A 72,089-nucleotide genomic window follows, 5' to 3' on the forward strand; every position below is an offset into this window, starting at 1 on the left:
AAAGTTGTTTCCAATACCCAAATTTTGGGCTGATAATTTTAAATTGTCTCTTAAAATATTTAAATAAAGAGAATGATTCATTATGCATCAATTAATACCAAATTACCTAGTCCTGATGCTGTTATGCCCTCCCCCCACACAAGTACACCTCCACCGCTTTGCTTAACTGTTCAAACTAAGTTCTTAGAATAAAGTTCCTCATTTATTCTTCTCCATACAGTTATTCGACCATCGGAACCAAAAATGTTAAATTTGCTTTCCTCAGCGAATAGGACATTATTCCAGTACGTTTCGGGTGTATTTATCTCTGATTTTGCGAATGAATGCCTAAGCTTTCTGTTTTTCTCACTAACAAAATTTTTTTACGGGGTGAACGCCCATGTAATTCAGCTTCTCTGAGAACTTGTCGAACAGTTTAAGGTGAAATTGAAGTAGAAAACTTTGCATTAATTTCTGCAGAAACTTTTACAGCACTCAAATGTGGGTTTTTCACAAATTTTCTAATAATAAATCTCTCATCACGTTTAAATAGTTCGTATATCACGTTTAAATAGTCTCATCACGTTTAGTTAACTTTCTCGGTCGACCTTTTTTTACCTTGTTTTCAATCCGATTTTCTTCTTTAAAGCGTTTTATCACATACTGCACTGTAGAATGTGATACGTTAACTAATTTAGCGATATTTCGAATTGATTTAACTCTACTGTGGTGACAAATTATCAATATTCGAATGCTGTTTGTAATTTCTTTACGACTGCAACCCATTTTTCAATAATAAATAGAATATTATGAAGTAAACAATAAAAAATTAAAGCAAGCAATTTTTTAAATGTCACCACATTGCAAAAGTTAAAAAAAGCGGCGAACTGTAATTCTAATTTTGATTTTATCTAAAAATATTTCAGTGTACAAAGACTTTTGTGAGATAAAATGTTTGTCATTTTTTTATTATTAATTTCTTAAAAATAAAGTTTCGCTATATTTTAAAAATCATGTAATTTTGTTATGAATATGTTATAGATCTTATTATTAAAATCTCATTGAAAAAGTTTACTTTTGATTAATGGATAGAGCCCTATTTCAATGAAAATCATAAGTGTTCGAACACTTTTGGGAGCCACTGTACCTAGCCAACCGGAAAAAAGAAGAAAGAAACAAAGTTCTTTCATTTCGTTAGAGATATATCCGAGTTCTTTAGGGTGAAAGGCAACAGCAAGAGCAAAGTTAAATTCCCAGCGAGTAACTAAAGGACATGTCTGAATATAATAACAGAAAATACGAATAAAATTCTGTTGACTTTGCATCTTTCGATACGCGCCAAAGCGGAAAAATAGATACTGTTTATGAGCTTTGCATCTGCCTTTTAAAACACTGCAGTTGAAGTGAACTAACTTCGTGATTCATGAATTTCCTTACATCTACCTTTTCGTTTCCAACGTTTTCGTATAGTAGCTAGGGTTGCCATAAGGTAACTAAGATTAATTAGGAAAAAAAAAAAAAAAAGAATACTATTTAAAACTGTGTGATTACTTTGAAAATGGCTAAATTTCTTACAGATACAAAGCATACTGATCGGAAATCATATCCAAGAAAGCTAAGCTAATTGTCATTCTAGCCCACGATGCAAATTTCCAGAGAATATTTTCATTAATGGTCCTCAGGAATCGGATAAAAGTAACAAGTTTGCAGTGGAGGCAGTTGAAGCAATTCTGATTTGTCATTACAATGACTCACGCTCAATTTTGAAATTATGTGAAAGAAGAAAATGATATAAGTAAGAAAGTAAAATCCACATAAAATATGACTGGCATAAAAAGGATTGGTTTTACATCTTTTTTATTACTCATTGTTTAGGTTCCAAAAACTTTATTCATTTTTTGTCAGAGTAAAATAAACCATTTTAAATGTAGCCTGTAAACATCCCCTATCAATGCTTAACAGTTATGCCATTCCTATTCATAGCAGTTAAATTTTAACGTAGGAGGTCCACCAGCTGCCGAGCGCTAAAGTCGCTGAACACTGGTAGTTCGAGTCCTGGCTAACGGGCTGGCATGGGTGTTTTCTTAGTTTTCCCCAGTTTGAGCCAATTTCACTTAGGAACTCCTCCACGAAGGCATCCCTTCTCTCAGGCAGATAGTCCTCGTGTACTTTGCAGTAATTTAACAAAACATTAATTTAGGAAACCTGCCGTCCAGACGGGAACGTAACCGTAACCGAAGAGCCTGATTTCGAATCCCGGAGAAGGCATGTATGTAAATTGTCTGTGCCTTCATAGGACGTAACGGTGGCCGCCGGCCCCATAATAAAACGACCTCCTTTTCTGACCTTAGTAGGGGGCAACGCCTATAATCGGTTAGTGCCCGCCATAATTTAAAAAAAAAATAAATAAATAAAATAAAATTGAAAGGCTTTCACGTGTTATATTACTCTCAAAGGGGCTTTTTTTTTTTTTTTTTTTTTTTTTTTTTTTTTTTTTTTTTAAATTACGTACATATACACGTTTGTGTTGGTTGTGCTGCGTTAACCATGAGGCCTATTATTATCGGCCAGGAGGGTTGCAGTACACTCGTATATATTACATTACGTTACACATACACATTTCGAGAGCATTTGGGCTAAAAATATTTAAAAACAGCATATCTTTAGAATTTCCGACAGATAGTCTTGCGCGCTGGAGATAAAAGTGTTTTTTCAATACAATGTTACCGTTACTTGATTTGAAATCGTTGAGTTTGCTAATCAAAAATTCGTTTTGACAAGTTTTACAAAATATGAAATAGACAATAAAAGAAATTCTAAATTCGGGTTTCCGGGTATCCATATTCGGGTAGAAAACTACGATATTCAGAGTTTAACGTCTCTAAGTAACCCCCCCTTTTTTTTTCCCGCACGATGCGAGAACCATACATGCATTCATGCAGATTCTGCATTATTTAATTTCTTTAAATATAATACAGGCTCTAATATTTGGGGGCAACAATTTAAAAAGTGATTCGCTGTTTATAGTGAATCCACGCAAAATGCCAAAACGAAATTAATAGCCCTGCTGAGCCAACGCCCTTTGGGCTAAAAAAAATAGGAAAGCTAAACTTCAGTCCACTTCAGCTAGTTTTTATTAGAATTTACGACTACCTGGATTTAGTGTCAAAATGGTCTTCAGTTTTTAATTTTTTTCGAAATTGTTTATGTCGCCAATATCGCCAATTTAAAAAATAATAATGAAAAATCTGAAAGGGTTGATTTTACCGATCGTCCAGAAGGGCCTTTGAAAGTGGAGATTATGGGCAGAGACGTCCCAGGTGGAATAACGGAATATTTTAAAGGATAATACAGGTACATAATACATTTAGGGTAACACAGGAATGTTCTGTATCTCTTGTGTACTTAAAAACTGAAGGAAATATAAAATGCAATTCTATATAATTAGATGTATCATGAATTAAGTGCATTTTTACTTAAACATATTAAAATGTAAATAGATAATATTCTTTAGAATTGCATCTATTTCTTTTAAATAGCTTAGTTGTTAATACTGGACAAACGAAAGAATTATATCTTCCGTTTTTCCGAAAGGCAACTAACTGACTCGCATGAAAAGTGAAACAACGAAAAATCTTGTTTCAAGCGGGGGGGGGACGACAGAGGCAAGACAACACGCGCCAAACAATTTTCTCTAGACTAAGTTTCGATCAAGGTTAATTTTTCTAAACTAAAGTTTAGTTTAGAAATCTCTATTTTAATTAGTTACTGAAGTTATCTTTAGTTTCTAAACTAAAGCTGTCTTTAGTTATCTTTAGTTTTTATCCCTGTCTTGAGCTAGCTGTAACGATCTGTAAACAAGTAACGAAGTAAGAATCATATTCAGTTGCTTTGAAAATGTGGAACACATTTAGTTTAATCTTGGTTAAATAAATAAATAAAAATATTTTTTTTTAAAAAATCAATCTTAGCTTTTCCAAAACCCCACGAGTGACCACTCAATACCGGTAGTTCGACTAAAATTGCAAACCTCTTCGAACTAGTGGGCTACATGAGTACTTCTCTTGGTTTTTCACTTGTCTGTAACATGAGTATAATCTAGTTTCCTGAGAAAGACCTCCACAAAGGCGTCCCATCCCTGAAGGTGATACCCCTACAGTACTGTGTGTATTCAGTTAACATAACCTAATTTTTTAACCCGAGCGGGCGGTGAGCCAGAAGGGCTATTAGTCTCAAAACGGCATTTTATGGCGTTTCACTATAAACGGCGAATCACTCTTTAAATTGTTGCCACCAAATATTACCGACATGTATTATATTTAAAGAAATTAAATAATGAAGAAGCTGCATGAATGTATGCATGTTTCTAGCACTGTGAAGAAAGTACGGTACCTACAGTCATCCAATTTTTAATAACGTAATCCTCCACCCGAACATGAGCACCTGGACCCCCGAATTTTGAATTTCGAATTTTTTCCATATTTTGGAAAATTTTAAGGAATTTTTGATTAACAAACTCAACGATTTTAAAGCCAGTAGTGGCAACACCGTACAGAAAAAAAGTGTTTTTATCTCCTGCGCGCGACACTGTCTACAGATGTTCTGTTTTTAAACATTTTGCGATATTGCTGTTGAATTGAATATTATGTGGCCTGAGTGTGAACACACAAAACGTTAAAAGACGCAGTTTTGAATGTCATATAAAATCTGAAAACTTTCAGAATTTTTTTAAAATTTTACTTACTTATTTGTTTATGTATTTTTCAAAATTGGTTTCACGCTGATTTCCTTCAAATGTTAGGTTAGGTTATTTGGCCAAGCACATTGGCCAAATAACGTAGGTTTGATTTCGTGGAGTAATTTCTAAGGAAAACTGATTGCATAGTAAAAATCACAAAAGCCAACGCAGTAGTCAACAGTTTTAACTACTCGGGTACAGTGGAGCCAGATTTGCTTCTAAAGAATTTGGAATTTAGTGACAGAATATTACAGCCATGCGCCAAAAAATGGATAATGATCCAATTCCAGATTAAAAAAAAAATCATATTTTCTTGAAAGGAAAATTATGCAAACTGTCATTCTGTCAACCAAGAGTTTGAATCCCCCCCCCCTGTTAATCAGAAATTGTAAAATACAGTAAATGCCCCTTAATGTTATCATTTGGATATTGTTATCGAACTGCAGAAATTCCTCTAATTTGTATATGAAAACATGAAAAATACATCACTCATTGCGATTAACAGTTCGGTTAATACGATCCAAATATTACAAATACATTTTTTAAACAAAGGTTTCTTTTAAAGTTTAATATGGTTTATCAGTTTGAGTTTATGTATAAACATGGCTCAAGTGGAATAGCGACACATTTTACAGGATATTAGATGAATTATGCGTTTAGACTAACGTATTTCGTCCATTTTACGCCTATTTATTTCGTTTTTTCATAGTTGCCGGTTTTTCCCGGTTGCATATTTCCGAATTCTATCCCACCCCCTTTTCGAATTCAAATAAAATCGTGACTGTTTCGTATCATTTAAGTCGTTATTGTATTTTTCTCCATGGATAATTGATGTCATTTTTATTGCCGAAAAGGAAGATTGAGCGATTCTCCAATTGTATGAGGTTTTAGATTTTTCGTAATTAAATATGAAATTTGTAAGGATGCCGATGAAACCTCAGGAACTGTTGTATATTTTCTCAAAAATACATTTTGATATTTCACGCTGTTAGTTAATTTCTTAAAAATTAATCAGATTTATTTACTAAATCGTTATGTTTAGTTTCCAAATATAGTTTTAATTTAACAGGTTTCATGCATTGATTTTTCATTGCATTTAACACACAACGGATATTCATTTTCCACTGATAATGCAACATGTAAAACAGTATCTAATAAACTCTTCTTGATGTTTACTTGATTTCTTATTAGAAGTAGAAAGAAAAATGTTTATTAGATGTCTGACCATCATTCCCATTTTCACTCTTGCCGATTTAATCCCAGTATACGTTACACACGGGATTGGGTGAATTTTGCGACATTATTATAAGCAGTAAACGGGTCATTTTGGTGTTGGCGAAAATTTTCAAACTCGCGCCAAGACCATACCGCGTTCTAGGATTGTACCCTCTTTGTGTAGCCATTTATCCATCGAACAAAACTGAATTTTTTTTTTTTTTTTTTTTATCATCCTTCAAGCACGCAATCGAATTTTCCAATACTTCGAAAATGTTATATGCTTGCTTGACAACAAATTTGGTTAGAAATAGGGAACACAAGTGTGTAAACTATGCATATTACAATTATCGCTGCGCGCTTTGAAATTCGATTCTCGAATTGTTCAAGCATAACGCCTGAATCAAGGGGAAAACAATACAACAATACAATCAAAATTAATATATGGAAATGATTAATTTAAAATTCCTAGTAAATGTTAAACATCCAAAATTCTTTTCAAATGCCGTTATATTTTTTGTTGTCAAATAAATTTTTTTTGAATTTAGCGACCCCCCAAAATTTCTTCGCGACTTGCGTACCATTGCCATAATAACGCTTTGTATTCATGTAAACCTGATTAATTCTGAAGTGGTTTAAATTCTGTCAGAAACAGTACAAGTGATCTATTTTTCAATTGCATTTGGAAAAAATGATTTCAGACTTGTTTTCAACTGCATGTAACAGAGTATTATCAGAATTACGGGAAAGTGCGACTGTGAAAATGGATAAACATCAGCTGTCCAATGTGAAAAATAATGTTATCATTTGGATATTGTTATCGAATTGCAGAACGCCCTTCAGTTTGTATACGAAAACATGGAAAATACATCGCTTATTGTGATCAACAGTTCGGTTAATACGATCCAAATATTACAAATACATTTTTTTAAACAAGGTTTCTTTTAAATTTTAATATGGTATATCAATAGAGTTTATGGATGGACATGGGTCAAGTGGAATAGCGACACATTCTACAGGATATTAGATGAATATGCGTTTAGACTAACATATAATATAACATCTTTCATATATTCCAAAACGAAAAAAGACTTTCGGCCCGCCGCGTATTTAGAGTGCCCCCCATGCCGCACAGACACTATACATTTACAAACATCCATGCAGTCTCCGGGATTCGAGCGCGAGTCTTTCGGTACGGTACTCAGAGTCACTAATCACTATCCCGGTTGGAAAAATGTGATCACATTTAATGGAGTCTTGGTGTATCACGATGGAACGGTGTTTGGACACAACAGGGTGCCCAGGCACAGTCGCCTTAACCCTTCTACAACAAGTAAAAAATTCCTAAATAGTGCACGAAATAACTAGAGCAACGCATATAATTTATATGTATATTTGTATCTAATTTAATTCTTGCTTTTAATTTATTCCTTTTACAATTGAAATTTTGTTATTCATGATTTAATTCCAGTCCCCGTTAAACATTTTTAACAATTTTCATTCAAGTTGCTTAAAAACATCTTTCGAAATAGAACTTACTAAGTATGGATTCACTCTTTTCAGATAAATCTACTATAATTAATCTTAGAAGATAAATATAATCAATATTATTTAGTAAATAAATTATATATATATATATATATATATATATGGATATGGTGTGTGTGTGTGTGAGAGAGAGAACACGTTTTAATTCTAGTTTGCAGTACATACGGGATTCGGCGGCATTATGATGAGCAGTAAACGTGTCATTTTGGTGTTGGCGACGATTTTTAAAGTCGCGTCAAATGCTGTTCCGTATACTAGGATTTTACCTAGAACAGGGTTTCTTAAACTGTAGGTCACGACTCCCGTGTTGGTCGCGGGACCTGCAGTAGGATGTTGCCAAAATTTTAGCAGTTTTGATATTTCTTTAACTTAATATAATAATTTTACAGTTATCAAATATTTTTACACAATGTATCTGAAAATAAAAAAAGCTAGACAATACAGACAAAGGGAAAAACGAAAACGTTTCGACGCATTCTTTTTATAATATAAACGTTCATTTTCCTTGCTTTGCACGTGAAGCTGTCATTTCGTTTGTTACATATTTAAAAATTTCACATCGTTCTATGTCTTAAAATTAGAAATTAAAGGGAATGACCTGAAACTGCAATAGTATATTACAGTACAAGTGAAAAAAATTGAGAGTTTCACTCACGCGTGTGTCTTATTTGCGCAATACTTATGGAGTCCCACAAAATTTGTGTAAATATTACGGGGTCCTGAGGTTTAAATGAAAGTTTATTGCAAGGTGGTAGTAGAAAGTTTTCCCTGCCATTTATATAACCGTACTTGCTACAATAAGATATTCCGCCTCTCCCGAGTAGCTAGTCAAATTATTTCGTTTGTCTAAAACTGAAGTGAAACTCATTTCAATTTAAATCTGACAGTTTTCGGAAGCGAAGTGTTTGTTTTAGACTAAAAAAATCACCAGCATTAATTGAAATCGTAACAAAGGATTCGAATTTGCAATGACCAATGCCTTTATCCCCACATCATCAAAGAATTATTTTTATCGCCAAAGAGAGGGTTCCGCAAAGAGGTAAAATTTAGTGCCAAATGTTAAATTTAACAAGAGTAACTGCCTTCTACAGTGAAAAAAAGGTAAAAACACTGAAGGACTTAATTTAGTAAATTTTTTTGTGTCAAAAAAGGGCCAGAATCAATTTTGTGAGGGGTTACATCATGAATTTTGACAAGCATCGACGTTTCCTTGATCAGTGGTTGTTAACAAGAGCAGAGTGAAAACGCTCGAACTTTATGTCGCCAAGTGCTTCGGGTCTGGGAGGGGGCCGAAATTTACAATTAGCAAACGGTGCAAATCCATCCAATGAAATTTTAGTGTAATTTTTAACTGATTTTTCTGATTGGCTAGAAAGGGCACATGACCGTTCGCCACTGACTTCGCGACGAAGTGCAAAAGCTTTACGGCTCATACTAAGGCTATACTAAGGTTTAGAGGAGCCTTGGCTCATACTAGACTTTAACTTTGTTGGATCTAGGTGCTATTCTTGCGATTATAAATTCTCTATATATTTTTCATTGTCTAATTTGATCTAATTTTCTAATTCTTTTTAAGATCTTTAATAGCTTTCTGTTTGATATATTTTTTGTATAATTTTCTAATTCTTTTTAAGATATTTAATCTTAAATATCTTTGTATTTTTGATTTTTTTTTAATATAATTTTCTAATTCTTTTTAAGAATCTTTAATATTTTTTATAAATTTTCTAATTCCTTTTTCAGATATTTTATCTTTGTATTTGATATATTTTTTTATATAATTTTCTAATTCTTTTTCAGATATTTAAGCTTTAATATCTTCGTACATAAATATTTATTCTAACCTTACTAACATTTGTATATAATATCTTTGTATATAAATACTAATTTTTCTTACTAACTATTAACATTTGTATATAATATTTTTGTAAATAATCTTTGTAATAAATACTTGTTCTTGCCATTAAAATTTTTGTATTGTAGTATATATATTGTAATTTACTTGTGTAATAAAAATAAAAATTTCTGAAATGGAGTCCGAGCCTTTCAGCTCCAGGTAATGTATATTTGCGTATTTATATTGTTTTATTTATTTTTTTAGCACTTCACTCGGTTTGTCGGTACTACCAATGTCCCGGTTAAATCTTTGTTGATGAAAATTAAATTATCTGCATTAAGTTTTTCATAATAAACTGTAGTTAAATTCTTTTAATGTATTGCATCAGTCTATTCTATTGGTTATCTATTTAATTAAGTGTTAATATTTGTGTTTAATTTTTTACATCAGTAATTGTTACTCAACGAAAGTTCATCCACTCATTAGTATGTACATGATTATTAATTTTATTTTCATCGTATTTAAAAGTACAGTTGGCGTCGTTTGATTTGCGTAACGTTTGTCTAGAGCTATTTTGTTAACTATATATATCGTTGAGCATAGCAGCAGAATTCAATTAATTTACTATAAATATAACTATAAACGGATAAATCGATGCTTTCACAGTATATTAGGAAAAGGAAACAATTGGTTTAATCCTATTTATTCTCTGTTTGAAACAACGCAGCAAATATAAAATTAGGGTGTGAAGTGCAGAATCGCCCACTTATTTGGCGCTTTTTACAAGAGTAAGAAAAACTGGATTTTTGTCAATTTCCTTTGACTTTTTTACATCAATGTGTACTTGAACAAAGGAAGATGCACATTGCCGATATTGTGCAATTCTCTGATGTTTTTTTAAGTGAAAATACGTCGATGTGTTACCGGATAGGGTAAATCATCTTTATATGTCACAAATTATACAAATTTACACAAATTTCATTTACATGATCAGCGCAAACTGATGTAAAACGGTGATATACAATCTTTTCTAAATTTGAAAACTGAGATTTTAGTTGGAAAATGAGCTAGACAAGTTAAGGTACTGCTAAAATGCAGCTTTGTATTAACAAAACACAGAATCACAATGAACAGTATTTCGATAGACTTGCTTTCGATCGAATTTCGGATCCTTTAAATTCGGTGATATCGGAAAAGCTGTGATAGAAGTGGCGGTACGCCTCAATGCCGTATAGGCTATCTATCTTGTCCGGAAAAGGTCTAATATTTTTTGCCGATTTGAATATTTTTTTTAAAGTTTGTTCAGCATATTGTGAATTTCAGAAATGTTGCATGAGTATATGAACACAAGATTCATGTAATGAGAAGTGCAGTGCATATGGATTGCTTTTGGAGCAAAAGCTTTAATCTGAGCTCCAATTCCCTTTTTTAATCACGTTACCTGCTCCATCATAACTCATAGCTAATGTTGCTACCATCTAACCCGGATTTTGAAATTATTGAGATTATAGAATTATTATTGAGTGGACCTGTAATCTTAGCTAGTCTGAGAAAATGTAGGATGTCTTTCTTATCTAATATTTTTTGACTGTTCACAAATCATCTTGTACACCATCATAAAGTTTCCTTATTATTTGAAGTGACTTCATCAGTTATAATGGAATAAAAGTGAGCAATGGTATTGCTGTATGGGAAAAAAATTTCTTTACCTCTAGCACGCAAGGCTATTGGAAATTTTGAAGATAGGCCTTTTTTAAATATTTTTTTTATATAGCTGTTTACTTGAATTTTATGTGATTTATGTACGAAGAACAGGCTATTTGAGAATTAAAGGTAACACACAAAACATTAAAAGAATTCCCTTTGGGTGTAATATAAAATTTGAAATCTTTCAGCTTTTATTTTAATATTTTGAATTTTATATTTTTTTCTAAAGCACAAATGTGAATTACCCCAGAAGGGCTATTAGTTTCAAAATGGCATTTTGTGTCAAATCACTTTAAATGTCCGAAGCACTTTTCTAATTGTTGTCACCAAATATTATCACCCTGTATCATATTTCATGAAACTAAATAATGATAATTTGCATGAACATATGTATGTTTACGCATTGTTGAAAAACAATGTTGCCTATAGTCATTAAATTTTGGATAACATAGTCCTCCACCCGAACATATAGGCACTTGGAAGCCTGAATTTGGAATTAACATATTTTTATTATCTATTTTATACTTTGTAGAAATTTAACAAATTTTTGATTAAAAATCATAGTTTTAAAGTGAGCAGTGTAATTATTTTACATTTTGTAAAAATTTAACTAATTTTATATTGTAAACTGAAATTTAATAAAAGTAGTTAAATAAGAAATTAAAAGATCCAACTCAGTAAGTCAGAGCCGGAACAGCTAATGAAGGTTATGAGACTGTGATATTACTTTTGGTTTTGTGAAACGAAGGATTACTAGGATACTTTCAGATTGAAGTTCTGTAGAAACAAAAGTTTAAGTACCCTCCCCCTTTCTGAAGCTCTTTATTTGTTTATTGACTTTTGCTTATTAAAATGTCACTAAAGGAGATATGAGCAGAAAAACGTACATTCGGAGTTGCGATTCGTATGTTACGCTGTAAGAAAGAAACGTAGTGCCAGAGTGTCACTATGGTAAATAAATGTATTGAAAGTAAAAGTGTTATTTTCTGTAATGTGTGTGGTGTTATTTTATTGTGATATATAGCTATTCATGAGAAATAGAATAATTCAATTCAAGTGTGTTTGGTGTTTCACAACTCCGAATGTGTACAACAAGAATCAAGTTTATCGAAAATATATTTCAGCGGCGATTCTAGTGGCGCATGCGCTATTAGACAAGATTCTGCTCTGTCGCCAAGTATTTCTCAGCTAATACAAAACAAAGCCACTGTACTGAAGATAACACAGTTCAGTGAAAGAGTCTCTAAATGTCAATTACATTTAATGTTGCTGACGCAGACTCATTTTGCGTAGGATGCATATTCATAAATCGTTTCAGATGAACATACACTTGTTCGTGGTGATTAGAGAACCTTTCTTCTAGTAATGAAAAGGCTAATTTATAATTAGAGTCAACTATGGATATTGACTGAACAATACGATTAGCATCTCCTCTTAGCGCAGATTTTAAGTACTGTAACTTGACCACATCTGTTAAATTAGGATTTGAATCAACACTGGCTAAAAAATATCTTTAAGTGAAAGCTACTCGTGTAAGTTACCCGAAAACGTTGGCAAAATAATTTTGGATAATTTAACATTGACCTAAGCATTCGTGAAAACCAAAGGTTCCTATTCAATTTCTTTGGAAAGCTTAGCTAATTTACGATTTAATTCGACTTCTACATCTAAGACAATATCGTCAATCTCTTCTTTCTCTTTTACATAAGCATCAATACAATCAAAAGTCTTTAATCCGGACTTGTCATGACTTCAGCGATTCCAGATTATCGGTTTTCCCGGATTATAGATCATCAGTTTAAATCTGGTAAAATGGCATGCATAAATTATAAAATTAAAAATATAAAACCGTAATTTATGAAATAAAGAGCAATTATGATCTAAAGGGTATCAAAATTTACAAAAAAAATCTTAATATTTATTTGTTTACTTTATTAAACATTTCTTTCAACCCGCGCATGCGTAAAGCATACATTATGCATAGAAATTAGAAAATTGCAACCAGAAAACTATTTGATGTGTATTCGTGATATTTATAATGACGAGGAATTTGATTTAAATCATATCAAAGAGGGAGCAAATCGAGATGAAATACTACATTTAATAAGGAATTATAAGCCGATTAAAATAAAAACATCTGCCATGAAGATGAGGATAGTGCTGAGAGATCAATTTCCAGTTCATTGCACGCCGTGACGTTCCCCCCCCCCCCCCGCAGAGCAGCTTGAAATTGATAAACAGATTTTGGAATGGTTAGAGAAACAAAGGATATGCCTTTATCCATTTTTTGCAGCAATTCCACTTTTTGTTTGATGGACATCGAAACATGCTTTCCCTTTGTAAATTCTTTGCAGCTCCAGTATCGGAAATTGTGTTTGACATAATCGAAAGTTCCAACTTACTTTTATTAAATTGCTCTAATAGTCTAAAAGAAAATAATAAGCCGTATCCAATTAGAAGATTAAGGAACAACACAATCTGCAACATTAACTGAAATAGATTATTTTAGCTTAGCTTATACCGTCCGTTATACATTAAACGCGCATGCGTAAACGTATTATGCATATGCGTAAACGCATGCGCGGAAAATTTGTAGCTTTGAGGTCCGGATTATAGATCATTCCGGATTATGGATGTCCGGATTAAAGACTTTTGACTGCACTTTCTTCAATACATAACCCGAACAAAGAATCGAAATTGGAATTTATCTTTGTCTCGAACACTTTAAACTTATTCTTCAGCACTTCCAAATAACTTCTTTGGATATTTTTGTCGGCAACGTTTTGTTTTAACTTTGTTTTCAATGTATGTTTTTTCGCTGATATCTCCTTTAGTGACCTTTTAATTACCAAAAGTCAATAAACAAATAAAGAGCTTCAGAAAGAGGGATGGTACTTACTTTTTTGTTTCTACAGAACTTCAATCTGAAAGTATCCTATGTAATTCTTCATTTCACAAAACCGAAAGTAATATCACAGTCTCATAAACTTCATTAGCTGTTCCGGCTCTGACCGCCTAAACAATTAATTAAACAACGTTGAACAATTTAATTAATTGTAACAAATTGCCTCAGGCTCTTTTATAAGTATTAGTTTGTTTTATAAAAATTTAGCAAATTTTTGATTAAGAAACCTATTTTTAAGGCAAGCAGTGTAATTAATAAAACATTTGTATTTTAAGTGTGCAAGACAGTCTGTCTGAAATTGTAGCTTTTAAATACTTTTAGTCCAAAGTAGCATTAGCCCAAACATCTAATGATTGTCTGTAAATGAAAAAAATTGCCCGTTTGGACCTAATTTTTATCCTATAAAATCTGAGATTGTTTTCATTATTTATTTGAGGGGTACTGAACCCAAGGTTTGCATAACTTTTCAACCACAAGGTTTGTGCTTACATTATTTTCTTATTTTTTATAAAAAGTTTTAGAAAAGTATTTAAAATAAATGGATCTTATATCGAGTTAAAGAAAGTGCTTACAGATTGTATTTTTTAAATAAGCTAATTATCTTTAAGATAAATGCTATTATTTTTTTATGATGACAATAATAGGAAAATAAGGGGAATAAAGTCTCCTGAATATTTCTTTTTGCAGAGTTATTTATATTAAAATAAATTTCATAATCCTTAATTTTATTTGCATGAATTTCACATATTTCATAAAAAAACAGATGCATATTTGTATCCTATAAAATAATTTGTTAAAATTCTACAGGATATTTGAGTGGGCTTCCCAGACACTGTTATTTCATAAAATAACAAGCAAATATTTATATTGTATACATCAATGCCTTTAAAGATTACGTTATTTCATGTAATTGTAAGTATTTATTCCATGCTAAAAGAAATTATTTGTAAATTAGGTGATATTAATTTCTTTAAAAGTAATTCATGGGTTCAGTGCAAATTGCATTTTATTTTATAGAAGAAATTTTGTTTCACAAACTTTTTGCATACACAAAGCTTTCGGTCGAAGGCTTCTTAGTATTTTTCGGTTTCGGCACGAAAATCGCCTACAGGTCGGCAGATAGTGTGGCTGGATACGAGGTTTTTATTTATGAACCTCGCGCTGTAACATCTTTCTCTATTGATTGCTATTTCCCTACTGCCAGTTGCCGCATTCATTCGAAACCATTTCGTATTTATCAAAATCTGACAAGAATATTCTGCGTGTCGTGATTTGGAAAGCCATCTTTCAATACGAAATAATCCGTAGATACACCTAGAAGATTAAAGGTGCCATTTAGTTGTTGAGTTATCGATGAAATGGTTTCATTTCATGGTTCTTGGACTATAGTTTAAGCCTAATTTTCTATCACGAATGAGGCCCACCAGCGGCCGAGCGGTGGAGTCGCCGAACGCTGGTAGTCGGTCCGAGGTTCGAATCCCAGGAACGGGCTGGGCGTTTTCGTGGTTTTCCCCATGTGTAACGTGTATACGAGCCAGTTTCCCTTAGAAAGTGCTCCACAAAGGCACAGGCAGATAGCCCTTGAGGCTTTGTCATAATCACACACAATCATGAATGATGCCTTTTCTTTGTCAAAATTTTATTGCAAATTTTTCATCTCTGGCAATTTCTAAATAGATAGATTCGATGCACTTTTAAAAAGTTTAAAAAGTATACCAGTATTTCAGTGGTAAATTAAAATTTAGAGCTATCTAAATTTATGTGCAGTCATAATTCACTTGCATTTAGAAGTATCTAAATTTATGTGATGTCAATTTATGATTTAAATGGATGTGTGTGCCAAGTTTGGTGCTTTTATGCATGTACTGTCACTGTGGTTTATTATGGTCTCGGTAATAAAATTGTACCTATTTTTGTTTATTATAGGAATGCGAAGCGCCCAAGAAGAGGATGTGAGCAAACAAGCCTGTGGATGTGGAGGCTGAGAGGTAAGATACCAATTTTTTCTCTTGGCTTCTTTTTTTTGTTATTGTTGCTTCTTTGTCTTTGAGTATGGTAGTAAAGTCATGCTGCGATAATGATGTTAATGTCACACTGCGACTTTTGTATAACTTCACAAAGTGACATAAATTTAATTGCTTTAAAGCAGCGGTTCTCAACCTTTTGACTAACACATACCATCTAAACAAAAATTTAAAAACCTTAGTACAACCAGTATAATTATTGTACATTTTATAATACTTATTCAGTTTCTCAATATAAATAGAAAAAATAAACGTTTTGCCATTTGCACAAGCTATTGGCTATCTGTATTAAATAGGCACACATAAAAAATATTAATTAAGAATTGATTACCATTTTAATTATCAAAATTTAAGTTATATACTTAAATTTAGTGTAAAATTTGGGCCTGTTTAAGAGAGATCAATTTCTTTGTCTGGCCTTATTTCACTTAGCTTTAAGTGTGATCCACTTTTAATTTTATTCTATATTTATTTTTCAAATAAAACATGGAAGAAAATCCTTGTTCACACAAATAGGTTGTGCGAAAAGGCAATAAAAATTTAGCTTTATTTGAAATGCCTTTAAATTCTTTTTTTCGGTGTAGCCAAAAGTTGTTATTTATGAAATCTTCAGTGGAAGTGCAATCACAGGAATTTTCTAACAATTGTTCTTTTTTTCTTCATAGAATTTTTGAACTTTGTTTCTTTGCCTACCACCTATTTTTTATCTTGTGTACCACCTGTTGAGAATTGCTGCTTTAAAGATCTGTGTGGGTGTCGCACAGCGTTACATTAGTTTAATCAGTATAATGTCGCAATAGCAGTATTTCAGACATCTCCTCCAGTAAAACTGATAACAGCAGAAAAGCGTTTTATTGATCCAGTAAGAAGTTACTCTTCCAGTTATTAAAATCTTACTGGAATCTTTGGAATTTTTTAATTATTGAATATAGTCATCACAATCATATCAAATTTCCTCAGTGATTATTGTTATATCTCATTGTATTGAAATTATATAACAGATGCGTTTATGATTAATTTACATTTTTATGTAAAACTTTGCTCTCATAAATTGCTATAAAACTATATGCTCATAGTTTTTGTGTATCACTTTTGTGTACTTGCGTGTATTGCTATAAAACATATGCTAATAGTTTTTGTGCAAATAAAACTTACATTTCTTCATTCAAATATTTAGTATAGCCAATAACTACAGTGAGCATAGTTATGTGAATGAAATTAAGCATATAAAACAATTTGTTTTCCAATAAATGTAAGAAAGTTTTAAATAGCAAATTTTCTAGTGTATAAGACGCACTTTTTTTCTTTGAAAATAAGTCGGGAAAAAAAGGAGGTGCATCTTGTATGTCGATACTCAGTTTTTGATTGCATTAATTTCTGGAAATTTCCTCTTTTTTTTGGAGTTATGTGATTTTTTTCTTGTTTCCTTGCGATGTGTGGGAATATTACAGTTACGGAGAGCTTAGTAAATGTGCATCTGGCATGAAAACTGCAATTTTTGCGAACGACTTTTAAGTGTGGGAAATTTCAACTGTTTGGTGTTTCTTAAGTTTGTTGGCAAATTATGGTTCAAAAACAACGTTGAAATTGCTGTAACAAAGCATGCAAGCTGGATGCAGGCTTCAAATTTTGAGGTTACACCATCAAGAAGAAGGGGAAGGCCTAACATTTGGAAAGTTTGTGAATGGGTCAAAGCATCTTGGGATGCTGTGAAAACAGAGGCAGAGGTTAAATCATGTATGAAGTGTGGCATTATTAATACACTGGATGGTACAGAGGACAATCTGTTGTATGAGGACTCGAATGCTGATTTAGGAGAGGTTTCAAGTGACTTTTCATTTAGCTATGGTGATGAGTGTTTAGGTTTTGATGAAGAAAATTAAAAGCTCTTCCCCAGATGAATTGTGGGTATAAAGTATTACTTTGTATTTATATTTAAAATACTGTAAATTCATTATAATGAAATGTGTATAAAAAAAGGGGGATGTGCCTTATGCGCCTGCAAATACGGTAATAAAGATATAAAAATATCCATTCACTTAAGAGAAACTTAAATTCATTTCCTGCAAAAATTTTAAAAGATCCTTTTAATATATTTAATGCAGCCTTTTCTTAATTAATAAGAAGTTAATATTGTTAATAACATATTTTATTTATATTGGCAATTCTGTCAATGTATACATGTTTTTCGAATGGCCTTTCATCGAATTTTACAAAATATGACTCGTATTCATAATATAAGTTTACAATGTCTCCTTCAGCCTCATGAAATTAAACAAAATATGCATTATTATTATAAAAAATTATAATGCTATTATATGCATTGAGATGAGCAGTGACTGGCAAGAGTTTTAAAGCTATTTATTAAATTTTAAATTACTTTAAAATTGAAAGAAAGCTCCAAATTTTTAAATAGGTACTAAACATTTTGATGATTGTTTGATTTACTATTTTGAAGCTTTATTATTTATCATTTATACTTTTATTATTTTTGAAACTCGGACGCTTCCAAACATATGAATTTATAATACTTACAATTCAGTAAAAACAAATACAAACTTAAAATTTTAGATTCTAAGCTTTCAAGACAGCTTCTGTACACAAAAGTACTCGCTGTTATACACTCATGTCCATAAATTAAGGATAATGCAAAATCAGGCAAAGGAAAAGTTAGAAGCAAACCAAATTTGACTTATTTGTAAAGCTTATTTATTAAACAAAAGGTAAAGAGCAAAAACAGATGCTATATGTTTGATATTATTAAAAAAATTAGCGATTTTTTTTCTCCCTGGAGCAAATTACCAAAAAAAAAAAAAAAAAAAAAAAAACTTATTTACAAAAAACCAATATTACATGGTTGGTTTGATTGTTAATACATTGTATGTCTCCCAGACGATGCAATACAGTCCGTACAACGCCTAGGCATCTGAGTATCAAATTATCGATCTGATCTTGGGGGATATTACATCACTCAAAAAGCAATGCACTCCGAAGTTCCGGTAGACATGTAGAAGGAGGTTGACGGGCTGCAACTCGTCGGCCAAGCATGTCCCACACGTGTTCTACTGGTTCAAGTCTGGTGAGAATGCTGGCCAGTCTGTACGGGTGATATCCTCCGATTGAAGGCATTCGCTTACGATATTTGCACGGTGAGGACGGGCGTTGTCATCCATAAACAAATTGTGTGCCCATGGCACCCCGAAACAAATGTACATGTTGTTCCAGAATGACGTCCCGATAGATATGGCTTGTCATGATTCCAATTTGAACATGAAGGTCAGTTCTGGAACCCAGAATAATTCCACCCCAAATGAGCACTCCTACACCACCGTAACGGTGTCGTTCAATGATGCTTTCTTGGTGGTAACGAATACCTGGAGCTCTCCATATGAAAGTCCGGCGAGAATCAGACTGCAAGCTAAACCTGGACTCGTCGGAAAACATCACACAAGCCCACTGTTGCGGTGTCCACAGTGCATGCTCTCTACTCCAGGCTAACCGCAGGCGACAGTGAGTTGCAGTAAGTGGAACGCATCTGACAGGTCTACGAACATATAAACCAATCTGCCCTAAGCGTCTGTACACGGTCTGCCTTGAAATTGTCGTACCAGTGGCTGAAGAGAGCTGACGAGGCAGGTCTCAGGCTGTGCTCCACCTGTTTGTTTTGGCAGTAACTGCCAAATACCGGTCCTTATTCGGCGCTGTAACTCTGGGGCGACCTGTGCTGTAACGTCTACTCACATTACCATCATCTGGGAATCGTTGCCAAAGCCTGGAGATGACACTCTGGGCAATTCCAAGTTTGTCTGATACTTCCAGTTGGGTACGCCCACATTCCAGACGGCCGATAATTCTACCACGTAAAAAATCATCCAAATGCGTCCTTTGTCGGTTATTGCACTAAAATGCTTATAAAGCCCCTGCGAACTATTTGGTTATTGCACTGAAATGCTTATAAAGTGCCTGCGAACAATTTTACTTCTTTGCCTGTATTCGTTATATATCACTTTCTTACATTCTCGTCATTGTGAAGTACCATCGGTGTCATCTGGTTACTTCCTAAAATTTGCATATGATTCTTGAAGATGTGTGTAGTGATGTTACAGGTGATATTTTAGTATATTTTAGAGTTCGATTTCCGCGTGACTCCGAATTATCCTTAATTTATGGACATGAGTGTAGTAGCAACTTTGTTGCAGCATATTTTGGGTGCCCCCATGCTGCACAGACACTATACATTTACCACCCACCAACCTTTTTGAGATTAACTGTTATAGTAGCACCTTTCTTTTCAATTGTTGCAGGGAGATGAGTTTGCACTATCTCTAAAAAATACATTAAATGGAAAATTTACTTGTGAATTTTTAATTATAATTACTGCATATTTAAACAGAAAGTCAATTAATTAAAAACCATAACATTTTTGCGATGCAACTATCACACGGAGGACGAGTCCAAGGATTTTCAAGTTCTCTTTCCCTACGATCAGCTTCTTGAAAGAACTTTTCGGCTTGCAGCATATTTTGGGTGCCCCCATGATGCACAGACACTATGCATTTACAACCCCCGAACCTTTTTCGAGATTCGAACCCGAGTGCTTTGGTACGGCAGTCGGCCTGATCGAGCGGTAAAATATAATGTAAAAGAACAAAGCTTTACTTAATTCAGCTCAATTACTGACAAATGGATAGATAACAAACTAAGTAACAATACATCATAAAAATTAAATAGCAGAACAAATGAGGATTAAACATCATTTTAAGAATAAAAAAAAGTTAGACATTTTAAATAACATTTTAAACATTTGCGATCAGATAAAACTGCTATTTTATGTTGTCTTCTAATTCATTTAAAGTCTTCTTGACATAACAGGTTCATACACTAAATATATTACTCTTCCTTCATGCATTGGGATATCTTTCCAGATGCTAATATCTACCTGCTTTATTTCTTCTGGGATGGTCACATATGCATTTAGTAGCACTATGCACTATTCATGGAAGTCTGGTCTTATTTTATTCGATTTTTTGAATAATTAAGATTTGACTCAGGCTGAGAGCTACGGGTGCTGGGTGTGACTTAATTTGGCAGATTTCATATTATACGTAATGTAAATTATCAAGATATTTTGTAAATGATGATGTACATAAAAATATATTTATAAATGTTGACTTATGTAAAATAACCTATGATAACTTCAGGGATTTAAATGCCCCCCTTTTTTTTTTCACTTACCCAACTGTACTCTTCGGCTAGCGTGTCCGACATCACTTCAAAATATTTGTTACGATTACTATTAATATGTTTACGTTAGTCTCCTTTAACATTAATATGTCTCAATTCATTGACCTAAATAAATAAATATATAAATAAAAATTGACTTTAATCTATAAATGCATAACCAACAAGATTTCTTATTCTATCATTTAAGAAAATTATTTCAACTTCACAGAACACTCAAGAAATCTAACTTTCCTCAAAATAAAATGCAAATGTAATGGAAACTTATTTATAAAATCATAACGTTTTCATTGCTTTGAGTTCCATATTTGTATTTTAGTACATTTTATGCAGTTAGTTTTTATGTAAAGAAAATAAGATAATACTGAAATAGAAAATTTCATTTAAGCAAAAACGTAACAGAAATTACTTTATAAAATGAAAATGTGTGCAAAAAGTAAACAAAATAAAATTAAAAAAAAAAAAAAAAACTATTAGGATTAATGTAAAATATTATTTTACAATACCACAGGAGCTATGTTGTTGAGAAACATTCTCTCTAAAAATTGAAGTTCTAATTCAGTTTTTAATTGGAATATATTTAATTCTGAATTTTTCGGTTGATTGCACAGTTAGGAGTTTTCAGCAACTCCACCTTTTCTTGCAATATTTGTAATCTACTTGATAAAGAATTTAAATTTTTTAAGATTAGATGTTGAAGTTCTGCGGAAGAGAAAAGGTCAGGGTATTACATATTTAATTCAGAAGTCAAACAACAAAAATCAGCGTTATATTTACAAAATTTTCACAGTGACTGTTTACTGTGAAAATTTTGTAAATATAACGCTGATTTTTGTTGTTTGACTTCTGAATTAGTATTTATTCGGCGTGTTATTGTGTCTTTATTACATAATTATTCTAAAAACCTGAAAACAGAACACTTTTAAAAAATTGACTATTGGCAAATTCAGAAAGTTACTGTTAAAAAATTTCCAGCTGCGGTAAGATAGATTTCCCACAAAGCAGGTTTAGGATTTGCTAGATTTGGCGAGAAATCACCCATTTGGCAACATCTTTCAGCGAAATTGGCAATATGCCGTAGACGGATGGAGAACCATTTAGAACGAGTTCTTACTGGTTTGACTTAGAATGTTCTCGAATGCATGCTAAAAGCTATATAAACCCTGCCTGTATGCGGAGTAGCAGTAGTATCTCGAGTCTATCGAGTTGATTTTCAGTCTAGTATTGAGTTGATTGAGGAGTGCGTAGAGAGAGTCTCTTAATGTATCGCGAGTTAGTGCATCATCGAGTCTTATCTTGGAGTGTGTTGAGCTCCAAGAACGATTGAACTGAGTCAGAAGCTGTATTCTAGTGCTTATTGTGGAGTGCATCGCGAGTTGTAGCGTCGAGAATCTCGACAGTACGTCGAGTTCTGAGAAGACTGAACCTAGTCGGGAGCTGTACTCTAGCACTTTGCTGTGAAGCTGTCTTCACTGTTATAGCCTAAAGGCTCTGTTGCTGATTGTTTCAATGTGCTTGTCGCAGTTTTTGGACGACTGTAAACATGTTTTTGGAGATGTCCTGAATAATACTGGCAAATACATTGTGTGTTTATTAAGTGTCATCGTTAATCACTCCAAATTGCATGAACCTGTACAGGAATGCAACAGTACGAAACCTTTATTGGGTCTTTCTGATGAGCCTGCTTTTGGAGTATTAGTCCTCAGATTTGCAGTGAGGACTAGCTAAAACAGATGCAGAAAATTCTGGTTGAAAATATTTTCCTTGTGTGCACTCTGGTAGCAATGGCAAGCACAGCTCTGCTAGCTTTTTTACTATAGTACTTTTTTACTGTTTTTTACTTGTTTACTTTTTTTACTCATCTGAAGAATCGGAGAATTTAAATCGCTGGTGTTTTTTTTTTTTTTTTTTTTTTTTTTTGTTGTTGTTGTTTCCGCACCAAATTCTGCACTTTTCGATGTCTGAAAACTTCATAGCCAACTTTAACTTTTCTATGCCTCTTTCACTGAAAATTTTAAATTTCCGTTATCACTCATAAACAATAATTTAACATAAAGCAAAAAGAATGAATTAAATAATCGTTTAATGTTAGATTAAACATCTAAATGTTCTAGCAGCATTTATTTGCTCATGTATAATTATCGAAATATTTGATGTAAAATTAAATTAACAGTCATGGCTACATTATTTTATAAAATTCTGCAAATTTCAGATATTTTGCAACAATTTATTCAATAAATAAATCAAATAGAATTTTTATGGTTTCGAATTGTAGGATTATACTATTTCATTATTTTTCCACTGCAAAATTAAGGTGACCGAATAGATTTTGAGAGCATCAAATTTGTATAAAATAAATGCAGTTAAATGTTAAAGCAAATATATATTATATCCTGATATGATTGTTAATTTTTGAATTTTTTAATACATGCATTCCTATTTTTAAACAACTAGTCTGGTAATTAAAATAATGTTAAGATTCAAAAACCAAACTACCAACTCGTACTAATAATTTATGGATAAAAGTACTAAAAATGGAGATGTTACTATATTTTAAAAATATTTTGGTACTGATGTCATTCATAACAGCATTTTCCATGTTCTATTCAGCTTTCTAAATTATACAGTGAGAAAAATGAGCAACAAGAACACATAATTATAGAAAATATCATACTTGTCGATGCAAAAATTTAGAGAACCCGGTGAAATTGCCAAAGTTCTCAATAATCTGGGGCTTGATGTGATGCAATCATTTTGTTCAGTTTGATTCATTTTTTCATATTACATATGTCATTTATCCATATCAGCCCAAAACCAAGAATTTGGCACCGTTTGTACACCTTCATCAAATTCAGCAATGTAAAAGAAACTCTTGAAAAGCTAAAATAATTATTTTAGGTATTTTAGGTAAATTTAAAATAGATCAAGTCTTAAAATAAATAAAAAAGCACTATTTCATTCAAAATATTTCAGGTTCAAAGCATAAGTTTAGAGAAGAACAATTTACAAATAGATTTGAGTTTTAATACAATTTATTCCTGTGTTCTTATTAAATACGCATTACTGTTCTTTTTTAATCGATACAGATTTAAGTTTTGGTAGAGGGATAATTTTTTTTTACTTTGGTGTAATAAAGGCGTTTCTTCGAAAACATAAATTGGAAGAAATATTCTTGATGAATACTTACAAAATAATCTCTCTCTCTCTCTCTTTATTTATTTATTTATTTTTAAATCTTAAATGATCATAAACAGCGTTTTTGTTAAAAATGCTATCTGTAAAATTTTCTTTAGTAAACACCAGCAAAATGGAAACTGCCCTAACTTAATTAGAATTTTATTTATTTTATTAATGTATGTATAATGATGTATCTAAGTATGAAATCAATTAAAAATCAGCTTGCCATTTAAAAAAAAGCCTTGCTTTTATCAATTAACCCAAGTACATTTAGAAACAAATTTAATTGGTTTAATTATTCAGAGACTACTTTTAAGGAATGACTATATAGAAAATATTTCATATGAAATAAAGTTGCAACACTTAACTAATAGGATCACGTTCATTATTCTTTGCAGAACTTTATTGACATAGCTAATTTTATCTGCATATACATGTTTATGAATTAAATGTATATTCAACTGAGTAAAAGGAAATAATTATTTAATTTAAATTTTGTATATTTTGCTCTTTAAACAACCTGTTATTAGTAGTATATTCTGAGGCAGGAAAGTGATGTTCTATTTTTATTGCATTGCATGATTATTTTCGTGTTATTTAAAAAAACATTAGCAAGCCTTGTGAAAACATAATCGAGTATATTTAGTTATCAATTAAATAAATTACATCATCAATTAAATAAATTACACAGACATCAGAAGTATGCAACCTGATAATGTAATGAAAGTATGTAGCATTTATGAAAAATTGTGGCTCGAATTGAAAGAACAGGAAATTTCTACAAATATTCTCATATTTAGAGTTGATTTTGGACTGACATCACTTTCATGAATTATTAGTTTTTTCTTCTTGATTGGTATGATGTCTCTTTCATCACTTGAGTATTCGTGATACGATTCTGCTTCAATAGATGATAAATTAGGGGAGATCTCACATCGACTTGACTTCATGATGAAATCCATAATTAACAATTGCCTGTTGTTTTTTTGTCCCCCTAAATCTTTTTAAACATCCGTATATAGATTTAAACACTTACTAAGCTCCCCTTGGAATCGGAGATTTCATTCGACATTTGTGTCATACTGTAAAAAATGATTACCTAATTTTCTTCCCAATTCAAGTCCTACACTGATGACTTTAGCTGTGAATGCAGCTGGTTCAGATTGGTCTTCATCATGTTTGTTTCATGAATCATGTTAACTAACTCATCCTCATTTAGTTCTTCATCAACCATTATTCCTTTAATATATGCTTGAGCTAAATCCTCAAAACCTTCTCCTACTACAGTTTGAGCCAATTTAGTGATCTGAGAATATTCACACTCTAATGGTAATCTATCATTCTCATCTTTAGCAACATCCAGCGTATTGCTTTCCAGCATGCGTTGAGCATTGATTGTTTAATCTGAGTATATGACAGTCCAACACAATCTAAGATTGTAAATTTCTTCCAAGCATCCATAAGAGTAAGATTCATTATTCTCCATTTTTTCTAAAATATACCTAAAGGTTTGTTTGATATACACAATGTTGTAAAAGCCAGAAAATATTACTTGATTCAATGGCTGTAATAAAGAAGTTGTATTTTTTGGGCAAAAAGACTATTTCTACTTTTTTGTGTTGTAAATTTTGAAGATGACCAGGTGCATTATCTATTAAAAGAAGAGTCTTAAAAGGCAATCCTTTTTTACCTAAATAATTTTTGACATCTGGGACAAACATGGTAAGAAATCATTCATTGAACCTTATGGCAGTGACCCGTGCTTTCCTGTTAGGCATCCAATAAAAGGGAAGGTTATTTATATTTGTTCCTTTAAATGAACATGGTGTTTTTGATTTGTTAATAACCAATGGTTTCATTATATAATTGCCTGAAGCATTGCAACAAAAAAAAATTGTATGACTTTTCACTACCTTATGACCACTAGCTGATTTGCAAGGTACAGTCAAAAGTCGTTAATTCGGACACCTATAATCCGGAATGATCTATAATCCGGAATGATCTATAATCCGGACCTCAAAGCTAAAAACTTTCTGCGCATGTGCCGCGTTAGCACATGCGCACAGGCGTTTTACGCGAGCGCGTAAGAACTTGACTACTGCGCATATGCGTGTGAGCAAGCGCAGAATACGTTTTCGCCTGCGCGTTTAATGTATAACGGACGGTGTAGGCTAAAATTATCTAATTATCTATTTCAGTTAATGTTAATGATTGCGTTGTTCCTTAATCTTCGAATAGGATCCCGCTTATTATTTTTTGCAGACTGTAAGAGCAATTTTATAAAAGTAAACTTGAACTTTCGATTATGTCAAATAGAATTTCCGATGCTGGAACTTCCAAAGGATCTACAAAACGAAAGTATGTTTCAATGTTCAACAAAACAAAAAGTGGAATTGCTGCAAAAAATGGATAAAGACATGAAGAATGTGACAGAGAGGTTAGTGAAAACGAAAAAATTTCGTTCGACAAGTTAGTCGGTATTCTCGGCACAGCAATTAACGGGACTTGAACAGCAGAACTTTTTAAGTGAAAAGAAATTATGTCTGTTTATAGAATTAAAGAGAAAGTATTAGTATCACATAAAATGAAGCAACTTAAACAACTTACATTGAAAGAAATGTTTAATAAAGTAAACAAATAAATATTAAGCTTTTTTTTTTTGTAAATTTTGATACCCTTTAGATCATAATTGTTCTTTATTTCATAAATTACGGTTTCATATTTTTAATTTTAGAATTTCTGCATGCCATCTTACGAGATTTAAACTGATGATCTATAATCCGGAAAAATCGATAATCCGGAATCGCCGAAGTCCCGACGAGTCCGGATTAACGACTTTTGACTGTATTTTTTTTTTTTTTCAGAACAACGTAGACACGTCAGCATTGAAGATCTGATCAGAAATGTAGGAGATCGTGGCAATTGATTTCAGCAAATTTTGCTGGATATTGTTGTTACATTCGAATCAGCAGATGCACTTTCTCCTTTCAATCTTAGATTATGTAAAGAATGCCTTTGTTTAAATATTATTAAATCTCTCAAACCAACCATGACTTGTGGAAAAAGATACCTTTTTTTCATCTGACAAAGTCGATAGTGACCGATTCTTAAGTGCTTTATAAATTTTTAAAGCCTTGTTTCTAATAGCATCAGTATCAATTGGAATCCATTTTAAATTTTCGTCTTCTACCCATATCTAATTCTTTTTCTAGTAGAGTCTTCATTTTTTTTTTAATTGTCCTTATTGTGGCTTCATTCATGGAGTAAAATTTAGCAACATTTGTTACTCCTTCTCTATTACATAGATGATCTAATATTTTAATTTTTGCTTCTAATTTCATTTTTGATTTTTTTTTTAAAAATCGTTTTGGCATTATAATACTTTAAAAAATTTACATAAATTATGAAAAATGCCACAAAAACTATAAATGTTGAAAACTTGCTAGTAAACATTCAGATATGTAGATAAAAATGATGTAATCCTTGCTGCTAAAATACTGATACTGCATTAGTTCGCGTGAACCATATAATTTAAAATTTTACTGTTATGAAATACATATACATACTATTGAGATTCCCCTAACACGGGGAATCCCCATCCTTGTTGTTGCCACCAGTGTTACCAAAGAAATGAGATTAAAAAATGACTTCAAATGTATGTATTTGCATTTATGCAGCAAATACTATTTTACTAAGTTTTTGAAATCTGTTAATTTTTAAACTGTGTAAAACTGAAATCATGTAAAACAGGTAAGTACTGTATAAATCGAGGGATAGGTGTATTTCCACGAGATGTTAATACATCAGAACTTTAAATGTCTGTACATATATACTTGAAGATGAAATCCTGCAAAGTTGACAAATGTTTTTAGGAAAATGAAAATTAAAATGGAAATACAAATTTAAATTTCAATAAATTTGACTCTCTTATCGTCAAGACTGCACTTGCATTGTTTTAGAGTGGAATTCATACAGAAAAGCTTCTAATTTCAAAATTGTCGTGTAGTTTTTGTAGTAAAATATATTCCTGTTTCTAACTTTTCCAGGTCTAATAAAGAATACTGCTTTAACATATGGTTAAATAAAATGAAAAGGCATGATCTTTTGTAGTATTTGTAATAATTTGTCTGTCATGTTACCACAAGTTTTTGTTGGTGTTAATTGTTTTTTATTTTCATTTTTTACTCAGAATTGCAGAATTCCAGGTCTTTAAATTTCTAAAAGATAAGCAACAAAGCATAGTATTTAAGAAAAATTTTTATTATTTGCACTTCAAATGCCGCATATGTCAACTAAGTTTAAAGTTGTATATTTTAATACAGAATTAAAAAGAATTAACACCAACGTGCTGCTAATTTGTGTGTGTCCAGTGAATTAGAGGAAAGACCATTCTTAATGCCCATCAACCATGATTTACCAACAATGCGAGAAACAGGCCATCTTTGGAAATCAGAATTTATTTTAGCAACATAAACGTTATTTATACTAGATTTGCATTTGCTGTCATGTAAGTTTTTGATGGGCTTCTGAAACAAAAGAAAATATTTGTTGGTGGTATGATGAAATAAAATATTTGATACTAATACTCTCCGACTGTCATCTAAAATCACACAATCGTTTCCTTTGTTGAAACAATTTATTGTGAATAGGTTTTCTTTTCCTTTTTTTTTTGGACATCTGCAGCTTCATTTAGAGTATGCCCTTCCTCGATGAACTAATGTTCAGTTGTAGTGGGTTCCTGGGCATAGCCTTATCCCAGTGTAGTAAGTTAATACTTTTACGAATGTTAAAGAAATAATGTTGCTGAAGTTCGTAAAAATAAAAATTCGAAGAGCAGTTATGGCAGTGAAATGAAATGAAAGCAATTGTGACATTATAATCAGTAGTAATGGCAGAGTTTGCAGCAAATATAAGATGATGAGTTTTGAAGTTAAAACCTAGAGCTAGTTGGAGTGTGAGCAGCAGAGGCAATCGGGGGCGGAGAGAGAAGAAAAAGCCCTTTTCTTCTTTTTTCTTCCCCCTTTCCTCGAGTATTCAAGGCTGAATGGCTCAAAGTAGTCAGGTGGTAGGCGGGAGCTTGTTGAACTTCTGTTGGCTGGCAGAGGAGTAATCCTATTGGGTGAAGTGTGATTTACAGTGTGCTACGGGGAAGGCCTAGGCTGTTTTCAATCCATACTCCTTTAGAAGGGTGTACAAAGACACACATCATTTCCAGGTTCCTGGGTTGTACCTTATCCTGTGTATAGCACGTGAAATACACTGGTGTGCAAAAATTAAGGACGAAGTCGAAAAATTAGCATATCAGCTGAACGAAGAGGCAGAGCGGACAGAAAGACCAATCCCGAGATTAAGTAAGGTGATCTACGGTAGCACTTGCGCAGATATGCAGGTAGACATAATGGGGGAGTGTCTGAGTTGTATAAAGCATGTTGTCGGTGAAAGATCAGTATTTCTGGCAAAGAGATTGCACACCGTATAGCAGTTAAAATCACACTGAGTTGCTGCCTCGGCGAGAAATGGCGAATAATCAATCTGTTAGATGACATCTGGATGCTTTTACCCGAGGTCATTGGGAAGTTGGAGGAAGGCCGCCGTGTGACAAGTGTGGCTGCAGAGATCGGAATTGCTCACAGCATCGTTTCAGGACTTTGGAGACAATTTAAAACTACAGGAACAGCTATCCGGGGGTTTAGTAGTGGTCGTTCACGAGGAACCACACCTGCAGATGACCGGTATATTGCCTTACAGGCCAGAAGAAACAGGCGGCAGACAGCGGGAGAAATCGCTAGACACACGACGCAGGCGACTGGACGACAGATATCGCGTTTTACCGTGACCAGAAGACTGCAGGGTGGTGGTCTGTTTGCACGACGCCCTGTACGGTGTGTACCTCTAACGCCTGCCCATCGGAGAAGGCGTTCTCTGTGGTGCTGGGAACACCGGAATTGGAGAGACAATGAATGGGGACGAGTACTCTTTACAGATGAGAGCAGATTCAGTCTGAGTAGCGATTCTCATCGCATACTCATCTGGAGAGAGCGGGGAAGCCGCAATAATCGATCGAACATCATTGAAAGGGACAGGTATGGAGGTGGCGGTGTTAACTTCCGAAGGTTTAGCAAGACGGATGTTGTCTGTTTTTGGTTATGAAAAGTATAAATTGTTAGTGTAACTAACTGTGCGTTCTGTGTCTGGGTGTGAGATGTTAATGTAAAACTGAGTAGCGTAGTGATCAGCTAGTGACTCAGCTTTCTCAGTTTCTGTGTATGTGATCCCAGAGGGGCCATTAAGGGGCAGAATATTTGTGTAGCATCTATTATATCTAGAAGCAGCTTTCCATATACATGATCATCAGTAGAGAGTGATTCTAAATATCTAGACCATTTGTTTTGTGCGTGTACTGACTTCCTGATTCAGCCGATTTAAAATTCTCTTAACTTCTGGGCATCTGGTCCTCTGCCATATTTTTCTAGCTCTCTTTCTGTTAGCTAAAAGTTCTCTAATAGCAGGATCTCTGGCCCTACCAGTCAACGGGACCGCCTTGCTATTTTTCAGAGCACGGTTAAGTGTGCTAGTAAAATCTTCGATAACTGCGTCTAACTCGTCTTCACTGTGTATCGCGGGTAACGGGTACTGAGTGTTGTTTAGAGCTACCCAGTTCATAATAAAGGCTCTTTTGTGTGATGTACTATAGCTACTGATATTCACCTCCATTAAAACAGGGTTATAATCAGAGAATAGTTCACGTAATCTTTCTATCCTTGATGGTTGATAAATATTTTTTAGCAGGAAAAATTCAATAATGCTTGCAGATCTATAGCATGTTGGGTAGGAGGGAGCTACAACAGTAAAGTTGGCCGTTGAGGCAAATTGATTAATAATGTGACCATTTGAATTATCATTTCTGCAGTTCCGATTTTTGTGGTGTGAGTTAAAGTCTCTACCTATGATAATTTTATTGTTTAGTTTGGATATAGCCATTAAATCGGCGAAAAATCCTTCTGTGGTTTACGGTTGAGTAACTAGATCGAGACGAACGTGATTGGTTGTAGAGTGTGTGGTATGATTATGATAGCTACCGCCTTCATGGCCGAAAGCTGTTGAACTGTGATTACAAAGTGAGAGATGGAGCGCTTAAGGATCCTCGTTAAGCGCTCCATCTCTCACTTATTTCAATTTTTTCCACCAGCATTTTTGTGATTGGTTGAAATTCTTTCTTGTCTTCAATCCATACTAATTTAAAGGGATGGCTGAGTGAATGAGGGGGTAGAGGACATGATGGAAAAATTAAATTAAGCCTGCTTCAATATTAATTAGTGATCCGATAGGAATAAAAATTTTAATTTTCCCAATTTTTGGTGCTAAGCTAGGCAATTAGGTATATTACAATAATTAGTTAAAGAATAATTAATTAGTTTTTTGGGTCTTTTTTAAACTGGTGTAAAGGCCCTTATTTTCGTGAGCCCGTCGTAATCGCAAAAATCAAAGCTTTGCGAAATACTTTTTTTTTCCCCCAACTTTACTTAAGTACTTTTAAAATTTTTCAACTTTCTGTTCTGTTCATATAAAATTCGTGAAATTTTCAACTCGCGAAATCACCGATATATTCATTTTTGTGAAAATTACGGCCTGCAAAAATAAGGGCCTTTACAGTAATTAAACGCTTATCAAAAACCTTTATTGTATGTCTCTGAGGATGGTTTTAGGCCTTTTCCTGTGTTCTTCGGATTTGATATGATTTAAAATTGGTATTGTGGACTTGTTTGCCCTGGTTATATCATTGTAGAATTTTTGACTGGAGGAACAACTTTTGGTTGTGGTGGTGTAGGTAAATTTTGACTTGAAGTGCTTCGTTGATTTACAGTGTTAACTGCATTCTGGACATAATTAGTATCGTTTTCAGGGTCCAGAGGACGAAATATATTTTTCATGGCAATGAAATTTGATGCATCTCTAAGAATTACAGTTTTTTAAAATCTGTTTTACACGGGAACCGATTGTCCGATTTTGATGCGGTTTCCTGCATTCAATAGCAATTTCATGCTCCACAAATTTTATATCTGCATCTCAAATAGGATGCAAGTTGTAGGAAAATGCTTTTGAAAGCAGCAAGCCGCATCAAAATCACACGACTCGAAAGTTAATGATCCATTTTGATGCGTTTTGCTGCTTTCAACTGCAAATGCATGCCCCATCATTTTGATATAAGTTTTATGTCTGTATCTCAATTAGGGCGTAATTTCGCGGGTTGTCTGTCTATACCAGGGTTTCTTAAACTGGAGTCGCTGGACTTGCAGCAGGGGGTTGCCTAGAATTTTAGCAGTTTTGATATTTCATTAATTTATTATAATACTTTTACAATTACCAAATATTTTTACTTAATACAATACATCTTAAAATAGATATGGCAATACAGACAAAGAAAAAAAAATGAATCCGTTTCGATGCCTTCATTTTATAATAGAAACGTTCATTTTTCTTGCTTTGCACGTGACGCTGTCATTTCATCTGTTACTTATTTAAAATGTTCACATTGTTCTATGTCTTAAAATTAGAAATTAAATGTAGTGACCTAAAACTGCAAGTGTACAAAAGAAAAAATTGACAGTTTCACTCACGCATGTGTCGGATTTGCGCAGTACTTATTGGGTTCCACAGAATTTTTGTAAATACAGTCAAAAGTAGTTAATCCGGACTCGTCGGGACTTTGGCGATTCCGGATTATAGATCATCAGTTTAAATCTGGTAAGATGGCATGCAGAAATTATACAATTAAAAATATGAAACCGTTATTTATGAAATAAAGAACAATTATGATCTAAAGGGTATCAAAATTTACAAAAAAAAGCTTAATATTTATTTGTTTACTTTATTAAACATTTCTTTCAACAAGCACATGCGTAAAGCATACATTAAGCATAGTCGAAATTAGAAAATTGCAACCAGAAAACTATTTGATGTGTACTTGTGATATTTATAATGACAAGGAATTTGATTTAAATCATATCAAAGACGGAATACATCGAGATGAAATACTACATTTAGTAAGGAATTATAAGCCGAATAAAATAAAAACATTTGCCCTGAAGATAAGGATAGTGCTGACAAATCAACTTCCAGTTCATTGCGCGCTGCAATGTCCCCCCCGCAGAGCAGCATGAAATTGATAAACAGATTTCGGAATGGTTAAGAAACAAAGGATATGCCTTTTTCCATTTTTTTGCAGCAATTCCACTTTTTGTTTAATGGACTTCGAAACATACTTTTGCTTTGTAGATCCTGTACATATTAGTAAATATATATCGGAAATTCTGTTTGACATAATCGAAAGTTCAAGCTTACTTTTATAAAATTGCTCTAACAGTCTGCAAAAAATAATAAGCCTGATCCAATTCGAAGATTAAGGAACAACGCAATCTGCAACATTAACTGAATTAGATAATTTTAGCTCAGCTTATACCGTCCGTTATACGTTAAACGCGCATGCGTAAACGTATTATGCGCATGTGCACAGGCAAAGTCACAGCCGTAAAGGTCTTACGAGCACACGTAAACGCGACGCATGCGCAGAAAGTTTGTAGCTTTGAGGTCCGGATTATAGAGCATTCCGGATTATGGGTATCTGAATTAATGACTTTTTGACTGTATTATGGCGTCCTGGGAATCGCAAAAAATTCTCAGTGGTAATAAGGTATTGCAACTGAAAAATATACTATACGTATGTATGCCTTATAGGCTTACCATCCTCGTGGTTAGAATTAGCGTTTGAATTATCCGAGATTTCATGTTGTTTTCTTTTTATATTTAACTTAAAATTATCATTAAAAGCATTAGCAAGGCTATCTAAGGGTTTTTTTAGCATACTGAGATATTTAAAAACACACTTACCCTTAAGGGGCTCCAGTACTTTCAATGTATCACAGTTTGCTTTTGCCGTAAGAGGTGTATGCTGGTCCATGTCCGATGCGACTCGTACAGCATCCAGTTGTTGCTTGAGGAGACGAGTATTCTCAATCTTAGCTTCTAAGGGGATGATTTGAGTATGGAACGAGTTAAGAGAAGATTAAGAGACATATCCTAAAATAATATGTCCAATTGTATCAAAATATTAGCAGTTTACAGCTATAAGGTGAATTATTCAGTATAATGATTTTTTAATGTTGACACTGATGGCAAATTGCTGCTAGAAATTCTGTGGTTTAGAGATATATAATCGTCCAGAATATAATATTTCATCACAATTATTCTTTTTCAAAGTAAAAAAATAAAATTTACAATAAAGCTTAGAACTAACATGAAAACTAATAGATAGTTCTTGTAACTATGCAATACATCTGGATTTATATCATAAAAATATTTTTCAATAAATAATAGATCAATAAATAAGTATCTTAATATTTTATTCATACTTACGAGCCAGATGATGGGTAACAGGTATAAGAACACACCTCTATTTTCCATGCAATGCAGAAAAATACATAGTAGCTTCATCTGCCAAACGGTCTAGTACATTTATGCAGCATTGTTGTCTAACAAGACTCCAGGTAACTCGAGAATCATGGGAATATTCCAAGTAAACACCACTTTCCCATTGAAATTTTTAAATTTCAGTCACTTAAATCTAATATCCATACATAATTTACATAATCTTACCACATAAAAGATTAATCATTATTATAATTAAAAGATTTACTTCAAAAGATATTTTACAAATAGATATTTTAGATAGGAGAAAAACATATTTATTATATATGCCTTGTACAATGACTAGAACTTTAAGCACTTAAGTGTAACTAAGCAGATGGAACAAATAAATATAATACTGGTTTTTGAGTAAATGGAATCTAATTTCAAATTTTTAAACAAAGTAAGGGGGGTATCAAAGTATCAATATACGACAATTCCAATAATGAGTATAAGGATGGTACCTTACTCTAGATATAATATTACATGAATAATTAATTTTTATTAATCATGTATAAATATTCCTTTCTTTAGTTTTGTTAGTCAAAACATACTTTTATTTTTAATTATTAACTGTACAATGTTTGTCATTTCACAGCAAAATGCATTGTGAAGGAAATACATAAAGTCCATGCGGTGACCAGACAAAAGGACGAAAGTGCACACGACAAAAGCCCACAAAAATGACCCCACTGGGATAATTGCCCACGCGACTAATACCCACACCGATGAAAGCGCACATTGATGAAAGCCCACATAGATAGAAGGGTACGCTGATAAAAGTCCACACTAACAAAAACCCACACCGATATATACGTCATGAATAGAGATAAAATAAAAAATAAATGAATAAGAAATAATTGAACAATAAATTTAAGTAGCGGAACACATTTCATTTTCGTCTCCGGCTGAATTAAATTCCTATATATATATATATAGTACAGAGAGTCAATCAAAATAATATAATTAAAAACATATACATGTATGTATCTTTGTTTTTATATTTACGCAAGAAATGGAAGTGCCTTTGTATAAGTGTGACAAAGGGAGGTGAAAGGGAATACTGGCCACACTGCTTATTTTAATTCTACAAAATTATAAGGAGTATAATATGTATGTAAATTTTCATCATATACAGAGAATAATTTATGAATAATTTAACACTACAGAAAATTTTGCATTATATGAATTTAATATGGAGAATTAAAGCCGAACTTTCATTTTAACGAAAAAAAATAAAAGTACAGTATTCTATTATGATTAAGCGCAAACACCGTTTTAATGGTGAATAAAAAGCATGGTTTCAAATAATCCAGTTAAATTTTGACAACTTGGATTTTACATAAATTAATTTCATTCCCACTTGAAATTTAATTTTTTTAATCATAATAATTACTCGTAAAATTTTTCAGGAAGTCATAGTTATTTTGGATTTCCTGAAAATGTGTGCTGGTTTTAAGTGGGCATTCGTCTTGTGGGCTTTTGTCATGTAGTTTTCTAACTGGCCGCTGGCTATTCAGGCAGGAAACCATTGCCTTCCTTTTCTTTTGCCCCCAGCTGTGTGAAAAAGCAGTTAAAGAGAGGAGAGCCTTGCTTAATTGCTTTATTCCCTATGGAACCTGGGGCGCCAAAGAAGGCCTCAGAAGGGAGGGTGTGGCAGGAGAACAATTAAAGAGGATTTTAAATGTTTTTTGTTAGTTACCTACTAGAAAATAACATTATCTGAAATTCCGCTTGTAACTGAAGTTAACCCCTTTCTTACATTTCTTTAGTATAGTTCTTGAATAACCTTTTGTCTAAGGATTTAGTTAGAATTTCAATTATTTTAAAATTTCAATAATTGGAAAATGAAAGGAATTAAATATTTTTTAACCATTTTTAAAGGGATAATTCACTGTTTTTGCAGTAAAACTGCAGAGTGGAAAAATATGCTAGTTCCTGATTTGATAGTGTCTCTAACAACTTTTTGATGAACTAATTAAACATGCTTGTTATATCAAAGCCATTGTTTAAAAGTAAAACTACTGAACTATTTCTAAAAACATTAAATTATTACATATATTAAAATTTACGTACAAGTAATATTTTTCATTTTAACTTTCATATGGTTGAAAACGCAACCATGTGAAAGTTAAAATGAAAAATATGAAACCGTAATAAAAGTTAAACTATTCGAATAATTTTAATAACACAGGTTTCTGAACTTAGCAACAAGATGATTTAAGAACCATGAGCCCAGCGTTGTAAGAAAAGTAATCTTGCACATTAAAAATAATTTTTATTTCAATAAAAATATTATATTACTCGATTAACTGTAAACGCTTAAAAAACAGTTCATTTCAATTTACCGTAATTATTTATATACAAAAACTTTGATTGAAGCAAATTTAAACAGCATTTAGAAACTGAAAATTCACTGGAACACTTCTTTTGTGGGTTTTATGCTGTCATTACGTGTTGAATATTATTTCGCCTAGATTAAGAAAAAGAAACTCATAACATGTAAAAATTTATTAGGTAGAAAAACTATCAAATTAAGGTCATTTTCTTCTCCTCGAAGTGCATTGATTTCCTTATACGAATTTCATATTCTGACAGCACAGAAATAGTGGCCACATATCTTGTAGGAGGTATTTCTTAAAAGCCTCATGTGTTGACGATCAAGTAGAAAAAAAATGTTTTGTTATGGAGTTACGTTTTGAATAACTTTTTTCTTCTATTGAATGAGTTCAAAGTTTCTAATATCTTGTTTTCTAGCATGAAATGTTTCACCAGTTTTTAAGGTTCTTTTCTAAGAATAATTCTAATTCATTAAGCAGAAGTTAGTAAGAACAAGTAAGGTGTACTTCAAATTTGATCTCTTAGGTTTATTAGGTCTGGCTACCAAATAACTGTTTTTGAATTCAACATCAAATTTTAAACATATATTTTTTTTTAAATTTGTGTCTTTTATTTTCAAAAAACATGCACGTAATCCGAAGTTTCTGTGACAAAAGTTAGTATAAGAAAAGTGGGACAAATTAAATTATCTGTATATTTAGTCACTATTAAAAACGAATTCTGGCTAGACTATGGGTCCTCAATCAGGAGGAATAGCCCTAAGGGGAATTTCAAAGTTTCAGAGAGTAATTTAGTCCACCTTTTCTTTACGTATTAAGTATTTAGATTTAGTTTATGAATACAAAAAAGAACATTTATTCAAATTTTGGTATTTACCAACATGTTTGATACTTGTTTAATTTACTTAAAAAATAATCCGTATTTAAACAAACACATATCTACTTTTCAAGTTTTGGGAAGGAGAGGTTGAATGATCATTTAGCAATGGTGGAAAGGGTATATGGGGAAAAAGCTGGTGAGAATCACTGGTCTAGACTGAGCCAACTTGATTTAAATATAGAATTTTATACTCTATATAGAATTTTATACGAATCTTTAGTTCTTACTGTAGAGTCATTAGGTTTTTTATATATATATATAATGTTGTATGATCTTAAATCCATTTAGTGCGAATAAAAGTTATTATTACTTGCGCAATTGCTGCAAAGTTAGTTAATAATAATTTATTTCCTAAACAGTATTGATTAATTGATTATATTATCTCCCGAGTTTAATTAAAGTAGAATTATTTTAAAAGTGTGAATCTATACTGTATATAGGTATACAAAGATACACATACATATACATGTATGTGTATCTTTGTTTTTATATTTACGCAAGAAATGGAAGTGCCTTTGTATCAGTGTGACAAAGGGAGGTGAAAGGGAATACTGGCCACACTGCTTATTTTAATTCTAAAAACTGGTAAGTTATAACTGGTAAGTTACTGGTTAATACTGTTAAGTTATATTTTGAAAGATGTTTTGAAGTAATTTGAAAGCAAAATGTTAATAATGTTTTAACGGGGACTGGAGTTAAATCATCACGAAGAATAAAATTTCAATTGTAAAAGGAAAATTAAAACATGTAATCATTGTCATTGATCGAAAATTAGTTGACTTTTCAAGGGAATTAAACCAACTCCCGTTCAATGAACAATAATTGATAAAAATACGTAAATACGAAAGTGTTTCGTCTGGTGTCCGCCGACAACATCGCGGCAAAAACATCGCGGAGGAAAACGTCGCGGAGAAAACAACGCAAGGCGAAAACGTCGTGCTACAAAACATCGTGGGAGAACACATCGCAAAGAGAAAAACATCGCAGTTCTAAAACATCGTGGTACAAAATATCGTCGTCGAAAATAAAGCGGTTCAAAAACTTCGCAATTTAAAAACATAGTCGTCGAAAATATCGTGATAAAAAATAAAGTATCTACAAATCATCGCGTGACGATAACATCGCAGACATGCTTTTTTCAGACATGCTTTAATAACTGTAAATGGATATTCCCATAATGATTCGTGAGCGCAAGAGGGTAAGAAGGATAATTTTTACTTTCATATTTTTTATTAATACATTTTTGCTGAGAAAATAAAAAGGAAACTTAAGCATAGAAAATTAATGCAACTTATAGCACTTAATAGAATTTTAAATCGACATAGTTAACTAACAAAGACCATAATAAATTATTTTTAATAAAGATTTTACAGGTAATTTTTCATAAAAAGTATAATCTATTAAGTTGCATTTAATTTTCTATGCTTAAGTTTCCTTCTTATTTTTTCAGCAAAAATTTATTAGTTAATAAAAAAATGTGAAAGTAAAAATTATCCTTCCTTACATCACTTGCGCTCACAAATCATTATGGGAATATCCATTTACAGTTATTAAAGCCTGAAAAAAGCATGTCTGCGATGTTATCGTCATGCGATGATTAATAGATACTTTATTTTTTACCACGATATTTTCGACGGCGATATTTTTAAACTGCGAAGTTTTTGAACCGCTTTATTTTCGACGACGATGTTTTGTACCACGATGTTTTAGAACTGCGATGTTTTCTCCCACGATGTTTTCGCCTTGCGTTGTTTTCTCCGCGATGTTTTCGTCCGCGATGTTTTTGCCGCGATGTTTTCGGCTGTAACCGTTTCGTCTTTACTCGAGTTATAAGTTAAAGCCAAACCGGCAATTCTAGTCAGGCCAAATATTTCCGCGAATAGAAGGAATTATGAACCAATGCTGATATTGAAAGAACTTATTCTTATGAAGCATTTTAGTCAATTCAATTTGGAGTAAAAATCAATTACTGTAGAGAAATCCTATTTAACTCGAGTAATCGTCCCCGACACTTTGATGTTTATGCATTTGAGTACTATATTATTTGTAGAAATTAAACATTGGAAATTGTCATTATGAAATCGAATTCAAAGTAAAGTTGAAATAAACATAGAAGATTATAAAAAAAGATAAATAATGCAAAATTTGTAAAAACAAATCAAAGACAATATAAAAATAATATAAAAAATAATATAGAAAATAATATAAATAAGATCAGTGAATGTACATGAAGATATAAAGGCCAGAAAAGGTATTAAGTAACTGTCTATTAGCTCTTGGACAGTGAAAATGCTTTTTTCCTTTCTTAAATTCTTAATCATTGCGACACGACAATTAGCCAGAAATTAATTAATTTCCATTCACTAGTATTTTCAAAAAAATCTTAACAGATGGTGTCTCTCAGATAAGAACTCCACAAAATACATCCCTCAAGAATTCCAAGTCCCACCCACTACCATAAATTGCTTCAAGTTTTACCGACTGATATTATTCAAAGCCCCTACTGCCGTTAAGAATTTTCGGACACCCTACACTTCTGAGTCAGACACGAAGAGAACACTTTGCCAACTCCCCCACTAGAAAGAATGTAAGTTACTTAATACCTTTTTTGGCCTTTATATCTTCCTGTACATTCACTGTTCTTATTATATATTATTTTCTATATTATTTTTTATATTATTTTTATATTGTCTTTGATTTGTTTTTACAAATTTTGCATTATTTATCTTTTTTTATAATCTTCTATGTTTATTTCAACTTTACTTTGAATTCGATTTCATAATGACAATTGCATAAACATGAAAGTGTCGGGGACGATTACTCGAGTTAAATAGGATTTCTCTACAGTAATTGATTTTTACTCCAAATTGAATTGACTAAAATGCTTCATAAGAATAAGTTCTTTGAATATCAGCATTGGTTCATAATTCCTTCTATTCGCGGAAATATTTGGCCTGACTAGAATTGCCGGTTTGGCTTTAACTTATAACTCGAGTAAGGACGAAACACTTTCGTATTTACGTATTTTTATCAATTATTGTTCATTGAACGGGAGTTGGTTTGTTCCCCTTGAAAAGTCAACTAATTTCCGATCAATGACAATGATTACATGTTTTAATTTTTCCTTTTACAATTGAAATTTTATTCTTCATGATGATTTAACTCCAGTCCCCGTTAAAACATTATTAACATTTTGCTTTCAAATTACTTCAAAACATCTTTCAAAATATAACTTACCAGTATGGATGCACGCTTTTAAAATAATTCTACTTTAATTAAACTTAGGAGATAATATAATCAATTAATCAATACTGTTTAGGAAATAAATTATATATATATATATATATATATATATATATATATATATATGCAGGAGAAAGGAAAAATAAGCAATGCCCTCTTCGAGACTCGAGCCTGGATCTTTCGAATACGAGCCATGAAGGCACCATGAAGTTACACCATGAAGGCATTCTAGAAGGAGGGAGAAAGTACCTTATTTACTCCCCCTTTTAAAGGCCACTGGGTATTAGGGGACCCAGTCGTCAAATCTTGGTGGAGAAGAATCATCATCCACCACCTTTTTTTTAGTTCAGGCATCATGCAGGAGATATGAAAATTTAGCAATGTGCTTGCCTGGACTCTTAACTTGAACCTCTCGAATACGCGCCGAGTGTGCTAACCATTACACCGCGAAGGCATGCTGGAAGGAGGGAGAAAATACTATCCTGTTATGTATTATTTCAGCCTGTACTGTCAATTCTACTTTCCGCTTCCTCACCCGGATGTAAATAAGTTAGTAAGTAAACATGTTTAGAATGCAAATGAGTGAAGAGTATTTATGGCGAAGCTTTTGCGATTGAAAGGAATTGCGAGAATTGGCTATGTCAACTTTTGCTGTCAGGGTTTAGCCGTTGCATTAAGTGCACCAGTAAGTTAATTTTCTGAAAAGGCCTGTTAGGCTAATCTTGAAATCCTCTATTTATTACCTTGAAAATTTAGGTTTATTGGTTGTGCTGATGCTTTAGCAACTCAATATTTTGTCGATTGAGTTGTTAAAATATCAACACAACAATTTAAGTATTGTTGTATGGTTGTGCTGAAACTTTAGCAACTCATTCGTCAATACTGAGTAGCTAAAGTATCAGCACATCTGTACAACAATATTTAAATGTAAGCAGTAAGCATAAATATGCAGAATGAAGTAAGCTTTGTAAACAATTTTATAGCTAACTTAATTTTGATAGCAAACACTCATGTAAACAGATCATGTTTGCAAACACGCCCTAAAAGAACATCATCTACATCATGCCTTTATCTACTGCAATATGCAATGTCCTGAAAGATGATGCCTGTACCATTACAATAAATAATGCCATAAAACATATACATGTACAACTATGTATCGCTATATATATCATGTAATGTAATGCATTTTAATTTAACGCCCGACGGTGCAGAACTTGCGGTGTTGGCTGGAGTCACAATTTCATTGTGACTCGAAGACGCCGGAATGTTGTTGTTTTTCTAGTTTGTGTTTAGAGCTAATGTGTACTTACTTCAGGTAAATATTAGGTGGCTCCTTTACTTCTACGTAACATAACATCACAAGCAGTAGTCTATATGTTAAGCACAAGGTGTACTCTTGAATAAAAGGTTTCAACCTTTAACCTTATTCTATTGTTACTGAACATCAAGTTGATTAGTGAGTTTGGTTTGGTTTAGTGTATGTGAGCACAGCAAAGCCTCGAGGGCTATCTGCCTGAGTAGAGGGATGCCTTCGTGGAAGTCTTTCTAAGAGATACTGGCTCATGTACAAATTACACATGGGGAAAACTACGAAAAGGCCCATGCAGTCAGCCCGTCTGCGGGATTGGAAACTCTGACTGAACTTCCAGTGTTCCACGACTTTACCGCTTGGCGGACTCTTTTGACTAGTGAGAAGTCACCAGCAATCTTACAGAAGGTCATTGACAGTTTGCATGCTCCTGTGAAGGATTATAACTTGTTTGTTAGCTCCATTCTTGAAGCTAACATTCAAACATAAAATTCTATGTTTTACTGGGGTTAGTTTCATAAAAAAAATTTCTATTGATTTCAAAAGAGAAAAAAAAATTGAGCATTTTTTGAGATAAGAATAGTTGAGATAAGCAGTATGCATAACAACTTACATATGTTACATTCTAAACGTGAAAAAAAATTTTTTTGATTGGTAGAACGTATCTCATCTAAGACTTAATCATTTATTTTGGATTCGCAAAACTTTCTAGACATTGTTCCTTTGAAAAAGTTCAAATATCAGAAAAAATAAATAATTAGTTAGACAAATAAAAATTAATAAATAATGGAGTAAAAGCTGTACATTAAGCAAGCGTCAGTCATCCAATTCTCAAGCTTTTCATGTAGGCACAAGGCTCAACAGCGGCTAAGCGGTAAAAAACATGGAGGTAGGAAGTAAGATGGAGTCACCCTAAACAAGTTTCTCCGTACCCTGCTCTGAAGCACCGGCGATCCCTACGTGGTGACCAAAAAATTGGGTCATTTACCATTGAGTTCTATGGGATTTGACGCGTTCTGGTGTAAATATTTTGTAATTACGTCGCAAATATACATATAAATGTATATATTTTCTTTTTCTACAACACTTCAGAGTCCTAAGTATGTGAAAACAACATATTTTTAAACAGCATTTCATTCTGAACTGAATTAAATGCTATACTTTTCACAGGACGGTTTAATTTGAATGAAATATTTTCACAAGTTTTCGTTAATTACATTAGGAAAAAAAATTAAGGTAATTCGATTTTATTCGGTTAAGGTACAAAAATTAAGATCAAAGTTTATTGTATTATTAATATTAAAATTATGCATTATTTCTTTTCTATTTATAGAGCTTCTTCCTAAAATTCTTTCTTAAATATGACATGGTTTTTTGGCTTCTTTTAAATCGAAAAATGTAAGTCAATTTATAATTAATGCTCTATTCGGTTCATTTTAAATTAGAGAATTATTAGGAATTAGCGAAAAGGGAATAATTCTTTTAATTATACTTATCAGATTTTTTTTTTTTTTTTTTTTTACCCTTCATTTCAACAATACATATTCCAAAACTCTTTATTACGTTCTTAAGTGCACATCTCATAGCATTTGCTTTACAATACCTTTTAGCAGATTGCTTTCCAATACGAACAATTCTTGCTTAAATAATTTTATAACGTATTTGTCAACAGGATTTCAATTTATGTTTACAATTCAATATTAAAGTTATTATATATTTAGATAACATTTATAATCATTATAAATTAGATACATTTAATCATTAGATTTCTTCACAGTACTTTCACAGTTGTTTATAAGTGAATAAATTCTTCATTTCAAATACATTTATAAATAATTTAATGAATATTTAAGTATTTTGTCAAAGGCAGATATATGCTTTTTGCAAGCACGTGCATAAATACCCATACATATTTCCTATTTATCATTTCCGGCATGTGCAAATCTTTAATTTCTGTGCATTCACTATATTTTTCGTGTAAAGTAATTTACACTAATTTAGCATACACCCGAAAGTTTTACATAAAAAATATATATGAATATAATTTGAATGAAAATTATAAGTATTATTTTTAATACCCACTCAAAGGTCAGTTTTTCTTCAAAATTCCTCCACGATGGCATCTATCTCTTTAGGCAGATAGCCCTTGCATGCGTTACTCTATTTAATAAAAACTTAATCTGACCTATGTGCCTAATTACAAATATTTTAACATACATAATTTTATATTTACATTTAGCCATCAAGTTTCAAACTTTTCAAATCTTCTAGAAAATAAATTTTGGCAGAACTCTTTTAGCAATTTTCTTAAAATCTATATTTTTGTAGTGCAACAGCTTAGAATTTTATAAAACAAATTCATGATCAAAATCGCTGTTGTTAGTTATCGAAAAATAACCAAGATGCGATTTTTGCGTAAATGTCAGTAAACTATACAAATTGCTATTATCCATCACACTATGAATGTTTCTTTCATGCGAAAGTGTCCCTTTTTCGATTTCTATGGAACTGTCGTGTGTCGAAATACTATCAGAATCTTGTCAAGCGAGCTTCTGAATGTAAACAAAGAACACCCCGTCTGGTGACCCAAGCTTCAAAGCAGTGCTTCACTTCTACCGCGGAATGGCCCCTCCTCCCTTTCCTACCTCCATGCTAAAAAACGCTGAACACTGGTAGCTCGGTCCGGGGTTTAAATTCCGATGGAAAGGCTGACAGCATGGGCACTTTCGTGGTTTTCCCCTTGCGTAACATGTGTACGAGCGAGTTTCCTTTAAAATGTCCTCCACGAAGGCATGCCTTCCCTTGGCTTAGTGTCATTTCGTCCGTTCTCTTTTCATGCCGAGTTTGAAATAGTGTCGTTCGTCTGCTGCCATTCGCACTTATTCTGTCTTTCCCATTTCATTCGATGTTCGAAAAGTCACATTATGATTAAGAAAAGATATTATTCAAACGAACTGACCCTTACTACTTTGACCTAAGTTAGCCTTTGTGTTCTAATATTTATTAAACATTTTCTTTAGATAAATTTATTCTGAGCAGAATAATGAATTTCAGACATGTTCAAGAGGTGTGTGTTTGAATGTAATTCCATTTTTGTCATATAGTGTCTTTTTTTTCAATTTCACATACTTCTAAATAAAAATAGAACGCCTGTTCCTGTGCTTTGACAGAAAATCAAAATGTAGCAAGTGTATAACGAAGATGTACATGTTTTATTAAAAATATAGCGAGCCCTCTATAACGCAACCGTTCATGGTTTTAAAGGATTTTGGTTGTAGATATGGTGATCTTAGAAATGTGATATTCACTGGCAATGTTTGTTTATGTTCACAAAAAATACAGGTTTCTTTCAAAAGGTGACCTCTTAGAAATGTCTTCAATAGATATAATTCACTGTAATTATTTTCTAATGGATAATGGAATTAATTTAATCTAATGTCTAGAAAACAGCTATTTACCGTAGGGAGATTTAAAAGCACTATAACTGTAATTAAGAGCACTGTAATTGTTCCTTCACAATCAGCTGTAATATAAGATTAGCTGGTTTCTGTGTATTTTTCATGTTATGTAACTGATATCCATAAATCTTGAACAAATATACAGCAAATGCAAGAGAAATTATTAAAAAATTACAATTTGAAACATTAATACTATTTTTCTATTACTATATATAATACTATTAATGAATGATGAATTTATATAATATGTATACTTAGAATCTAAAAGCGATGAACTTTGATGACTCTATAAATATATATTTATGTAGTTACAAAATTTTATTAGATGTTATTATATGCATAGTTCTTTATAATCTTCCCAATCTCTAATGAAATGTTACATATTTATTACTACAGTTTGAGATGATTTTACTTAAATTTGTAGATATGCTGACTTCTGAGAGTTGTTCCATCCCCACCCAAAATAAATAAATAAATAAAATAAAAATTAAAAACACTATTCCGAATTGCTGTAGTTTAAAGATTAAGAGGTTACATTTGGAATTCATTTTTTTGACAGGGTGTCAGCTGACAATTTTAATTTATTCTGAAGTCGAAAAGAAACTATTTCTAGAAAATCACCAAATTATAATTGTTACATTCAAAAAAGCTTTCAGTGAGAAATATGTTTAAACTTTGATAATAAGCTCAGTCTAAAGTAAAGAATAAAGTATCTCTTAGCCAAGTTTTTTTAACATTTTGTGTGTTACCTTTCTTTATCAAATATCATGTTCCTCGCACTTAAACCATAAGATCCAGTGCAACAGCAATATCGCAAAATACTCGTAGTTTTAAAACGAGCATATCTTTAGAATTTCCGATACAGAGACTCACGCGCTGGAGATAAAAATGTTTTTTCTGCACAACGTTGCCATTGCTCGCTTTGAAATCCTTGAGTTTGTTAATCAAAAATTCGTCAAAGTTTTAAAAAATAGGAAATCGATCATAAAACAAATTTCAAATTTCAAATTTGGTCTTCCACATGCTCATATTCGTTGGAGGATTACGTTATTCAAAATTCGATGACTCTATGTACCATTGTTTTATCACAATACGAGAAATATACATACATTTATGCAGATTTTTCATTATTTAATTTCTTCAAATATAATGCAGGACTCTAACATTTTGTGGCAACAGTTTGAAAAGTGAACCGACGTTTATGAGTCCGACGCAAAATGCCAAAACGAAACTAATAGTCCTTCGGGATTCAAATCCCTTTGGACTAAAAATAAAATTCAAGTGTTTTTAATTAAAAAGTTAATGGTTTTAATAATGAAACATAATTATATTTAATCTCAGTCATATTACCTTAAAAATGGCATGTGAGAAACTCCGCAATGATATTTTTCATTTTCACATACTCATACCAAAGTTAAATAAGTAAATAAATAATAAAATGCAATTTCAGATTTATCATCCAAACGTTATAGCTAATCACTTAATCAGAGAGTATAAAGTTTGCTTTCAATGTAATAAATTAAACAAATAAAGAAATGATAAAATACAAACTAGACATATATTTGAAACATTGAAATTCAGATTTGAGTACTCCATTTATTATAATTAAAATTATAAATACACGATTTAGTAATAAAAAAATAAGCCCCTTTTATCGGCGTGTGCTTATATCTGTGTGGACTTTTATCAATGTGCGCTTTCATCGCTGTGGGTATTTGTCGCATGGTCAATTATCATAGTGGGCCTTTTTTTTGTGGGCTTTTGTCTGTTAACCAGTCCATGCATATCATTAAAGCTTCTTTTGATAAACATTAAACATAACAGTAAATGGCAAAAAATAAAAATTATCTAATATAAAGTATAACTGTGTGTGTCAGTAAGATAGAATAAGAAACAGACTGTTGTTTAATGCAATGAATAAGTAAGAATAACAAATAGTTTATAAAATACACACCATAATACGTGTACATCCAATGCACATTAACTTTTTGGAAAATTTTGGAATGTGTATATTGAAATCACTTGTGAAATGTAGAGTTGCCAACTCTCCCGATTTAGGCGGGAGACTCCCGATTTTCGACCGCTCTCCCGCCAATCCGATTTACAATATATTTCTCCCGACTTTTTCTCACGAATCTTTTAATTTTTCTGGGGGCTTCATAGTTCGTGCTGGTCTTTTCTGTACAGAATTTCCATGACTATCATTTCCAGGTTCTTCATTTATTTGTGGATACTCGGTTGGCTTTTCCAATGAATTGTTATCATCGTGTTCATCATCACTGTTGGATGGCAAAATTTTCTCAGCTTCTTCATCTGTTGTATTATCTTCTCTATAGTATCTGTCAGTTATTTCTGAATTATTTACATTTCCATTAGTTTGTTCCTTATAAAAAATAATAAGTTCTTCTAATATTTTATTTTTATCGAATTTTAAATAATTTTCTTTTAGTAAAGGTGATCTATGTTTCTGTTCATCAAATTTTACATCCCTCACTTCTTGAATTTTATTTAGTTCAGGGCTATAAATTTTGTATGCTTTTCTCTTCATGCTATAGCCTATCATAATTCCTTTTTTAGCTTTTAGATCCATCTTTCTATGTTTCTCTCGTCTTATATGAACATATGCTTCACATCCAAATCTTGTAAGATAAGTAATGTTAGGCTTGCGTTCTTTATATAGTTCATGTGGTGTAAACCTTTTATCATTTTTGTGACTCCTGTTATTCACATGTACAGCTACCTTAACGCTTTCAGACCAAAATTTTATCGGTAATTCTGCATCAATTAACATAGTTCTAGCAGATTCAATTATAGTACGATTAAAACCTTCAGCTTTTTCGTTACTTTCCAGAGTATAAGGCGTTGTAAGTTCATGTTTAATTCCCATTTTTTCAAAAAAAAAAACTTATATTTTTAGCTAAAAACTCACTACCATTATCACTACGAATTCTTTTTAGTTTGTTTCCTGTATGTCTTTCTACTTGAATGATAAGTTTGATTAGAGCTTCTCAAGTTTCACTCTTCTTCTCAATTGTTATCACAAATATGAAATTACTGTAATCATCTACCACTGTTAAAAAATAACAGCTTCCATCTATTGATTTCTTAATTGGTCCAACTAAATCTATGTGCCATAATTCTAAAATATCTTCAGATTGCTTAAATTTCACACTTTTATAAGATGTTTGTGTTATTTTACCTAATGTATAAGGTTGACAATTGTTTTCAGAAATTTTTACATTTTCTAACCCAATGACCGATGAGTGTTTTTTCATTTCTATCAGCCTTTGATAATTTATATGACCTAGTCTCTGATGCCATAGTACATCATTAACATAACTAATTTTAGCTTCTTCAACAATATTTCCTTCAACTTCAAATTTATTTCCATTTCTGTTAGCTATATATAGAATGTTTCCCTGTTTATGATCACTTCTGCTTTATTCTTGATAAAAATTACTTTTAAATCATGATCTACAATTTTTGATACTGACAGCAGATTTTCCCTTAAATTCGGTACTTGCAGAACATTTTCTATCAGTTCTTATTTCTATCAGTTTGCATTTTAATGTTACCAATACAACTCTATTTGATCATGGCCCCTTTTTCAGCCGTCATTATTTGTCGTTCTTCATCTTTAAAATGAGTAAATATTTCTTTATTAGTTGCCATGTGAGATGTGGCTCCTGAATCAATAATCCATTTAATTTTTCTATTCTGTTGTTCATTTATTTTATTCTTTCCATCATTTCTATCTTGATTAAGATATGTGCTTTCTATTTTCTTAGGTACTTCAAATAAGCATGTAGCTGATTCATATTCTCTTTCCTTGACATTCTATAAGTTTTATTTGTTACATTTCTCTGCTGTCGGTGTTTTTGTTTAGTTTTCATTTTACATTCAGTTGATTTGTGGCCGAATTTTCCACAGCAAAAGCATTTTATAATATTATTATTATTTCGACATTCTTTTATTAATTGTCCTAATTTTCCACAATTAAAGCATCTTCTTTCATATTTCGATTTTATCCAGTTTTCTTTTGCCTTAGAACTTACTTCTATTTCTTTTCCTCTTTGTTTATTTTTTCCTTCTGTTTCTTTTAAAGCTTGTCTAATTGAAGCTAGATCTTTCTCTTTATTGCTTTTAATAATTTTAACATCAAATTCCTTTCTAAGTCCTTCTAGTATGAAGTAAATTAATTCTTTATCTCTTATTTCATCTCCAACTTGAATACTTTTACTTTAGAATTACAGCTCTATTCATATAATCATCTACTGATTCATTTTGAGTCATTTTCAGTTGAACTAATTCTATTCTACATTTGATTTGAATATCTTCTGTTCTTGCTGTGGGCCCACCAGCAGCCGAGCAGTAAAGTCGCTGAACACTGGTAGTTCGGTCCGAGGTTCGAATCCCGCGAACGGGCTGGCTGCATGGGCGTTTTCGTGGTTTTCCCCATGTGTAACATGTATACGAGCCAGTTTCCCTTAGAAAGTTCTCCACGAAGGCATCCCTCCTCTTAGGCAGATAGCCCTAGTGTGCTTTGCCATAATTAAATACACCAAATGAATGAAATGTCTGTTCTTGCCGCCATTTCATTTTTGATTTTTTCCCATAACTTCTTTGCGTTCTTTTCATTCGCATGTTTTAACGCTTGTGGAGCTGTCATAGTTTGATTCATTATATTTCTTGCTATCGCGTTATTATCATCCCATATTTCCCAAGTTTTTATTTCATTTTCGAAATTAACATCATCCTTTTTATATGGTTTTGGTGGTTCATCAGCTTCTATCATACTTCTCCATATTTTTAAACTTTTTAATTCACTTTCAATTCTGTTGGCCCAAATAAAATAATTATCATCACTTAATTTTTCTGTATGACTCAAATTTATCATATTATATGCCGTATTTTCTGATTTATATTCACTAATTATAATACAAGTCTAATTTTTCTCTTAGAGAAATTGGCGATTTTGTTAAGCCTAAACAACATTAATGTTCTGAAAGTTATAATGAAACTCTCAGTCTTCCAGATACATTTTTAACTTATTCATTTTACAATTTACTATCAATGTTGCCAAAATATTAAAACTTAAAATTATGCTTTATAAACAAATACTATCATTTTTTCCCCTAAATCTTTGTAAACATCCTCATATTGATTTAAACTCTTACTAAGCTGCTATTGGAATCGAAGAGCTCGTTCAACATTTGCGTCATATTGCAAAAAATGATACCTAATTTTCTTCCCAATTCAAGTCCTACGCTGATGACTCTAGCTGTGAATGCAGCTGGTACGAATTGGTCTTCGTCATGTTTATTTGTTTCGGGAATCATGTTAACTCATCCTCATTTAGTTCTTCGTCAACCATTTTTTCTTCAATATGTGCTTGAGCTAAATCCTCAAAAACCTTCTCCTCCTATAGTTTGGGCCAATTTAGTGATCTGAGAATATTCATACTCTAATGGAAATCTATCATTCTCATCTTTAGCAGCATCCAGCCATATTGCTTTCTAGCATGTGTTGAGCATTGATTGTTTAATCTGAGTATATGACAGTCCAACACAATCTAAGATTGTAAATTTCTTCCAAGCCATCCATAAGTGTAAGAGATTCATCATTCTCCATTTTTTCTCAAATATACCCAAAGGTTTGTTTGATATACAATGTCATAAAAGTCGGAATTATTACTTGATTCAATGGCTGTAATAAGGAAGTTGTATTTTTTGGGTAAAAAGACAATTTCTATTTTTTGTGTTGTAAATCTTGAAGATCAATAGTCGCATTTTCAATTAAAAGAAGAGTCTTAAAAGGCAATCCCTTTTTACTTAAATAATTTTTGACATCTGGGACAAATATGTTTAGAAACCATTCATTGAACGTTATGGAAGTGACCTATGCTTCGAGATTGTAACACGAATCTTTGGCATTCGGTAGCATTACTAGATGAAGAGTCTGTGCTAGCAGCTAGATGAATATGCGTTTAGACTAACATGGGAACAATGGTTATACCTAAAAAGGGAGAAAATATATATTATAAATAATTCTGCATGAATTAAATGTTTTAAATTAGCTATATTGTGAATTTTTATTTAACTGAATTATATTCAAAAGTTAAAAAAATTAATCTATTGCTTTGTTATTAATATTATTAATCTGTTTCTTAATGTCTTAGTTTATTCATCAGTAGGAGACCAAATAACTTTAAAACATAATTATCTTGTATTTTTTCGAATGGCCATAGGCTAGTAAATGTGTTAAAGTAAAATAACATAAAAATTGCATTTCAAGACTATTGGCCCATTTGGGCTAATAAATTCATCTCTAATTTCTATGATGCTAACTATTTTCTTGATCCATTGAGTATTTCTGTAAGAAAAGAGTATGTATTAATGTTATTATAATTCATATTGTAGTTTTTACAATTGCTGAACAGTATTCTTTACAAATTCTTCTGTTTAAACGAATTATAATATAATACTGTGTAATTTAGGCCAGGCAGGATGTTAGACTCCCTGTCGTTTCAAAACCTGGTGGCGTAGGAGGTGATGTGAGGATCCAGAGGAGACACCACCGATGTCCCCTCGAGTTGGGACTGAGACACAAAATGTGCCTCCAAGGAGCGACCTGGGTAAAATTAATACTTTATTTTAACTTTTTCTTTTTGTACTTTTCATGAACAGCTTTCTTTTATAAGCTAAACGTTTGGAATAGTAATTTTTCCATCTTTTCTCAATAACAAACTCTTTTTAGAAAAGGCCTGGTTAATTTCAAATTGCGTTAATAGGGAATCTTTCATAAACTAGCAACAAGCATTCCAGAATTCCTTTGTTATTAAATTAATTTTGTCCCTTGTGCTGAGAAAGGACTATGATTTGACACAAGATGCTTCCTAACTGCATAAATAAGACATTTTTCTTAAATCCTTTATGAAAGTCTTTTTCTATTGAGTTGAATTGAATTTATGAATTTTTGTGGAATTTTTGCATGCTAAAAACAGACTTTTTTGTTTTACATGATGCTAAATTTGACTTTTGAGTGCCATTTTTTTTTAATACAGTTGCAAAATGTATTGCAACTGTATTCAGGGACTACTGTAGTTCTCTAGGAAAAACGATTTGACGATTTAAATGAGCATCTGAGATGCTGCAATTTCTTCTTGGTCTATGATATCTAAAATAAATAAAATAACAGCATTGGAAATTTTTGCAGATTTTATGTCCTTCTAGGAAAGTGAATTTTTATATTATACTGATATATGACATGCTTTTATAAGATGGTAATGTTCTTTTCCATGTAAAGTCATTAAAAATGGGAATCTAAAATATTTTTTGTTTTATGGAAGAATTACTTTTTCCAATATCTACAATTAAAATAATTTTGCAGATTATTTTTCTTTGACTGAAACATGTTTACTACGGGTTGAGAAGTGAATAGAGTGTTTATATCAAACATTTAACTTTATAGAAGTTTGAAAGTGATTTCAAATATCAATACTGCTTATATTTCCTTTCAAAGAAAAACCTTTAGCTGTCCCCATTAAATTTTAAAATATTTGCCAGAAACAAGAATACTGCTTGCACTGATTAAGAAAAAGCAGAGCTTTTTGCCAACTCTCTCAAAAATCAGTTCAAGCCAAACGTTTTTCCAGCTAACAACCCTCTGGATCAAGAAATTACGAACTTCATGACTGATGGGATTTCCTCCCCAAAGAATATCACACTTTACCTCTCCACCTGAAGACCTCATGCAGCTCATTAAGCTAGATAAATTAATTACTAATATATTTCCACATATTTGCTTTAATTCCCACATCTAATGATGAACTTGCAAATCAGTCATTTGCCTGATCCATATGGCAAGCCGCCACTGCCTGTCACTTACGATATCTGATAAGAAAAATCAAACATTTATTTAAGAAATTAAAATTTTGTATTATTTCATGTTTCCATTAAAGTAGGGGTTTTCAACGTTTCACGCCTGAGAGCCACATGGATAAATTCATAAAGATCCGCGGGCCACGTGTCTGACAAAAAAATAGTGTAGTCTGAAAATTTATAAAAAAGGGAGCTTTGTTTTGTAAGACTATAACTCATTCTAGCCAAAGATATAGTGTTACAGATTTGCATATATATATATATATATATGACTTTTTGGAACCAAAACATCAAATGGAAATTGAATTAAAACGTTTTGGAACTTTTTTTTAACTATGAAAAAAAAAGCGTAAAGATGATTGTACGGAACGATGTTACAAAATGCATTTACAATAAAAAAAGAAAACAAATTACATTACTGGCGGGATATGGTAGATACTTTAGTTTTAAAGTAAAATTTGACGTTGTTTTTGCTTGATTAGAGCTTCAATATCCGGTTTAATCTGTCTTGCTGAGTTTCCTCCAAATGTCTGTTTGTCAGCCGTGTTCTTGTTTTCGATTTTAGGATTTTAATTTTACTACAGAGCTGTTCACATATGTAGGTACTGCCAAAGAAAGAAGACAAGAAGTGTGTATGTTTACGAATTCCCTGGATACTTGTCTTCGGTCACGTACTTCGAATAAAAATTAATTAGTGTAGGATTTTCAAGAAACTTGTGTTTTACTGCAGTCACACTCTAAATCTATAAATTCTAATTGAAGTTCAGGTGAAACACTTGCAACGTCTACTGAAAATGGTAAGGAGAACAATCTAATTTCATTTTTACGAAAATCACAAAATCTGCTTTTGAATTGAAATTTGAAATGCATTGTACATAATTATTTGTATTCCACGCTGTAGAGTTCTTTGCACACTCCACCAATTTTAGAAAAGTGAGTGGGATTCTTATTTAACTATTGACTTTCCCAGAGGATTAATTTTGTATTAAAAGCTTTTTACAATATAACAAAGATTATGAACAAGTAGATCTTTTAATTAAGACGCAATAAGACGTCGAACAAATATAGTAGACGATACTTTTACCCTGTTTGAAGGTAATAAAGATGATTTAAATAAAGTTCTTTCAACAATGAATTCCATTGATCCTGCTATTCAATTCACTTTTGAACTTGAGACTTGAAAATCTCTTCCGTTTCTCGACACTCTAGTCACGCAAAACACATCCATCTTCAGTACTACGGTTTACTGAAGCCTTCCACCTCACTTCAAATCATGTCATCCGACTAAACAAAAGTTAGCTTCATTTTATTCCTATGTTTTCCGGGCTCTTCAAGTTTGCTCCTCCAAACTATCCTTTGATGAAGAACTAAATTATTTAAAAGCGATAGCTATTGACAGGAGCTTTTCACCTAACATTATTAATGAAGCAGTTAAAAACTTCTCATCTCAACACACAAAAAAGCCCATTCTTGTTTTAGGAGATTATAAAAATTCCGTTGCCATTCCCTTCTTTCCATCAATTGGCTATAAGGTTGCACGTATTTTGCAGAAAATTGACTTTCGGGTCATTTATTCTCCGATCAATAAAATTCCGAGTTCTTTACTCAAGGATCCCATTCCGGATATGAATTCCTGGGGTATTTATAGGATTCCTTGCCAGTTTGGTTTAAATTACATCGCCCAAACTAAGAGAGCCTTAAAATTTCGCGTTAAAGAACATGAGGCATATGTTAGGAAGAAGGAAACACAGAAGTCTTCTGTTGCCCAACATTGTTGGTATGAAAATCACAATTTAAATGTTTCTGCTGCCAAAATTATTCAAAAAGCATCTTCCATTGGTGAACTGGATTTTCTAGAGGCATTTCACATTAAAAAAATCTTTCTGTTCTAGTTAATGACCCTGATTCCAATCCACATGCCTTCAGCCTTTAAAGAAATTATGTTTTAGTTCTGGTTTCTTCAACAGATGGCGCCAGTAGCTTGTTTCTTGTCCTGGCTTTTCTTGTCTTATGTTTTCATTATATCTTATATCGTTCATTTGCTCTTTTGCAGCTGAATATGATGGTTCGGTAAAACCATCGAAACTAGTCCTGCGATATTTGAAAATATAACGCTGATTTTCGTTGTTTGACTTCTAAATTAATATAGGTAGATCTTTTCCCTGTAAGCGGTAGTTCATATCATTGAGATGACCTGCAATGTCTGCAAGAAATGCAAAGTCTCTCAACCATATCTCATCACTGAACTCGTGAATAGAGTTTCCTTTAGATTCCATGAATTGTTGAATTTCGCTCTTCAAACAAAACAGACGCTGAAGCATCTTTCTTCAAGAGTGGACAAGATCAAACAAGAGTGGCCTCAACCAAGGTACTTCCACATAATACACAACATCACCATATTCAGCTTCCAAATCAATCAAGAACTGTTCAAATTACCTGTGATTAAGTCCTCTAGACCGAATGAAATTAACCACTTTTACAACAACACTCATCACATTGTTCAAAGTTTGAGAATAACTTCTTGCACAAATTTTCTTGAAGAATGATGCAGTGGAAAATCATCATAGTATTATTTCCACTAGCCTTCATATGAGATATGAGTAATGTTCTTAATTTCATTTTGTCTCCAGTCATAGATGTAGCACCATCCGTGGTTATAGCAGATATATTACCGAAGTCAACATTACATTTATCCAAAGTTTGTGTCAGACTGGAATATAAATCCATTCCTCGTATTGTACTTTTAAGTGCAACAACTCTGGCTTATTCCTCTACTATTGTGAAGTCTCTATCAACGCAACGAATAAAAATGGTTACTTGTGCAATATCTAAATTGTTGCATCTGTCGATTCATCTATCGCTACAGAATAAGACTCAAATTTTTTGCATTTACATTTTAATTTTCTGAATATATCTCTTGCGAGATCCTATATGCGCTTGGCTACTGTCACACCAGACAAGCTAATATTCGATATGACTCGAAAGCCAAAGTACATCAACTGCACTCTGAAGACATTCTTTTGAAATTCTCCATAAGAAAATGGTTTTCCACCCTTAGCAATTTTTCTGCTATTACGTAACTAACACGAACACTATTTTCATATTCTTTATTCGCTGTGGTGAAGAAAGACTGCTGAAAATTTAGTTTTGATTTTAATTCACTCACCTTATCACTTCGAAAATGACCTTCCAGTGCAGAATGTGTCTCACTGTGCTTAGTATCATATCTCTTAATGTTGTATTCCTTCATCACAGATACACTGCCGTTGCAAATAAGGCAAACTGCCTAAAATTCGTCATTTTCAGAAAATTTTACCTCAAATAATATGAGGCATGTCAATAAAATGTTTTAAATATCAAGAATAGGAGGGATTTTTTTTTACGAGAAAAAGCTGACAAGGCAAGTTTTCTTGAAATCAAAAATTCTTCAATGTTTCTTCAAATTCAAATGTGGGGCCACTAAAACACCTTCAGCGGGCTACGGGTTGAAGAACCCTACATTAAAGTAATGGCAACAACATCGAGTTAATTTGCTGACTTGTTTGACATTTTATACATAAAACATTATAATAAATTCAGCGGCAATGATTAGACCCCATAAAATTTGAGTTACTTTCGAAGTTTGAGAAAATAATGAATTAATGTTCATTTCGATTGAAGTGGTTGCCATTTGTATGAGGTTTATTATGCTGAAAGCCAGCTTTGAACTGCGACCGCAATGGTTAAGTGTGGAGCCATATTTCTGTGACCCTTCACATGCGCATCGCGATTGCACTAATACCTGCTCTACTATTTCTTTGGTTATTTCAACGTTCATCTGGAATCTCTCCGCTTAGTTTTGTACAATAACTTATAGGAATAACTATTCATGCTCGATTCAAAACTGTTCGATAATTTTCTAAAATGTTTCAAAATTTATCTTTGTATGTCTGAAAACGGACGACATTCGCATTTTCAGACTTGTCTTTAACAGAGACGATTTCAACGAGGAATATCTTCTATACTTCAAAATCTCCTTATAAGTTGGCTGTGATTCGTATAATATATATGCGTTCCAATGCAAAACACAACGAAAGACCATATTAGTCTATGAAAGTCAATATTACGTAAAATGAAATAAAAAAATTACAGTATTCAGCATTAGTAACAATTATTATGTCACTGGAAACTGCATATGTGTGCCGACAATAAAATAATCACCAGTATATGAGGCGAATGAAGAAATATGGTGAAGTGAAAAGTGGAAAAAAGGTTAAAAGCAGTAAGAAAAAAAATTCAAAGGTTTCAGATTTTAAATTAATTAAAAATTTAATTGCGTTAAATTACTTTTTTAACGTTTTCCTTATTTTTTAAATATCATGTTCTTTGTATTCAAACCATGAAACTCAGTTCAACAGCAATATCACAAAATAATTTTTAAATGAGTATATCTTTAGAAATTCCGATACAGAGTCTCATGCCCTGGAGATAAAAATGTTTTTCTTTCGCACAGTGTTGCCACTACTTGCTTCAAATCGTTTAGTGTTTTGGTCAATAACACGTTGAAGTGTTTCTGAACAAGAAATTGATAATAAAACAAATTTCAAATTCAAACTAGGGCTTCCACATGCCCATATTCTATGGAAGATTACGTTATTCCAAATTTCAATGGCTTTAGGTTACGCTATTTTACAGTGCGAGGAATATACATACATTTATGCAGATTCTTCACTATTTAATTTCTTTAAATATAATATAGGGCGATAATATTGGGTGGGAACAATTTGAAAAGTGATTCGCCGTTTATAGTTTTTAACGCCAAATGCCCATGTACTTTAAGTTTACATTTCTCAGCTTTAAAATAATACTTTTATTCTATTTGGGTCTTTCAAGATGACGTATTTATCTGTTTTGGAAAATTTCAAGATGCAACATTATTTGACACATCTTTTCAAATCAAGAAAGTATCTCTGCCCTGAATGCTGTTGATGTGTAGTTGTGAAGAATATCCAGTTGCGTTGATAATATTGTATGATACTTCAGTATTCCTTTCTGCAATGGCAATGAAATTCAAGTACTTATTTAACGTTCAAAATTGCATTTCTTGTCAATTTTTTGTCAGCAGTGTATTATACAAGCAAATAAATATTTACTTAATTATATGTAGTTGAAGAAAGTCTGTCGAAGAGAAACCTTTATTTACAATGTATTGATTATACATTACGGTTGCAAGTAATGAGGTTTTCTATTCGTTCAATTTATATCTTTAAGACAAAAATATACCCACTGGCAAAATGATTTGTGTAACATAATATGTATATTATTTGATTACGACAAAGCATGCATGGGTTGTCTGCCTAAGGGGAAATGTCTTCTTGGAAGGAGTTTTAAGGGAAACTAGCTAGTATATTCCTTAAACAGTAGACAAATCATGAAAACGCCGATGCAATCAGCCCGTCTGTCTAGAATCGAGCTCAGGTCGAAGTACCAGTGTTCAGCATCATTATTGCACGGCTGCTCATAGGTCAATGTAGCTGGATAACACAACAACTCTGTTTTCACACCATCTATATATATAAAGAAGAAAATTTGTGCGTTTCTCACCAAACTTTCTACAATTGTTTTCTGGGTCTTGCAAAGGTCGACCACCACTTTTTTCCAAAATGAAGTAGCTAAAATCAGAGATATTAATTAAAAACTTGGGAAAATGATAATTTTCGCCCTAATATTTCCGAGTGGCAACCCTCTCGCAATCAAATCCTAGAGATTATTAATAAAAAATTTCTAAGTTTGACAATGAAATAAAAATAGAATTGCCAAACATTAAATACATTATTCCCGATTCCAAAAATCCGTGGTAAGTCATTTCGACTGGTCCCATCTTCTTTCGAATTTAATCAGCTGACATACTAATTAGAAACTCTGAAAGCGCTGATTTTCGCACACATTTTTCCGAGTGGCAACAGTCTCGAGCTTTGGAGATAAAAATGCTTTATTTCGAAGTGTTGCTACCGCTCGCTTTCAAATCATGGAGTTTTTTAATAAAAATTTGTAAGTTTTACAAAATCTATACATATAAAGAAGAATGTATGTTTGTTTGTTCATGTTATTAATTTCTGATGAATAAAGGTCAAGATTTTGCCACATTTAATCAACTAAAATTAATTATAGGTGAAATATTGAATGGAAATTAAGCTTTTAGGACTATTTGATAAGAAAAACAAAAATCATTCAAAACTGCGTGCCATTGTTGCTGATATAATGAAACAGAATTAGCTTATTTTTCTATCGAAAATTTTTATGTGGGTTCCATATCGCATCAGACTGAAAAATGTATGAATGTGAATTGTACTTTTTTTTATCGTTTTTAGAGAAGGATTATAGCGGTATTACAGATCTGTGCTGTTAGAGGCATTGCTCTCAATCCAACTTGTACTTCCGCTAATCTCAAAATAAATTTGCAAGTTTTATTCTTTTGAAACTAGTTGAATTTTATCTGCAATCCACGTTTACATGGAAACTTTGAAAGAGAAATTAAAGGGCCTGTTTTATACCTTGATGCAGATATAAGGATACTGCACATAGCAGGTAATTCTCAGTAATCTGAAATACTTCCACAATGGATCTTTGAGAATTTTCCTAATTAAATACCAAAGGACCAACGATATAAATTTCCAAGCACCTACTATCTTAAATATCGTTTCATTCCACGCGCTTTACCAGCTCATATCAAGTGAGATGTAATTAGTACTTTGACACATACGTGATTATACTGAGTTTCTGCTGTTGAGTTCTAGAGCCAAGTGAACCTGAATAAGAGTTAGGGGGGGAAATGCTTAATGTTGTAACAATTCTGAGGAAACATTTATGTGGAACAAAATTTAAAAGAGTATAAACAAACATGACACTCAGAGAGCAACTCTAAATTATTATTAGGTCCCAGGCAAAATTTCTGTATATGGAACATGAGTCGTTTTCTTAGAAATGTTTCTACTGTTGGCTTTTTCGGAGGGAAGGAGAGTTTCGAGTTACTTGAGGGTTTTGGTTAGTTAAACGAGACAGTCCGAATTTCAATGTGCTACCTGTTATTAAATGATTTAGCTTAAAGAGCTATTTTGAGCTGTGATTTACATGGTTATTGGATGAATGCTTAAACTTTCTAAAAAATCTTTTTAGTATCATAATTATAATACCTGAGACATGTTGTTCTGTATAAAGGAAAAACGGTGACAGATATCAGCGATAGAAAACTAACAGCAAAGTGATTTGTTGAGGCACTTGTGTTGAAAGCGACCTCTGTTATTTATAAAAAGAATGATTATCCTATCTTAACGTTGAGCTTCTATTCAGAAAACTATGAGATTTCTTTTCTACCTTATTTTCTATTACGTGATATCAGATATTTAGAAGAGATCTGTTTGGCAAAATATACTTTAACAAAAAAAAAATTTCTTCCATCAATCTCAATAGTGGCTTCTTTGGACCTTGCACGAAAGAGACTGAGTGGGCCGGACTTGTGTTCTTCACATCTCGGAAGAATATCATGTGATGTACCAACAATTTACGTTGTGTGGTATTAGCGTTTCATAATACAGCCAAACCCCAAAACACACGCCAAAATAATAGTAATACATATTTATCTTGTGAGTAAAATTGAGAAGACTTGGACTGTTGATGCTTTAAAAATGAATTAGGTATAAAAGATTAGGCATTAAAAATTGTTTGCTGTATTATTTTATAATTATTTATCTAGTTATTCGAATTTTTCAGTTTTTAGCATTTGAAATCATTTGTATACTTTGTTTCAGAAATTTCTTGCAAATATTTCTGAAGAAGTAAGGATTCTGAAACTGAATTAATTTCATGTAACGGTTATATTAAAAAACGAAAGATGATAAGAAGCAATACTTTTTTAGTTTAATTAATTAACTGCTGGAAAACACAAACTGCAATCATTATTCCAGCTCCAATAAAAGTAAAATATAATTATCAAAATAAAATATTCTAGCAACGATAATAACGATAAGTCATATAAATAATTAAATATATAACTTCAACTCTTTGAACAAGATTTGTATCTGTGATTGTAATCTTATCCAAAGATTTGTAATTTTTGAATAAGATGTAAATTTTCAGAGGCCGGACTCATGTTAATTTTTAATGGTAATCAAAGTAATGTGAAAGTGGACTAAAAGGCAATAAAATTTTAAAATATCTCCCAAATCTGTATACAGGAGGACTGGACTGGTTCTGTTAATTGGCAAGAAAACTTGATCATGCTTTTATTGTCGCAGATAATTTAAATATAATTCTAAAAAAGCTTTCCTTCCATGCAAATGTTATTTCTTGCTTGGTGTTATTTATAACAAAAGTGCTTTTATTGGGTTACAAACTTTTCCATTTGTGCATTGTTTTGTTGTTAACATATGATATATGCACACCTTTCTTCTTGCTTGTTTATACTATAGATATAGCGCAACTTTTATAAATTATGACAGCAAATATTGTAAGAATGTAAAATAATAAAAGAAGTGTTATTTCAGCCCCCTCAAAAAAGGAAAATGCATACTTAGCAATATTTTACCCTTTATTAAACTTTACAACTCAGTACATCATACATAATTAGAATAATCATCCTACATAATTAGAACAGTCTTTGAGTTGTAAGCGTCTTATTAATAATGGAGGTAAACCCAGTTGAAAGGCATCTCTTTCTACATTCTGAAGTCTTTTCCTGATACTAATGTAACACAAGTTTTCCAGCGTATGACACTGCTTGGATTTATCATTTATATATATAAGCATCTTAATGCTTTCTTCATTTCCAGAGATTATCAAATTATTTCTCCAATTCTGTGTGCATAATTTAGCACCAGCAATTATAAGTAAATCCACAAATCTCTGGCTACCTCTTCTACATGCATAGAACAATGGGGTAAAACCATACTCATCACGCCTGTCGATTTCAGCTCCAGAAATGAGCAATTTTCGCACTAAAATTTCTTGTTTTTCGATAACTGCCAAGTGAAGAACAGTACTACCCAACCTAGTGGCATTAACGTCACATCCCCGTTCTATGAAGAGCGTAAATAAATCTGCATATGAATATTTTTCACTACCTGAATTTATTTCGTCGAAAGCAGATCTGAATACAACAAACATCAATAATGTTGTTCCGATATCATCGGTGAGGTGAATCTGAAAAAAGAAAAAGTTTAGAACTTTGTAAAAGGGAAAATATTTTAATAATAAAAAAATTACAAAAGCATACAAAAATAATTGATAAACAATAAAGTCATAAAAATGTCTATTTTTCATCTGAAGAAAATCCACAGCTGTCAACAATGAAATCTCAAAAACTGGAGATTTTTGTAACGTGATTGAAAACCAGTAGAGTTAGCATCTATGAAAACCCTAAATATGAGCAATCTCTATGCAAGATATACAGAAAAATGTGGTTGAATATTTCCCCAACTGAATTAAATAAAAAAAACAAATGCATGTCCAGTAATTAACAATATGGATACAAAGCATTATTAGAAATTCCTTTTCGTCAAGAAAATAATGCATTTATTTATTAAAGCACAGAATTTTTCTAACAAAACACCTAATAGTTGTAACATTTTTGACCCTTAAAAGAAATTTCACTGCTGAAAATGCAGCTGTGAAATGAATTGCTTAATTTCTAACTTAATTTGGACCTCACCATCGTTACTGAGATTTTCCAGGTACTTTTTTTTTCCCCTCGATTTTGTACTAAAATTGGAGGAAATTGTATATGTCTCAAATGAAGAATTTCAAAGTAAAGAAAAATGAAGTTAAAGAATGAGAGGGGCGTTCTAAAATACAATTTTGAAAAATAAAAATGATAATATAAAATTAAATTCAGTAGGTAGGCAAGCATATAATAAAAAAAAGACATGTAAATTTTATTATTATCCTCAGTATTGTAACATGAATGGCATTTCACATCAAGAACAAAATATTTTAACACTAGTATATGTGTCTGTCACAGCTCTGTTATTATATGATACATGCAAACAGTTAGAACTGGATAAACCATTTAGCAAAATAAGCATATTTTTAGGGCAACAAGGAAATGGTCATTAGGAACAAAACGTCGTTAGAAACTCGAGGAAAGGATGTACTTTTAAAGGAAAGGATGCAGTAAAACTGGCATAAAAAAAAATTTATGCCAGTTTTACTGTGGATTGAACCAAGACCAAGAAAGAAGAAATGGGGGGGGGGGGAGAAGTAAATGTATATGAGGCTTAGTCTAAATCTGGGTCTACATATTTTATATATACAGTATGTATATATAAAATAATAATAATCTTCATAATATGCACATGGAAATGTAAATTTTAAAATTTAGTTTAATTAAATATTTATTTTATAAGGCAAATGGATAATTTTAAGAAAAAAATTGAAAATTATTTTGAGTTTTCTTTTTCTGTGTGACAAGTGAAATATCTGTTAAGAATCTATGATAATTATTTAGGAAGATCAAATTAGATTCAACATTTCAAACCTAACAATTTTTATTTCATCTTCACCTCCAAACTACACACGTGCACCATCGCGCGCTCGACGACTGACTCTCTCCTTGAGAATCTTGGGATAGAATTTTGTGGTCTGTAATTATATGCTGCCATCTCTCAGCTGTTCTGGGGTTAAATTGGTATGATATTTTTTTAGACTTTTTCAAATAAGATAAACCACAACAAGAGTATCCCCCCAGTGAACAAGCGAAGTGAAAGAACGACAGTATTTACACATACATAGCATAAACAAAAGGGAATTGGGATGCTGGGTTGTGTCAGTTGCTGAAATCACTTACATACATGAAATTAAATAAAAGTAGAAAACAAAATAAAGTAATACAGGTTAAATCTAATTGACATGAATAAATGAAAATAAAGGTTTTTCAGTTCTGAAATTTGTAGAGAATAATTGTGATATGATGAACATTGAAAATCGAGTAACTCAAGAGTAATTATGATCAAGTTAACCAATTTCTGTGATGAGTCTCTTGCTAAATTTCACAATTCATCCAGATTTTGTGGTTTTGGAATTGTTGACAGAGTTTCCAGTAGTATTTCCTGGGACTTTAGGTTCATGCTCGTGAGGAATTTGTTGTATTTCATCATTATACATGAATGCAGGTTTCACTCTGTCTAGGGAAACATTGCTTTGCCTAACATTTATGGATATTTTTATAACTTTGTCGCTTCGACTTATGACTTTGTGGGGACCTGTATATGGTTGAGTGAGCGGTGGTGTTATTTTGTCCACACGAAGGAAAACATGTGTACACTTTTGCAATTCTGGGTGCACAAAGATTCTTGTTTGGTGATTTTGGTTGGGAAATGGCTTTAACTGCTGCATTTGTGCCTGGAGTTTCTGCACATACTCATAAGATGGAGTTGTATTTTGGGCACTTTGGGAAAATAAATCTGCTGGAAGTCTTAGTGAAGTTCCATACACAAGATCAGCACTTGATGCTTGTATGTCTGTTTTAACAGCAGCTCGAATGCCAAGGAGAACTGTTGGTAATGATTCAGTCCATCTTGGGTTTTCATGGGCTTTTAAAGAATTTTTCAAGACTCTGTGAAAACGTTCTACTAAGCCATTTGCTTGGGGATGAAAGGCTGTAGTACGAATTCTTCTTGTTCCCATAATTTGTGTGAGCTCACTGAACAGAGGTGACTCAAACTGGCGACCCTGATCTGTGGTGATGGTAGATGGGCATCCAAAGCGGGATATCCATCCTTCGAACAAGGCTCTGCATGCTGTTGCTGCTGTCATATCAGCGATGGGTATCACTTCAGGCCATCTGGTGAACCTGTCGATGATGGTGAGGCAGTACATTTTGCCCTCTGAAGGAGGCAAGGGTCCGATTAAATCCACATGCAGATGAGAAAATCGTGCGTCTGGTGTAGCAAATGTACCCAGAGGTGTTTTTGTGTGTTTGTGAACTTTGGATCGCTGGCATGCATCACAACTTTTTACCCAGTCTTTAATATTCTTTTTCATATTGGGCCAAACATAGCGAGCAGAAATTAATTTGCAAGATCCTGTTGTTCCTGGATGCGAGAGGTTCTGAAAATGGTCAAACACTATTTTACGAAAAGATGCTGGCACAATAGGTCTTGGAATTCCGGTTGATACATCACAGATGAGTTCTGTTGCTGACACTGGGCTGGGCATGGACTTTATTTCTAGTGAATGATTGCTGTTTTGCAGATTTTGTAAATCATCAGCTTTCTGAGCGTGACTAAAGGCTTCAAAATCAAGAAATGAGGAATTTGAGATGTTGTTTATCTCAATTCTGGATAATGCATCTGCAACGCTATTATTAACACCACTGGTATGACGAATGTCAGTGCTAAACTGAGAAATGAAATCAAGTCGACGCCATTGGCGCGGACTGCACTTCTCTGAATTTTGCTTAAAGGCGTAGATAAGAGGCTTTTGATCAGTGAAAATGATAAAGTTCCGACCTTCGAGCATGTGCCGGAATCTCTTCACCGCAGTGTAAATGGCCAATAGTTCTCGATCATAGGTGGAGAATTTTTGTTGACTGTTGGTGAGCTTAACAGAGAAGAATGCAATCGGTTCCCAGTTGGTTGTGTTGAGTTGCATCAAGGAACCATCAACTGCCAGGTCACTGGCATCAACCCAAACACTAAGTTTGGCTCCTGGAATTGGGTGACGAAGAAGAGTTGCGGTAGCTAGTGAATTTTTGGCATCTGTAAATGCCTGTTCGCTAGCCTCAGACCATTGAAGTGTTTCTTTGGGATCGTTTTGTTTAGGTTTTCTGCTCTTTTTATTATTTTTGATACCTTCTGAAAATTTATTTAAGGGTGCTAATATGTGTGCTGCTCTAGGAACGAAACGTCTATAGAAATTGAATAGACCTAAGAAGCGTCTTAATTGAATTATGGTAGTAGGTTTAGGAAAATTCAAAATACAGTCTACTCTATCTTTCAGGGGTTCTGTTCCTTCTTCAGATACTTTGACACCTAAGAAATTTATTGAGGAAACACCAAAAACACACTTAGAAGGTTTAAGGCTAAGGCCATAATTTTGCAATCTTTCAAAAAGTATTCTTAGATGCGAGATATGCTCTTCCTCAGATTTAGATGCTACTAATATATCGTCTACGAATGCATAAACAAATTTTAAATCTCGAGTAACTTCATCGATGAATCTTTGGAATGTGGCTGCAGCGTTACATAGGCCAAATTGCATGCGACAGCTTTCAAATAAGCCGAAGGGGGTGATTATAGCACTTTTGTGGATATCATCAGGATGTATAGGGATTTGATGATAGGCTTTAATTAAATCAAGGTACGAGAAAATTTTGCAGCCATGTAGTTCAGAAGTAAAATCTAAGATATTAGGAATGTTATAATTATCTTTTATTGTTTGTGCATTGAGGGCTCTGTAATCTCCTACAGGACGCCATTCCGTGCTGTCCTTTTTAGGGACCATATGCAAAGGTGATGCGTAGTTACTTTTTGAAGGACGAATGTGGCCTAATTCTATCATATTTTGGAATTCTTCTTTGGCGATTCGTAGGCGGTCTGGGGCAAGACGTCGTGCTTTAGCAGTGACGGGAGGTCCTGTGGTTTGGATGTGATGCACTACTGTGTGCTTAATTTCTTGGTCAGCACGGGGTGGTTTTGTGATTTCTGGAAATTTTAATAATTTATGGTATATACTGTCGCCAGATACTGTCTTTATTGAATGTATTGCACTAACTCGTAAACTGCATTTAGAGCCAAGATTAGTGTTACCGTCGATTAATCTTTTTGTGTGGAGGTTAGGCATCAAGTTGAAATTATACAAAAAATCTGCACCAATAATAGGGGTTGAAACACTGCCGACAAGAAAGGTCCATCTGAATATGCGTCTTAAACCTAAGTCTAAGGAGAGATTTTGGCTAGTGTAGACGGAAATTGGTGTAGTGTTTGCTGCTGAAAGGGTCATTTGGATGCGATTTCGCCTTTGCAATGCTGTTGCTGGAATTATAGATACGTCAGAACCCGTGTCGATGAGGAAGTTGACATTTGTGCGCGCATCTCTAACAAAAAGGCGACGAGAATTGGAGGGCAAGGCTGTAGTCGCCGCTATGCCTCGCCTGGGCCGTTTTTTGAAAATTTACAGGGCGGGGTACACTTTATAGCTCTCTCACCAAATTTAAGGTGGTACCAACAGGTATCAAACTTGTTTTTATTTTGAGAGGGGCTGCGTTCTCTTTAGCCGCGATATTTATTCTGACTACGAGTGCGGCGACGATCACGCGAGATATTATCGATTCTTACGTGCAATTTTTTTATCTCTGCGAGTAAACGTTCTTCAATGGAATCTGAAATATTAGCAGAACAAATATTTGTGGCACTTACCGCTACAGGAGATGGTGATACATCGATGACACGATCCGCAACTTCCGCAGCTTTATCCAAGGTTAAAGGCGTGTTCGCTGCGAGTATCGACCTGTACGAAACTCGGGATATGCTGTAAAAACAGTTAGCATTAGTTCATCGGAAATGCTGTATGACTCAGCGCGTCGTCGCATTATGCGTAAGAGTTCACTTGGCCGGCGATCTCCCAACTGTTCGCCGCCGAGGAGTTTTTTCATTTCTTGATGCGTCGATTCTCCGCACCGCTTGATTAGCTCAGTTTTAATGTGATTGTAAGGATCCGTGGAGTTGGGGGCTTTGATTACATCTCTCACAATTGATGCGGCTTCGGCGGGCAGGTGCGAAACAATGTAATTATACTTCGTGCGAGACTCCGATATCGCTTTCGGTGTTCCCAATTCAAATGTTGCTTCGCACATAGTGAACCATAGTGAAGGATCGGCGAAGTTGTACACAGGTATCTTTACTGCTCCGATTATTGCTGTTCCTTCAGTCATTTCCAGTCACGTGGCTAAGTCCCAAGTAATATGTAAAAAAAAAAGAGAATTTTTTTTTTTTTTTTCCGTGCAAATATTAGTTTAAAACAATAACGCTTGGTTGCTGCAAGGCCGGGTCACCATTGTTAAGAATCTATGATAATTATTTAGGAAGATCAAATTAGATTCAACATTTCAAACTTAACAATTTTTATTTCATCTTCACCTCCAAACTACACACGTGCACCATCGCGCGCGTTCGACGACTGACTCTCTCCTTGAGAATCTTGGGATAGAATTTTGTGGTCTGTAATCATGTGCTGCCATCTCTCGGCTGTTCTGGGGTTAAATTGGTATGATATTTTTTTAGACTTTTCCAAATAAGATAAACCACAACATATCTAAAAGAAGTTACTTCATCCTTATACCAAGCATTTTAGGCCACTTTCTGTGGCACATGTTTGCATGATTCCTGAGTTTTGCAGAATTACATAGTTGTTGTAAAGAAAATAAACAAATCATTTAAAAAACAGTGCAATGAATGCAGTAATGTATGAATGGCAACATGTCTTTTGACCAGGTCTGGCACTAGTAGGAATTTATTCACTCAGTGGCTAAATATATTATGCAAATCAGATCATATTCACACTACATACCTAGGAAAGGAAAAAAGTTAATTCCCTTCCAGTCCTACTATTATTTTTTGTAATAAAATATTATAATTGTGTAACCAGTTTTTCATAAATTTCAGATTCACATGCTTCACTAAACCATCTAAAAGACCGAGACAAAATTATTGTCATTCAAAATACAGACAAAATTATGTTTAAACTCCCCCCCCCAATTCACCAGAACTAATACTAAGTTCTGATTTCTTTGCAACAGAACGCTTTTAATTCTGTGTAGGAAATCTTTGCCTTTCTTTTAAAACACTGACAAAATTTATAAAAAAATACCTTTCTGTCAAATTTTTTAAGTCTGGTTTAACCCTTTGCGACACGCATATTTAAAATATATTTTAATCTTTAAAAAAATGCCTTAGAATAAGTCAGATGGACTTACTTAAGTGCCTTTAAGGCTTGAAAAAAATTCTGCGCTTTTATTTTTTACGGTGGAAGGTGGGATACCATTTGTCCCACCATGCAACTAGCACATGTCTTATAGCATATTGGTGTATAGCAGGGAAAAAAAATTATATGTGGAATGAATAAACAAAATAAAGCGTGCATTCTAAAATATTCATAATAAACACACTAAAATGCATTTTGTACTTATTGCATATATGCATGACTTGTAAAATTTTGCATATGCACATTTTGCATGTAGTATATATTTAATATTTTTAAATTTTAGGAACAAAAGAAAATATTTTCTTGAATATTATTTTAAGATTAAAATTTGATACTCGTACATATGATACTAAATAAAATATTAAAATTGGCACTTGATTCAAAAACATTTATATGTGACTAAAATTGAAAAAAAAGTCACTTTCATGAAACTTTGAAAAACATGTTATTTCATTCTTTTGTAAGCATAGAGGCATTTCACATGTTTCACACATGCAAAATGTTCGTCGTTATTCTTTCGATATGCTGCAATATGCACATCTTCTCCTGCTCGTTCTCTTTGGCGTTTTACTTACATTTTTTAGTGTCTTTTCTGGTTGTACGAACGGGTTTTTAGTTTTATTTGAACTGGGGATTTCAGTTTTCTTTTCAGCTCTTTCTTGCCTGCAAGTGCCATTAGACCTTCTGTAACTGAGAGAAGAAAACCTTTCATTGTTTTTACATCATGATCAGGTTCGCGAACAAACTTGAATAAATGTGTTTACTATACTCGCATCTAAAAAGTAAAAAAAAAAAAAAAATCATGTGCCACCATTTCTTGCTTTTGCGGTCTATTTCATATAGTCCTTTCAGTTGATCAATCAGTCGACATATCCCATATTCTTATTGTATGAAATAATGCTGTTTGGGCACAGTACTTTTTTTTTTTTTTTTTTGTCTTTCCATCTCGTTCCTTTCTATTAATTTCTTTCATTTCAGTTGCCTTTTCCAGGCAAGACAGGATGGAAACGGATCTTTTATCCTTCCATTTTATGCAATAAATTGAATCATCGCTAACTGAAAAGTCTATATATCCTCTTGACATAAATTTGTGGGTAGATACTTCCGATTCATATTTACAGTGCCACATGCATAGATGCATCTGTGTCTTTAAAAAGCGAAACAAATTATGACTACTTCCCTTTCTTCTTCAGCAATAACTTCAACCTCAGTTATTCTCTCCTGGATTTCAATTTCATCTGAATCAGAAACTGACATCTGAAGCATTTGAGTCGCAATCAGATGGCAATTCAGCAAAAAGATCCAAAGCTTCCTGAGTTGTTAATTTTTTCCTAGACATTTTAGCACATCAGAGCATACAACGGATGTAAAAGCGCGCGCAATCACGAAAAAAGTAGATGCAAAAAAGAAAAAAAATAATCGTGAGTGCTGCCATCTATTGAGCGGAAACTCAAGTGTGTGGTGGGACAAATTTTAACCCACTTATTTCAACTGCAAAATTAATGTTATAAAATATTGAATACAATTAAGATTTTTGAAAATAAAGTACTTTTGAATATTAAAAAGTATCATACATATCATAAACTGTATACCAAAATTTTTAAAATATTGAAAAATGCGAGATACAGGGATATCACTCTTGTGATCCTATTTTGAATATTTTTTGCTTATAAACTTAAGCCCTGGTATAGTAGTAACATCTACTGAGAAAAATAATAACTAAAATAGATTATTTTTAAAAGATTAGAAAATTTCTAACGGAAATTGCTAACTGAGAAAATAAATATTAATTAGGTGGGGCATATATTGACCCACCATGCCGCAAAGGGTTAAGTAATTTATTATGCATGAATTGCATTCTTATATAATTTTTTAATATTATAAAAGCTAATATAATATAGTACAGTCAAAAGTCGTTAATTCGGACACCCGTAATCCGGAATGATCTATAATCCGGACCTCAAAGCTACAAACTTTCTGCGCATGCGTCGTGTTGACGCATGCGCGTAAGACCTTTACGGCTGCGAATTTGCGTGTGCGCGTGCCCAAAATACGTTTACAAATGCGCGTTTAATGTATAACGGACGGGATAAGCTAAGCTAAAATTATCTAATTATCTATTTTAGTTAATGTTGCAGATTGCGTTGTTCCTTAATCTTCGAATTGGAGCAATTTTATAAAAGTAAGC

The 72,089-nt window shown here is 32.7% G+C and overlaps 2 long non-coding RNA genes across 3 annotated transcripts; both read right to left on the bottom strand.

Annotated features, from left to right (window-relative positions):
* Positions 1-20,340: 20,340 nt before the first annotated feature.
* Positions 20,341-46,984, bottom strand: LOC146993760 (uncharacterized). Of its 2 annotated transcripts, XR_015038281.1 has the most exons (4): positions 46,817-46,984; positions 34,260-34,448; positions 23,869-24,074; positions 20,341-20,569 (listed from the first exon to the last, which is right to left on the bottom strand). It is a non-coding gene; the product is annotated as an uncharacterized LOC146993760 (long non-coding RNA). The 2 variants fall into 2 exon arrangements; XR_015038280.1 differs by lacking the exon at positions 20,341-20,569 and having other exon boundaries at positions 23,379-24,074; positions 46,817-46,982.
* A 15,511-nt stretch (positions 46,985-62,495) lies between these two features.
* LOC146993761 (uncharacterized) lies at positions 62,496-71,303 on the bottom strand. The gene is made up of 2 exons (XR_015038282.1): positions 68,338-71,303; positions 62,496-63,124 (listed from the first exon to the last, which is right to left on the bottom strand). It is a non-coding gene; the product is annotated as an uncharacterized LOC146993761 (long non-coding RNA).
* Positions 71,304-72,089: the final 786 nt, after the last annotated feature.

Source organism: Stegodyphus dumicola, chromosome 12 (assembly GCF_044657685.1).
Source record: "Stegodyphus dumicola isolate Sdum_Otavi_A_Nest chromosome 12, ASM4465768v1".
Taxonomy (NCBI): Eukaryota; Metazoa; Arthropoda; class Arachnida; order Araneae; family Eresidae; genus Stegodyphus; species Stegodyphus dumicola.